The sequence below is a fragment of the Actinia tenebrosa genome, unplaced genomic scaffold (genome assembly GCF_029948245.1).
Source record: "Actinia tenebrosa isolate PJP-AT-01 unplaced genomic scaffold, QUT_ActTen_1.0 PGA_scaffold0__85_contigs__length_37466705, whole genome shotgun sequence".
NCBI lineage: Eukaryota > Metazoa > Cnidaria > Anthozoa > Actiniaria > Actiniidae > Actinia > Actinia tenebrosa.
Genome location: NW_028292569.1, coordinates 32,215,644 through 32,287,555, shown reverse-complemented (window position 1 = coordinate 32,287,555; position 71,912 = coordinate 32,215,644). Strand labels below are relative to the sequence as shown.

General features: G+C 39.4%; 4 protein-coding genes and 2 long non-coding RNA genes across 7 annotated transcripts; 5 read left to right on the top strand and 1 right to left on the bottom strand.

The window, feature by feature from the left end:
- Positions 1-15,424: 15,424 nt before the first annotated feature.
- Positions 15,425-52,220, bottom strand: LOC148914113 (uncharacterized). The gene is made up of 3 exons (XR_016121872.1): positions 52,026-52,220; positions 43,561-43,613; positions 15,425-16,132 (listed from the first exon to the last, which is right to left on the bottom strand). It is a non-coding gene; the product is annotated as an uncharacterized LOC148914113 (long non-coding RNA).
- On the top strand, positions 40,999-46,227 carry LOC148914114 (uncharacterized). Its single transcript, XR_016121870.1, has 4 exons — positions 40,999-41,330; positions 44,831-44,928; positions 45,067-45,088; positions 46,096-46,227. It is a non-coding gene; the product is annotated as an uncharacterized LOC148914114 (long non-coding RNA).
- Positions 50,625-56,881, top strand: LOC148914112 (uncharacterized). 2 transcript variants are annotated; one of them, XM_089040987.1, is made up of 6 exons: positions 50,625-50,700; positions 52,950-53,315; positions 54,010-54,072; positions 55,016-55,057; positions 55,675-55,772; positions 55,911-56,881. In XM_089040987.1, exons 1-5 carry the CDS (start codon positions 50,634-50,636, stop codon positions 55,764-55,766), a joined length of 630 nt encoding a protein of 209 aa, XP_088897113.1. In that variant the 5' UTR covers positions 50,625-50,633; the 3' UTR covers positions 55,767-55,772; positions 55,911-56,881. The 2 variants fall into 2 exon arrangements, with proteins under 2 accessions (XP_088897113.1, XP_088897117.1); XM_089040991.1 differs by lacking the exon at positions 54,010-54,072.
- A 2,822-nt stretch (positions 56,882-59,703) lies between these two features.
- On the top strand, positions 59,704-61,740 carry LOC148914111 (opioid-binding protein/cell adhesion molecule homolog). The gene is made up of 5 exons (XM_089026325.1): positions 59,704-59,818; positions 59,944-60,318; positions 60,832-61,101; positions 61,237-61,475; positions 61,723-61,740. The coding sequence occupies exons 1-5, from the start codon at positions 59,752-59,754 to the stop codon at positions 61,738-61,740; spliced, it is 969 nt and encodes a 322-aa protein (XP_088882451.1). The 5' UTR covers positions 59,704-59,751.
- LOC148914110 (uncharacterized) lies at positions 61,648-63,676 on the top strand. Its single transcript, XM_089026074.1, has 6 exons — positions 61,648-61,794; positions 61,892-61,948; positions 62,111-62,218; positions 62,423-62,450; positions 62,589-62,625; positions 62,918-63,676. The coding sequence occupies exons 1-6, from the start codon at positions 61,740-61,742 to the stop codon at positions 63,302-63,304; spliced, it is 672 nt and encodes a 223-aa protein (XP_088882200.1). The 5' UTR covers positions 61,648-61,739; the 3' UTR covers positions 63,305-63,676.
- Positions 63,677-64,382: 706 nt separating this feature from the next.
- On the top strand, positions 64,383-70,249 carry LOC148914109 (protein amalgam-like). Its single transcript, XM_089026316.1, has 9 exons — positions 64,383-64,452; positions 64,566-64,940; positions 65,375-65,653; positions 65,814-66,089; positions 66,464-66,535; positions 67,094-67,171; positions 68,016-68,046; positions 68,133-68,276; positions 68,810-70,249. Exons 1-8 carry the CDS (start codon positions 64,383-64,385, stop codon positions 68,257-68,259), a joined length of 1,308 nt encoding a protein of 435 aa, XP_088882442.1. The 3' UTR covers positions 68,260-68,276; positions 68,810-70,249.
- Positions 70,250-71,912: the final 1,663 nt, after the last annotated feature.

The following is a 71,912-nucleotide window of genomic DNA, read 5'->3' as shown; positions in this document are numbered from 1 at the left end:
CTTTCACAACCTCCGCGGTTACGACTCCCATTTGCTACTACAAGGAACAGACGGCTCCGACGTCAAATGCATACCCAACAACAAAGAGCGCTACATGTCCGTAACTGTGGGTAAGCTAAAGTTCTTAGATTCGCAGCAGTTTATGGCGGACTCCTTAGCAAACCTCGTAAAGTATAACACCAACTTTCCCATTTCCAGTCAATACGGCGCGGAAAGGAAAGGAGTCTACCCATACGAATACATGGACTCCTGGGATCGATTCAAAGAACCCCTACCACCCAAAGATCGCTTCTACAGCACCCTAAACGAGTCTGGTATAAAGGATGAGGAGTACCAGCATGCGTTAGACGTGTGGGAAAAGTACTCCTGTGAGAACATGGGTGACTACCACGACATCTACCTAAGGTCTGACGTAGTGCTGCTTGCAGATGTTTTCCAAAGCTTCAGAAAGATGGCTATGGAATATTACGGATTGGATCCCGCTAATTTCTACACGGCTCCTGGGCTCAGCTGGAGTGCTTTGTTAAAGAAGACAAATGCGCAGTTGGATCTCCTAACGGAGTACGACATGTATCGGTTTATGGAAGACGGTATTCGTGGCGGCGTATGCGGACCCAGCCGACGTTACGCCCGCGCAAACAACCCCTTAGTAGAGCACGACCCAGAGAAACCAACCACATACATTTACTACCTGGATGCGAATAACCTTTATGGTTGGGCAATGTCACAGTACCTACCTGTGAGAGACTTCGAATGGGATCCAGTGAAGCCGATAGACTTCTACATGCAGGTAGGAAAGGAGGAAGACAAGGGTTACGTCTTAGAAGTGGATCTGGAGTACCCAGAGCACCTGCACGACGAACACAATGAGTTCCCCTTAGCACCAGAAGCGATAGAGATACCATTTAAGCAGCTAAGTCCGCTGCAAAAGCAAATGTGCCCTGGTTACAAACCGTACAGGAAACTAACTATGAACCTGATGGATAAGAAGAAGTATGTGGTACATTACCGCAACCTGCAGTTCTACGTGCGACACGGAATGCGCGTAGAGAAGATCCACAGAGTCCTAAAATTCACGCAGGAACCCTGGATGCGCCCCTACATTGACTTTAACACGCAAAAGCGTACCGCAGCGAAAAATGACTTCGAGAAAAATCTCTTCAAACTGATGAACAACAGCGTGTTCGGAAAGACAATGGAGAACATCCGCAAGCGCGTAAGCGTAAAAATAGTCAGCACCAAAGAGGAAGCAGAAGCATACGTGTCACAGCCAGGCTTCGTTAGATACGTAGAAATGCTGAACTTCTACGTGATTCACATGAAAAAGGCAAACCTCTTACTAAACAAGCCCGTTTACACAGGCTTTACGGTGCTGGATCTATCGAAGCTGCTTATGTACGAGTTCTACTACGATAAGCTTAAGCCAAAGTACGGAGACCGCTGTCGCCTCCTGTACACAGACACCGACTCCCTAATTCTAGAAGTGCAAACGGAAGACGTTTACAAAGACTGCCTCCCCGACATAGACGAGTACGACACCAGCGGTTACCCGAAGGAGCACTTCCTTTACTCTGCGAAGAATAAGAAGGTAATTGGGAAGATGAAAGACGAAATGTTAGGAAAACCCATCGTGGAATACGTGGGTCTGAAACCAAAGATGTACAGCGTGCTAAAGTTAGACGGCGTAGAAAAGAAAGCTAAAGGCGTAAAAAAGTATGTGGTTAAGAAGGACATTACGCACGAGTCCTACCTCAACGTATTACGAACACGCAAGGAACAGCGGCATAAGATGAACAGCCTGCGCAGCTATGGTCATCAGATACATAACGTCACGCAGGAGAAGGTGTCACTGTCTGCATTTGACGGTAAGCGATGGATGTGTGATGACGGAGTGCATACGATAGCATTCGGACATCACACGATAAGCAGTTCTTCTTTGACGAACCCACGCGTGGGACCATCATGAAGATAATACAAGATGGGCTGACCCTTCTTAGCTATCGCACTTCGGATCTGGTAAGTTTCCAAAGACCAATTAGGATCCGTAGCTCTTTTGGATCCTCCTTCTAATTCACCCGGCTCATAGAGATATCGAACCGTGACATTACCTAATTTCTTTTCATGGGGGAAGACCGCCCTCGAACTTCTGATGAAGGACTTGTGTTCCACGTGTTTCTTTTTTATGGCATCCCTGGGTTTCATTCCCGTAGCCCTGGCCGCCTCGTTGTTCGAAGCTGCGACGACCTGGGGGAGCCTCTGAGTCCATTCCCTATTGCGTTTGGAGGGATCTTCCAGCTCTTTCCAATACTGGTATCCAAAGAGACGCTCGGCCAGGGTCTTATTGAATCTTTCGACAATGCTTTGACCCCTGTGGTACTCTGCTTTAGCTCTTCTAATTTTAGTGTCGTGGTCTTTCAGGGTCTTGGTAACCACGCCCATAAACTCCGTCCCCGCATCCACTTGCAGCAGCTTAGGCCATTTCAAGACGCGCTTATAAACCCTACCTAGGGCTTCTGCGACTTCCCCAGAATCCTTGCTGGTTATAGGTTCGGCGTCCTTATATCTGCTTGCGATATCAACTACGGTCAAAGCGTACCTATAGGTCTTCTTTCTCACCTTATCGTGCGGCAAGAAAAGCAAATCCGCCTGATGAACTTCATTGGGGGTATTTACGGTGAAGCTGGGCCTGGGAATGTACTTAGGCACGGGAAGATAAACCTGCCAGAGGGTTTGTTTTTTCAACCAGTTCTTAGCCATTTCGTCTGATACCCTGGCCGCGGTCGCGAGTTTCTTGATAGCTGACGCTCCTCTCCAATAGCCTTCCGGCCCATAGTAAATCCTCTTAAGTTTGTCCTCTACGCGGCCCATTATATGAATTCCAAAACAAGATTGATCTTACGTCCGTTGAAATCCACCGTCTTTCCGTCCACTTTAATGGTGATGTTTATGCTTTCTACCAAATTAGACAAGTCATAGCTCAAAGAAATGGGAGTGTATTCCACTGGGTCAAATGGATTACCTTGGGGCAGAAACTTGGACATAAGAGAAGACTTTTCTCCATTGTTGTAACTATGGACCAAGTCGCAATAGACTTCGTAAGAGGATGCGACTTTCCATTTCACATCATATGTACTGCCGCTATTTATCGTGGTACTAGTAAGGCCCAGGAGTTCTACCAATGAACTGTCCTTTAGATTGGCGCTCCCATTATTTTTCTTGAATGTCATTTCATGGGGCAATCCTGTGGTAAGAGTGTATCCATGCTTCGCTAGCTCCTTAGCCAGTGTTATTGGGGTGTAATGGGAATCTGGTATTTTCGGTTTGGTGCCGGAAGTTCCGATGACAAAGCCATTAATTAAATTATACCAAGAATTATACAAAGAGCAACTAACCAACCGAACCTTACAGGCTTTGATGGGAGGATTCAAATACGTGGTAAAGTCATTCTTGTCGCTTTCCAAAAAGACGATCATTATATTAGATACGCCAAAGCCACGCCTCCGGCCAGCCCTGCGACTCCTACAAAGACCAATTCATTGTCTTTTTGTTTCTTAGAAGGCTGGTAGTAATTCTTGAACTGAGGCTTTTTCATTCTAAAGTCGGGGTGTGCTTGCGCATAAAGTTTGAAGGCGTAGTCTGTGTTTTCGAAGTTCTTGTCTGCCTGCATTTTGTCTTGGTAGTTCTTATCCAACCAACCCCTGTAAGCTTGTCTTTTTTCATTCCAAGCTGCAACGTCCCTTTGATATTTCTCCAGCGCTAAGTTGCGTCTCTTTCTTTCGGCGGCACCGCTTTTGTCGCCTCTAACTAATCTATCCAAATATTGACCACCATAATTAGCCCCTGTAAATGCTAAAGCTGCAATGACTCCACCTGCGACTAAGCTAACCATTATACATTAGGTAGGTACTTTTCCTTCCGTAGGTAATCCTTTACCATGATAGCCCCGCCTACGGCAGCGGTCATCTTAGCAAAGTTAGCGAAGCTCTTGCTTGGGTCTTCAGTAAAGTCTTCTTTGAGCACTTTCTTACCTACCCAACCAATACCCGCAACGATGGAAGTAATGATAGCTGCCTCTTCAACAGTTTTCAACAACGCGGTCGACATTATATTACAAAGCAAGAAGGAACATCTAGGTCGCCACGGTACGTGGTGATAAATCTACTCCATTTCAGGGATCTTACTTTTTCTAACCTCCACAGGTGCGTGATACGTTGGTGGTTCTACCTTTTTCGTTGCCCGCCATTGTAAGTAAAGGCTGCCTGCTGCTATAGCGACTCCTAACGCGCCAATGACGTACCCAGGATTAATGAAGGATTCCTCTTCCTCCACCTTTTCTTCTTTTTTGGCTTTGTTCTTCCTGTTCATCTCCGCGAGCTTCTTTCCGGCAGCAACTCTGCCTGGAGATTTAGCCTTGGTGATTAGTTGCTCCTCTACTTGAGGGGTTTCCTCCGCCTTCGATTCAGCTTCACTCATTTATATCTAAGGACTTGAAGGAATTGATAAGTACTTAACTAGGTACTTGAGGCGACCTGGGTAATTCCCGCGAATGACTTGACTAAGTACTTGATAAGTCACTTGCAGGTACTTGACTAGGTACCTCAGCAAGTGCCGCCTGGAAGACCTTTTCGACTTCTCTGTCCTTCTTGAAGTCCTTCCAAGATGTTCCGAAGGAACCTAGTACCTCCTTCAAGTCGACATGCTGAGCTACGTGCAAAGCCGCAGAGGCGACTGCCATTAACTTACCGCACTTCAAAGACAACCACCCACAGGTTATCTTAAGTTCTTGGGATATGACATAGTCATCTCTTATGTCCTTCTGTAGTTGCTCCACGTCGTCTATGGGCAGTGCAAGTCCAAGCAATTTAGTGGCAAGTCGGATAGCGGAGTCTGCTACGGCGTCCGTGGTCTTACTTGCAAGGGCAGCCTCATACCTCTTATGGAACTTCTTGACTTCCTCTTCCGACAGCTTATTAACCTGCTCATGGGTAAGTTCCTTACCTATCATTTCTTTACACTTCCCAGAAGACACAAGAATGTTAAGTTGTTCCTTGAGGTTACTTTCATCTAACTGTGTGGGGACTTCATCTATGAGCTGCTCAATGTCCATATATGTTAACGTCATACGGAAACCTCAAAGAGAAGATCATTTTGGAATGTTGGTGCGTTTTTAAATGCCGCATGTATTCGTGCAGCTGTTCCTTGCTTATCTCGCCGCCGTAGTCGCTTAAAATGGTTTCCAGGTCAGACTTGCTCGGAGTATAAAATACTACGAGAGAGCCTATGTTTTCCCTAAAGGGCTTAGAGACGCTGGTAAGCTGCTGGGAAAGCAACCAAACGCTAATGTTGTCATGTCTGCCGCTAAAGGCGAGCTTCACTAATTCGGAGGTGCGCCTTTTTACGTCGTCCCCACAAGCAATGTCATCCAGTATGAGTAAAGTCTGTGTATCTTTAGGGAATTGCTTGTGCCAGAACTTCAAATGGCTGGATAATTCGTTAGGATCTAAGATATCTACGAAGAAGTCGTCATCTTTCACTCCTATGCCTTCCCAGGTGCGGTTATTCACGTAGGTGGGACAAAGCAGCACTATGTAGTCAAAGCGGCATCTAAAGGGTCCTAATAGCTGCTCCACGACGAATTGGGTCTTTCCGCAGCCGGTGGGTCCTACTATCAGAGCGTTACAAGGCATGTGATCTGGGTTCATATATAGATGGAACCAGTGGAAGCAGTAAGAAGGATTACCGCCGACGCAAAGGATAAAAGAGACACCATAGAAATGCAAAGGGAAGAGATAGGCCGGTTAAAAGAGCGCGTACAGGAATTGTACGATGAAATGTGTGGTCTGAAGCGTGCAGAACGGTTTGGCGCGCTTTTGACAATGGCGGGCTGGGCTAAGGAGTCCATTAAGGACTTCATTCGATATCCCCCATAGATATATGGACTGCATTACGTGCGAACTACCTGCTGACTGCATCATCGTTACCCCTCCGACGCCTCGTAAGAAACACAGCTGCTGTCACTGTAATAAGGTATTCTCTGAAGAAGACTTCGTTGGACATTGGTGTCCCGCGGATACTAAAGCACAAAGGACTTTAGACGACGTTCGAGAAGAGTAAGAGGTCGCAAAGAAGATCTTACTAAGCCCCAGCAAGAGGAATTAGCATAGGTCTTTCTTTCTTTATCGTTATTTTGTTAAATGCTGCAAAGAGGTCTCAAGTAAGGGTCTATCTTTTATTGTTATTTTGTTAAATCATCACGATCGAAGAATGGTTAACATGATTATCTTTTTGCTGGTTTCAACAATGAGAAAGAATGATACCTCATCTTTTAATGGGGGCTTAACAAAATAACAATAAAAGATAGATCCTTACTTGAGACCTCTTTGCAGCATTTAACAAAATAACAATAAAAAATAAGGTATATATAATGAAGTGCGTGCAATGTGATAGAGCTTTTAGTAGCAAGCAGCGACTGCAATACCATCTTTCCAAGAAAGTCTGTCAGAAGACCGTAAGTACCCTTTGCGGTGACTGCGGTAAGGAACTGTCCACTGTACAGGCCCTACGATATCACCGCGAGAACAGAGTCTGCCTCAAAGACCGTTGTCGCCGTTGCGATGAACCTCACTTCGAGGAGAACTGGCATAAATACCGCTGTCGTCGTTACCACCTCGAAGATGTCGTCTGTGAAACCCACGGAGACTTAGCCGAACGTTGTTGTCCCCACGAAACCTCCCGGGCGCTCACGCGACGTAAGAAGGAAATAGACCAGACCTTCGTATGCTTTGACGACGTCGAGGGCGTGAGATGGGAAGACAGGGAACACTGGGACGGCATTTGCGTCCGATGTGGCTGTCTACGTAGCGGTCAACATATTTGGTGTTGCCTGTACGACGGACCCAAGCCCTTAGACCATTACCTTGCTGTAAGAAAAGCATGGAAAAATGAATAATATATGATGTTACCTTACATCGCAGCGTTCGCAGGAGGAGCCTTAATTTACCATACTAATTACATGACAGAAAAAATGAGGTCCGACATAGCAGACCAATACTTAACCGCCCATGAGGATGACTAATCACATAATGGATTAGCGTCGGTGCGGCGTTCGATGTCAAACTTCCATCGACCATTCACTTTACCATAACTTCTTACGTGTGTGTATTCCTCACCTTGAAGGACATACCGCACGCAGTCAGGTGCCCATAAAGTGCACTCTTCATTGTCATGCATCAAGATTAACCTCAATCGGTTGATATCTTCAAACATGACATAATTTTTTATTTTGTAAGTTTGACCAACGGTCAGATTACGCCAGTGTGTCTGTTCAACTATCATTATATCTATGAAATATTCTTTGGTGAGTCCTTAACGCCTCCTGCGTCTTAAAAGCCTTAACACACCAAGGACAAGGTACACGAATGCCTTCCGCGTAATGGTCGATCTCCCTGCATATAAGGTCGTAATCGTTGCACACCATGGTTAGGTAACCATTTGCCTCGTATTGTGTGAGTAACGCCTCTTGTTTTGAGGATAATACGCCGTTACCCTTAGGCGTCTTCAACTCCAGGCATAACCCATTATGTTTTTTATGTGCATTAAGGACTAAGATGTCGGGTTGCCCCGCCTGATACCCTTTCTGCCAACATACTATCCTTTTGCTAGCTGAGTCCTGTAGTTCTCCAAGACCTGGTGCGAGCAGTAGGATAGGGTGGAATCGACGTATGTAGTTTACGACCTTCTTATGCAGATCAAATTCATTTTCTATTTTGAATACCAACTTGTTAGGACTGTCAAAGCGTTTGTCCATTGCATATTTACCTGTTTTCCTGAGGGTAGGGAGAACTTCCTCTAAGACCCAATCCTGGAATGTCTCTGCCGTTGGCATCTTAGAGCTAAATATCAACTGATACAACCCAGATTCAGTTACGTACAGGGAATTAGGCTGTGAATGAGAGGGGAGGCGATTCACCTCCACTCTAAGTTCGCTAAGCTTTACCTTGTATTTATCGCAAACATGCGCCTTAATTGCATCTTTTGGACGCTCGTAACCCAACGCAGCCGCCACTTCCTTTGCTTTGAAATAAAGTTTATCGCCTTGCACTATGCATTGCAGTTTAGTTTCATTGTTTTCAAATACGCGAAGCATTATATACGTAAGGGATATTTCATTCTTTTTTTTTTTTTTGGATGAGGGAGCGCATCGCATCAATACGCAACGCTCTTTAGCTGATTCATTTCTACGCTCAACTGGGCGTCAGACACCACGAAGATGTATGCGTTGATCTTGTCTGAGTCGCCTGCGCTAGCGTTTAAGTCACGCTTGATTTCCAGGGTAATGCCGTCCTGGGTATTTACCAGACGCAATCCCTGCCCATGTAAATCCTCGTCGTTGGTGGTTCGCATGTCAATCCACAGTGCATACTTATTGGTAAAGAACTCACCGGGTGCAACTTGATCCCCAAACTTTCTTTTTATTTCCCTGTAGATGTCTGAGGGCTTCATTCCCTGCGAATACACCTTATTTGGAACTCCATTGATGCTAATCCCGACGTTGGTGATGCCGGGGTTATGAAAGGCTTCAGAGTCGCGCTTACCGGCTTCATAAGGCTTAATAAATACCAACATCAGCCCCGTAAGACTGCGACGTGGTAAATTAATGCTCTGAGTAATTACCGCGTCTGTCTTATCCAGGAAACTAAAGGTTTTGTACATTACCGCGTGGTCGTACAAGAAAGCCTTTCCAGCACTGTATTCCATGCCAGCGCTACGTGCTAGATCTTCGGAGTGTATGGTTTCATACTGCAATTCCAGGTTGGTAATGGCGTATGGATGAATACTTCCCGACAACGCAGTGCTTAACCCGCCAATGATGTTAGCCATGTTGGCTAAGGTCACTTCAAACTGCAACTCACTCAACTGTCTAGGATAATAAACCCCGTGGCTGGTAATAGCCTCAAAGTCCAATGGTATTACGTATTTAGTACCATAGGCTGTCTTGATGGCCTTTGCATCTGCCACGTCAGTTGCGTCGCCAGAATCGGTAGGTTGTGTCTTGGTGGGAGTCCTAACCTTACGTAATATTGCGCTACCGATACCCTGCTCTATTTTTTGTGCCCTTTCGAATGCAGTCAGCCACAGATCTTTGTAGGTGGTGTACAGGTCATAGTTGTTTAAGTCTAAGAGGGATTCCCCGGCGAACTTTACTCGCATCTTTGAAACGATGTTGCGACCAAGGTTGTTAACGATAATCCTTTCATCTGTGGGGTTTGACTGCACCGCTAGGTCGAACCTTAAAGCCAAGGTGCCAGGAACTAAGACTAGGTTATCCGTTAGGCGGGGCACGCCTACGTACAGCGTTTCTCCAGGTTTGGCGCTGCTGGGGGTAAAGGTGACCCGGTGAAAGGTGCGTTCTGCTTTCAGTCCGCCAACCTGCTTAGGTAATACGTTGGGGTTTAACTTTGAGCTTATCATATATAATGGAAGTAGAAGGTGATTTTGATCCCCTTACCGAAGAAGGTCAAGTAGACATTAACGTCGAAGAATACGACGCATGGACTAAAGGCGCGGAAACCGACCCCCTAATCTACGACATGGCTCTAGAAAACAAGTATGGTAATAGATGGAAAAGCTTCAAGGCGACCTTGAATCGCATGTGGCACGAAAAGAACCCGGGTAAGTCCGCCCCCGAGTACATAGAACTTCGAAACATGGGTGAGCAGGGAGCAACCGCGCGGGAAACCGTAGAGTGGGCAACGCAAGAGCTAACGCAGCGCTATTCCCACTTCGAGGCCGACGACGTAAGGCTCACAGAACGCGGAAACAAAGTCCTCATAAGCGTCCAAGACTTGAGATTTCCTGACAAAGACCGCTGGACGAAACCGCAACCCCTTTTCGACGAAAATGGCTCGGTCAAGGTTAACGTGGCAAGATTAAGAGGCTTTCAACTAGCTACCCGAAGCGCGTTAGAAAGGTTGGCAGCCTTGAATGAAAAGGTTGCGTTAGAAAAACGCGTCGAGGAACTGCAAGAAACGTTGGAAGAAAGGGAGGCATATTACATGAGGCAAAACCGACTACTTCTCGATGCTCAAAAGAGAGAAGTTGATGACAAAACCCAAAGAATAATAGAAATTAGAGGACAAAGAGACAATGCCCTACGCGATAGAGACCAAGCCCAAAGGGCTTTCGACCTCACCTTACAGGAGTTAGACCTGACAAAAGAGGAAGCTAAAAACTTGCATATCACCATATCCGGCTCTTTGGAGGAACGGCGGCAGTTGGTTGCCGAAATCAACACTAAAGAGGAGCAAATCCGGCAAAGAGATCAGGCTATCGAAGACCTGGAGGGGCAAATAGAGCGGCAGCAAGAAATAATCAACGACCAGACTCGTCCCGAAGAGGAAAGGGAGGCAGCTCCAAAGGAAGTGGAGGCCCTTGAAATACGCCTTGCGGAATTACAAGCGCAAAAGGAAAACCTGGAAAAAGAGCTGGGGCTTACCACCAAGGAAAAGGTAAAAAGAGCCCTTTTGAAGTATGGCGTTCCGCTGGCGTTTGCGGTCGCTATTAGCACCGTAGTAGGAGTTATCCTATCCGCGCTTAAGGCTACAGGCGCGGGCGTAAAGAAATTAGGCAATGGACTAACGGACTTGGGAAAAAAGATGGCAGCCGGCTTGCCTGGGCTGCTGGGTTCGGTTGTTTCCTTGGCACTTAGGGCTGGCGGTGAACTGTTGAAGTTCGTGGGGAATAACATTTGGATCTTGGTCGTCGCTATTGGGGTGGTACTCCTGAAGAAGATGAAGGGTTAATCTTATCCTTGTGTATTACTGGTGGCTTATCGTCGTCGGGTATCCGAGGCGTCCTCGACTGGGGATAAGTAAAGATAGTATTCGCACCGCCTTGATAATTTGGTATTAGCGGTAGCACGCTTATAGTAGAAATAGGCTTATGACTCCAAACTGCGTCGGTAATACTGCTACCCACACCAATGCTATTTATCCTTGCGTTGCTAAGTTTCGACCCATCGCTGGTAGCATCATCGGGAAATATTTGTAACTTAGCATACTCACAATTAACTATCATATGAAACGTGACCGGCGTTAAGTCTTCTAAGCTAATTTTGTTTGGCTCCATCGAAAAGTGAACCGCTCTTCTGCTGTTCGAAGAAGTCCGATAGGAAGGCAAAGGCTCGTCATTTTCATCAACGAGTCTAAACCCTACGTTCGCGGTAATTCCCGTGTTAATGCAAATGGTGCAAATAACTAACGCAGGTCCGCCAACTTTAACCCACATTCCCGTATCGAACCACTCATGTCCTTCGTACTCCTTCACGTCTAAATAGTGAACGTAGCGCATTTCACTTAAATGTGGATTCATATATTACAGGAAAACAGGCTCCCTTCGTTTGAGGGGTAGGTAACAAGGTTATTTCCTAAAGGCTTATTACCGTCAAGGTGCTTATGGTCTTGTGATTATAAGTCGTATCTCTTTGATCTTCTATGCTATTCACACAAACGCTCCCAGTATCGTCTACACGCATTTGCAGCTTTACCTTCCCATGGGAATCAGTAACCATGTGTAAAGTCCAAACCGATAAATTCTCGGTGCTATTCGCTGGCGGCTCTACGGAGAAATGCGTAGGCTCCCTGTTGTTTGTCTTCGCTCGCATAGGCTGTAGTATGCCATTATCATCCAGGAACCTAAAGCCCACGTTGGCATGACTACTCGCACCAATGCAAATACTGCATATTATCAACTTCTTTCCTGAGTAGTTCAAATTCACGGACATGCCCGTGACATCAACCCAAGATGCTTGGGTGTATTTTTTCTCGCCTGTGTAAGTCGTATAAACACAATCTACTCCAGCTACGTAGGGGTTGTTCATCGCCATATACAATAACTCAGACCAACGCCCGCGGCGGCTAAGCCGGCTTTTAGTAAGTTATGGTCATATTCCTCAGGTATCGCAGGTAGGACCTTCTTCTTTACGTTCTTTGGTGTGGGCTTTTCTACGTGCTCCTTCTTTGGCTTCTCCACGAAATGGGGAATGTTCCTAAGAGTGTCAGAGTTCACGTCGTTCACCCCAAACTTCATATCCTTAGTAGCTCGTTGAAGTTTGTTGTTGTATCCTACTACAGAACCAGTATTTATAGATAAATTACTAGGCATTAACCAACAACCCGGGGCTACTGCATAGTCCAACCTCGCCTTAGAATTTTGTATAGCTAGTTGGTAACGCTGTACGCCCTTGCTAATGTCGCCCTCCAAGATTGAACTTTCAAATAAGATCAAGGCTTCGGCTCGCGTCTCTTCTGCGGCGCCGGTATTTCCGATTATACTTGATCGGGTGTTTACCTGAGCTCCAAGGATAGAATACACGTAAGCTTCTATGCTGCGGTTTAAACGGGCAAGGCCGGCTTTGGTTAGTCCTTTACCTTCTGGGGGTATGAAATTAAGATATTGCTTTGTTTGCTCGTCGTTGGTAATTTTGATAATCAGTGGATTAGCCCCTGCATACTTACCACCCTCGTCTTTGAACAGAGGTCCGTCTCTGACTTCCTTAGTAGTCTTAGCGTTTGGTTCAAAGAAGGTGCTACTGTCGTGAGTTTCTTTGTGATACCCAGTGTTCCATCGTAGATTCAACGCATGAACTTCCTTATCACTTAGCTCGTGTCCACCAATCCCCCAATAAGCCCAAATATGCCCCAGACCATTGTTAGCGCCGGCAGTGCATCGGAAATCCTTCCCTACAACGTCAAACTCCTTACAAAGTCTGTCATAAGCCGGCACGCTGTATTTATTATCTCTTGGATAAAACGTGGCATCTCCCGGCAGCGCAATAACACCCATCTCATGTAGTATTCTCCTAACCGTGAAGTGAAAATGAAACATAAATAATGAATTCTTCATCAAGTTTGCGCTTACCCCACAGCCGCTAGTGGCACACCAAACCGCAAAGTTCAGCTGCTGCGGCCAATAACGCATGTTAGGACCACTTAACCATTCATGAGATTCCTTAGCGGTGGTATGAATAATGGGTACGTCTTTGAAGATATCCCGCACCTTTAACGGAAAGGAATGCTCGTTAGAAATCCGCATGTTCAGCGTTAGGTCCAAGCTTGGGTGTTTATCAAATGAAACTGCGGGTATCGGATAAGTACTGGTACCAAGCAATAATTCCTTTGACCAACCTTGCACGGGTTTAGGCTTATGCGGTAAGATCTTAGGATGCTTCAGCTGAGAGTCTATCTGATCGACCAGCGTAGGTTTCAAATCCTCATTGCTGTACATTCTGGAGCCGTTGAAGTAAATCCCATCGGGTCTTCTTTCGAACTTACTAGGGTCTGCATGCGGAAACATCTTCCTAAAGGCCCTCCAGTTCCAGTAATCCCTGTTGTCATGATGTGGCTGCTCCTCAATATCATTCCCAAAAGCGTCGTACATTAGTATATATAATGGATGTTATACCATCAGCACCTAAGTTGTACCCAGATGTTCCCTATACTACACCTAACGAACTAAACGCCGAAAACTTTCGTCTGAATAAAGCAAATCTAATCCTGGCTTACTTGGAAGGGCAGACAAAACACTATGAAAAAGTTAGAAAAAAGTACGTCAGAGCCCGGAGTACGCTACATAAGATTGCGATAACTTCAGGATCCATATCTGTTGTGTTAACGGGCTCCGGCGTTGCTACTTCGCTTACTGGACCGGGAATAATCGTTGGAGTTCCTTTGGCCGGCGTTGGGGCAGCCTGTGGTATTATCTCGGCTGTTGCTACGGGCATTATGAAACAGTTGTCAAGCAAAATATCAAAACACGACACGACAATAGCTCTGTCAAGGGCTAAAGTAAATACAATTACTGACCTTGTCTCAAAGGCTTTGCGTGACAGAAAGATAGACGACGTAGAATTCTCGCTTATCTTAGCCGAAGAGGAAAAGTACGAGAAATTAAAGTCGGACATAAGGAATAAAAAAACAGTCGTAAAAGATCTTTCCGAGGAATCTCGCAAAAAGATCTACCAGGAGGCAAAAGAAGAGCTTCAAAGAAAGCTTGCTCAGTAAACATCTGCTTTGAAAAGAGCAAAACAGGATTCTATTTACATATTGAACGCCGGCTGTCTGGGTCATATGCGTAATCAAATGTCTGAAGCTATCATTGACGTCGGCACATTCCTGAGCGCCTTAACAACCAGCGATTTTAAAAGTGAATATCGAGTCTACTTTCAAACTTGCTGGTTGTTAAGGCGAAGGGGCATGATCGGAATGTTGTCTATTGTTTTACACGTGAACAACTCATTGTTCTTCCTAGGCACGCCACTTCCGCCACGTGAAAGTAAAACCCCGCCTCGCAGCTGTCATATTATTACGTCAGTCGCCTTGGAATCCATCCTAACAGGGGGTGGTTGGGGTCAATTTTGTAAAATATTTCGTAGATTACGTCAGGGTAATAAGGGATATCCTTATCCAGCCGACAAAACATCCACTCGGCTCTGCTCATATCAGAAACCTCAGGAATAGAGTTACCGGTAATTTCAGACAAAAGATAGGGAATAGCTTTGTAATATTTCCCTAGCTTTAATTTTTTCAGCGTTTTCCGTAGGCTTTGTGGCGTTGGCTCTTCTAAGTGGTTCATAATTCTTTCCATTACTTCGTCGTCTAAATATACCGGCCGATGACCTTGAATGTGACTCATCCAGTCTCTGAAGTATTTTATTCTTTTGTATGGGGTCTTCTTACGGCCTCCATTAGCGTAATACTGCTCTTTGGTAGCATTTGGTACGGCATTACGAATATTCTTACCACATTCGTAACACTGTGCTGACGTGTCGTCTTCTATTTGCATTTTCTTGTCACAACAAATATACTTATTTGGTTTAGTAGGTACAAACTTGGGTTTCAAGCACTTTACACAGAAATCATAAACAAACTCTTTACATTCTTCGCACTCCATATATAGACTAACATATTTGCGCTGTTGCCCCCAACCACACTTGGAGTGGGTTGTTTCCGTAGGTGGATTTTTGACACGGGTCTTGCCCGTGTTGAGATTGCGCTGGAACCCCCATTCCCTATACTACTCTCATAAATGACTGGCTTTCTTCCAAGCTTTGCTTAAATCCTAGACTAAGCAACATGTGTATAGAAGCATATCAAAATACGTCATTTTAGATGATAGCTAGTGAACACTAGCGTGGACTGAGTCGGTGTTCCTAATGAAACAAGTTATCGTAGAAATATAAGTTGAACACCGTAGTGAAAATAGAAAACTGACGTTTCGGACGTTAGTCCTTCGTCGGAGTCATTGACCCCGACGAAGGACTAACGTCCGAAACGTCAGTTTTCTATTTTCACTACGGTGTTCAACTTATATTTCTACGATAACTTGTTTCATACGTCATTTTATATCGATTGACTACGTGGCTTAATTGCAAAATAGAGAAATTTAATACAGACCCGATTGAAGTAGGTTTACATATCCTCCATCAGTTTGGATTTAGAAAGTTGTATTTTTATAAAATGTATCGTCCCCTTTCTAATACCCATAAGAGAAGGTTTTTGTTCCCACCCTATGATTGAAGCATTAATTATTTTTTTAAATATTAGAGTTAATTTTGTATTCAAATTGATTTGAGAAAAAGTAAAGTGCTGAAGCTAGTGCTCTTACGTTTGAAAACCACCTAAAACGCAAAGCGCTATTATTCATGAATTTCTACAATAATCATCAATAATTTGAGAAGTTATAGTTTTTACTTCAAAGAGTGTTTCACTCTTTATCCATCCATGTACCTCGAAGTCGGTCAAAAAAACTCAGGTCTGCTTTCTTTTTTCAACTCACTTCTTGGTGGTTTGGAAATCGAAAGAAACACTCTTTTCCGTGCTTGAAATATAACTACAAGTTGAATTCAAAATGCAAAAATAATTAATAAATTCAAATATACTATATTCATTTACGTCAATCCCTTACCAACCTTAATTTGTTCCCCTTTTCATTCATTTTCCGTTTTATAACTGTTTAAAAATGTTTTAAAAATATTTTACAGTTCAATATGTAGAAAACGGCTAGGAAACTTTTTTGGTTTCCCTGGCTTCAGTCGTGTCCTTTAAACATCCTTGAAAGTGCTTAGATCAGAGTTCTAGAATTGGAAAGTAAATATATTTATTAGTTCGGTACAAGCTATGTAGCTGTGCTTTGAATACAAACTTGATAGTTGTGTGCCTGCATTACAATCTTAATACTAAATTAATGAGTTTGCTATATACCTTCCTTATGTTTTGTCATCTACGGATTTATTTCATGTAATACATGAAGTCACAGGAAGCCCAATTTGAATGAATCTTAAAAGTAAAATAAAATCGGGGGAAATTTTTCAATTTCCTTAAATTACAGATGAAGATAACGTCTCCCATTATAAAAACAATGCATTGAAATCGAATCGAAATGCACTACATCGTTTTCTTTGCGCAAGTATACCCTCATACTTAGAAATTTTGTACATAACTAACAAGCAGCGCCCTCATGGGCTAGTTTCGTTCTTGGAAAATTCTTTGGCAAAGTTTCCCATGGACGACATTTTTAAGCTTTTAATTCCTGGTTAACTTTACTTAAAAAACGAAAGATAACTACAGATAATCCAATACAATATCAGGTTAAGTGAAATTTACCTTGGATGTCTTTCATCGAAATCGAAATCGAAATTTTGCAATTGCAAGCAATTGCTCTAGAAAAAGTGTCGTTTCTGCTCAGCCATTTTATATATGGAAACTACTTACCATATTTGGAGTTTGAGGTATGTTTGTCTCGCAAAAAGACCAATTTTCGGGGTAAATTTTATCAAAATTTACACAAATTCGAGTGAAACCACATTTTAAAGTCGGCCATTTTGTTTTTTGCCAAGAAAAGACTGGAAAAGAGCCACAGAGTGACCGTTGTTTGATAGGCCTTTTACCACAGAAAGCCCGAGAAAACGACCCTGATTGTTTGATATGGGATTTTTTTAGGACAAAAAAAGTCAATAAGCTTAAAACAAACTTGAAAACTGGTCAAAAAAGGTGGGCAAAGAAAAAAAGAAGCTTACTTACGTCTTTTACATAACGATGTTTGGTTTTACTTAGGAAATTTCATGTTCTTATATGAAACGTATTTTTACCGCTATGAAAAAAAAAAAAATGCTTTAGTAGCATCATGAGATAGAAAATTGGCAGGAAATCATTATAAACTAACTAAACTTGTGAAATGAAGGCCCTGAACGTATCATCAGTTAAAAAATAGTTTTCCTATCCTAATTCTTCATTAAAATATTTTTATATATAAACTTTTCGATAATATTGTAAACCTAAAGTGCCTATCACCTTCTGATAATATTCACACTATTGATTCTACATGGGGTAAGATGTTGAATAACACTAATATATATATATATAGTTTAAGTGCAATTTCTTGAAGCGTTTTTCCATGCCATATGCTAATGCTGTGACGTATGAGGAGTAGTCATTTAATGTACAAAACACTACTGGTACAGAAAAACTAAATTTGAAATACGCCATTGTTTTCCCCATTGCTCTTATATAAATGATTGCAAGTTAGTTTTCCCATAGAAGCCGGTGTTTTGAATTACGAGGAACAAAAAAAAACCTTATAATGCCTCGTCATACGTCACAGCATTAGCATATGGCATGGAAAAACCTTCATAACTTCAAGAAGCCGCACTCAAAACTATGAATTTTTTTCGAGTTATTCAACATCTTACCCCATGTGGAATCAAAACTGAGAATATTGTCAGAAGGGTGATAGGCATTTTAAGCCTATTACATTTTGAGATTCTATTTTACCAGTTTTCATCTGTTTTTATGTGTGAAAAGATACGGAAATCAGATCACGAACGACGTAAAAGTTTTCGAAAAACTAAGTTTACATTAATTTAAACTTGACAAGAACAACTGAGACAAAATAGAAAATAATGCAGTTTTCTTTGTCAGTAAATTGGTGTTTAAGTGTTTAAGGTGGAACCAAATTAATTCAGAGCGAATGTTGGACAATTTTATCCTCGCTTCCTTCTCAAAACTATTGCGTCAATTTAATTGTATTTTTCATATGATGTACTTGGATTATCCTAGATTCTAACAGCGTATTTTATTTTAAGATTTTTTTAATGTTTAGTCTATTATGATCGAAAATCAAACAGTGCTATTTTTAGTTTTTGGCCTTTTTCTCCTCATTCCCATGTACGATTTTTCTGAAATTTTCAGTATCTCATCACCCAGTACCATTGCAGCCTGTTGCATGGAAAGTCTTGGGTAGAAATAAAGTTATGACGCCGCTTGAAAATTCGATCCAAAATTTGAAGCATAAGAAACATCGCGCTTTAGAAACATTACCATTGAATGGATTGCCTTGAAGTTTTCACATACCTATTTCCAAGTATTGAGGATGAGCCTTACGAAAAATCAGCATCAAAGCTTAAAAAGTCATTGAATAAATGTTTTTTTACCAATTGTCGTTGTAAACCTCAAAAATGAGAGTTTTGCTAAAAATTACATTTTCGCCTTTTTCTTCAAAAGGGCTCCAAGTTTTTTCTTTAAACTTCCTACATCAATAGACCAGAGCTTTATCTAAATGGTAGTGAAATTTCTACAGCTCGTCCTATCCAAATTTTGGAGAAAACATTTTTTAAAAGTGAGGTGTACCTAAAGAGCTCACCCCGCTAGAAATAATTAATTCAATATCGGTCGACAACAACGCTCTCGGACATTCCACTGCAATGTTAACTTCGGGACAGGTTCGGCAGAATATCTGCATAAACACAATGACATTAGAACGTTTTCCAACAACCGGGGTTAGAAATTCTAATGAGTTTGCTAATATGCTAATGATCTACGTACCGTACTGCCAGCTAAATTATACCGAAATAATCTCAGTGAAGAAGTTTTAATTTCAAAATGTTATTCTTATTGCGCTTTCTGTGAACCTGGTATAAATTCCAGGAATGTAAATGAACTCAACGTTAAAAAGCTCAAAACTATTAACGCTATCTTTAGTTTTTAGAGAAGTAAACTCGCTGTTGCTGGTGCTGGCCTATCTCCGCAGGCTTTTCAGAAGTTTTATATGAATTTACTTTTCTAAAAACTCACAAAAATTTGTTACAAGATTTTTATAGAAGTTTCATTTATCAGCAACGTTTGTAAATTACAAGTCTTTGAGTAGAAGTGACGATATACCAGCCCGCTATAACAGTCGAGACTGAAGATTGGATTCCATTTTTTTATAGCTTAGTTATTTTTATCTAGATATTTGTCCACCTTGCTTAAAACAGCATCTACTTTACTCATCGTTTCCAAAGCCTTTTCGCACATTTTCTTATGTGCAGCGTGGGTTTCTGCATTGTTAACCTTCCTCTTTTTAGATACCTTGTTCGTACCGGCAATGCAGTCATCTTTTTCATCAAACTCGCTCTCGCATGATGATAACGCAACATACTCTCCCTCTATTAATTTATCCTTCATTGCTTGTCTTCTCTGGGAAGACGTTTTCTTCTCTGCATACTTCATGGAGTCTATTGGTTCAGTCGGGGAACACAACATTTTCTTTAAAATGTTCTTCATTCTGGTAATAAGTCGACTCGCCAGTGATTTCTCCAGATAGAGTGCCACAACATGATGAGGGAGTTGTGCCTCTACAGGATCCTTTCTTTGCAGTACTGTAGGATGTCAGGCCACTCTTTGCTATTACATTCGTTGTAGCATTTAGAAATAAATTCAATTTCCTTTTCACCAACATTAGCACGCTTTGGTAGTGATCATAATTAAAATTACAAACCATAAGTTGAAAACGATAATAACATTAATTTGTCGCAATAGTCCAGAAATGGGCTTTAAATGGTCTACTTACCTAACCCATGTGAAATTCCCTGTATTAGAGAATCTTTTTGTGACATCTTGACAAAACTTTTATCAAAAATAATCAAGTAAACTAGCTAAACTCAATTGTCACTCGATGGGCACTGAATGCTCAGAAAATTCCGAAGTGCAAAACTCCCGAACAGCCTGGACTATTACAATAACGGTGTTAGTTCCACGCTTCGATTTTAATTATTCAAAAATAGAAGTTTGACTGGTAGTCACTGTGAACGTGAGATGCAGATTCAGGATATACGTGTGCTGCTTTTGCAAATACTCGCAATTTTGATACTTCTGTCTGCTTTCCAGCCGAAATAGACCTCTTCTTCCAGGCTTCCGTGGCAGTGGATTTGATGGCAGGGATAGCAGCAGTTAGGCGGACTCGCGAAGCGCCGGCATTGCCAAAAATCACAAGTCGAAAAACACCAGGGGGGGGGGGGGTGGGTTTTTGGAGGTCGGTAACCCGCGGAACAGGGGGTCTTGCGCGATCCGCCGGCAGCGCGAAAGGTGCCTAACTGCTGCTCTGTTGGGGTCGCAAACGGAGGGAAAGATATTCTTTAGATATACATGGCATCCGTCAACGACATTCAAAACGAAACTGTGCGCAGGCTGGGAAATCAGGTGATGGATAACTCAGATGCGGATTTTGTCTTCGCTACATTCATGGAGGGCAAGACAGACAAGACTATGAATCACGAGATGGCTGAAAGGATAATCAACAGAATGCCGGACGGTGACTACCGTTTGGAGTTGACGTTCGTGAAGTATTTGGACGGCGAGTGGGTGATAGAAAAGGGCCGTAATCCCATCAGGGCGTCTGGCAAGCAGAGTTTGTTCGTCTTGAATAAGCATACGAGACCAGGGGCATTGGAGGGAATTGACATGCTCTTCTATGAGGTCGCTTACCCGGTTACCGTGGTCATTTACGGCGCGTACGAGATTAAGGAGCCGGATGTTAAGAAGTTGCGACCAATGCGACATCCGGGTAATTGTGTCGGGAAGTTGGTAAGAGAGTTCTTCGAAGATTCCTCTCGTGGCGGTAAGCTTACGCCCAAGAGGAGAGAAGCCATCAGGAAATGGGAAAATGACACTTATAAGACTGGAGGCTCTATTGAGAACATCAAGAAGTTAGAGACGGCCTTAGAACGCCGCATACACGTGAAGGACATCACGGACGGTCTCATTTACGAAGGGACGAAAAAATATGGAGGTAGAGGTGCCCCCATAATCATCTACCAACACAATGGACACGCTTGGCGAGAACTTAGGTTCCCCAAAAAGAAGGAAACTAAGGTTTATAAAGCATCGCCGTTGGCAGAATTGGTCCACGAGAATTCCGTTTGGTTGATGGACGCGGAAGGAAGTCAGTTTATGACGCAGGATGGTACTCTTTACAGGCCTCTAGTAGAACACCAACGCATTCAAAGTGCCTGTGAAACCTTAGGGGAAGACTTCTCAGACGAGGTCCTTAGCTCTCGTAGTTTGGACTTTCTAGCCGCGAAGAAAAGAAACGGCTGGAAGTCCACGCCTAAGGAATTCGCCGACATAGCCAAAGCCTGTGTAGAGCATGGTCATGGAGGTCTGTGGAACATGGAGTATGACGAGAACGAATACGTCTCCTTAGACATGAAACATTGTTACCCTGCCAGTTTTAAAGGCCTCGGGGATTGTAAGGAGTATTACGACCGCTACGGGCATCCAGACTCACAATTCTTTCGTGTGTCTTTGCCAGGTAAATACGACGCCCCAGCTACGGGGTTCGTGCGGTTGACCACGTGGAAGTTAGCAAAGGGCTTACATCCAATAATTTACGCGTGGTATGGGAAACATCTGCAGGAGAAAGAATGGATTCCCATACCCCTGCTGAAGTTTCTCGAAGAGCGCGAGCTTCTCACGTACGCAGCGCATGAAGCCATACTTTGTCACTCTGCATTTACGCAATGGCTTCCGGAGCATAACCCCACCGCCAGAATCGTCATAGGAAAGTTCACCCAAGGCGCAAAAGAAGGAGAAAAGCACATGCAGCGGCGTTTGATAACCGATGACGGAGAGTTGAGCTTCCTCGTAAAACGTGCACATGAGCAAGGAACTATGGTGTCCGTAGAGAAGTGGAATTATTTCATAGAAGGCCAAGGGGAACGGCAATGGAATGCGTTGTGTTATTACCAAGATCATCGCCCGCAATATTACCATTTACGCGCCAGCATGCTCGCATATGCGCATATTAATCTATTGTCAATGCTGTTGCGGTTTGACAAAGAGGACGTTCCACGCGTGGCCACGGATTCTTTGTATGTGAAGCCCGAAGTGTTAGAAAAAATGCAAGAGTTTTACACGGAGGACGAACTCGCGGAAAGTGGTCAATGGCGTATAAAAGATGAAGAGATAAAAGCCTGGAGAGAACGTGTGGAATACCACGGGGAACACGTAAAAGGTGCCACCGTCCCCACCGTGGAGCCATTGCCATCCGTCGACGACCCCATTTCTTACCAACGCTTTTCGTACCTGTACGGGCCGGGAGGCAGCGGTAAGACCACCAGGGTTTTGGAATTATTTCCTCGCGTGAAGGTGTTAACGCCGACACACCGCCTTGAAAGAGAATTGACGGAGATGGGTTACGACGCGCAAACGTACCACAGCTTCCTTCGCTGGAACGGTCAAAAGTGGGTGCCGGAAGCAATACGCGACATACCCCCGGTGATATTATGGGATGAGATTTGCACCGTGCCATTAGAAATCGTGCAGGAATTTGTAGACTTCCTCCGCGGAAAGTGTCAAGTTATATTTGCCGGAGATCCATGCCAACCTCCTCCCATTTGCGGAGAAATGCCCCATAAATGGTTAAAAGGAATGGTAGACCATGCAGAGGAAATCAACGCCGACTACCGCAGCAAGGATCAAGTAAGAAACTTAAAGGCGGAACTTCGGGGCCTCAGTGATGCCGAGCAAAACAAGACGCTGCGTAAACGCATCCGAGCGAAGTCTTACGAGGACTTCCTTTGCGCGTGGCATCCAGAGGATTTGGTGTTGAGCAGCAAGCGCGCAGCACAATCGCGAATACAGAAAGATTTGTTAAGCGTACACCGCGAAAGATTCCCTGGCCATTTGGTGCCCGTTTGCTACAAGCCCCACGATACCCGCATGCAGAAGAGAGACGTGTGGGTGCCGGGCACCGACGTCCAACTGCGAAACGCGGTAACTCATGATAAAGCCTGGGTGCCTATGGGAAAGGTTGAAAAAATAACCTCCCATCCAGATTGGCGTTTGGGATATTGTATGACAGTCCACAGCGCGCAAGGGCTTACCATAAAAGAAACCTTATGGATCATAGACCAGCGGTTATGTTGGAGTAATTTGATATATACCGCTGTAAGCCGTGTAGAATATGCCAAACAGTTGCGGAGGGCTTGGGGTCCGCAATTGCGTTACGATAAAACGCCAGAGGACGTAGCAAAGGAGAACATTGCTAAGAAACTCCTTCGCTACAAAAGACACGACGAAGAAAAAAATATGACGTTCGACCTATGCGTGGACGACGTCTATAAGGAAGGGGCACGGTGTGCCAAGTGTAACATACCTCTACTATGGAGGTTTGACCCAAATGACGATCAGCAGTTCTCCGTGGATCGCATCAACAACAAGCGCGGCCATTGTAGAGGCCACGTAAGGTTAACGTGCCTAGAGTGCAATCGGGCGCGCGGTGCTGCGCTACTTTGAAGGGCAGCTAGCACTACTCTGAGTCTTTGGGGACTATGAGCAGCTCTTCCTTGACGAATCCACGACTTGGGCCATTTAAGTAATACAACACGGGTTGCCCTTCCTTGGTGACGGACTTCGAAATCTCATACGTTTCCAGAGACCAGTTAGGATCCGTGGCTCTCTTACTGCCACCTTCGAGTTCCCCCGGCTGATAGAGGTATCTGACCACTATGTCGCGGGGGAGCTTTTTTTCCTTCAGTCCGACCGCCCTCGAACTTCTGACGTAGGACTTGTGTTCCACGTGTTTCTTTTTTATGGCGTCCCTGGGTTTCATTCCCGTAGTCCTGGCCGCCTCGTTGTTCAAAGCCACGATGACCTGGGGGAGCCTCTGGGTCCATTCCCTGTTGCGTTTGGAGGGATCTTCCAGCTCTTTCCAATACTGGTATCCAAAGAGACGCTCGGCCAGAGTCTTATTGAATCTTTCGACGATGCTCTGACCCCTGTGGTACTCTGCCTCGGCTCTCCTAATCTTAGTGCTGTGGTCTTTCAGGGTCTTAGTAACCACGCCCATGAACTCCGTCCCCGCATCCACTTGCAGCAGCTTAGGCCATTTCAAGACGCGCTTATAAATCCTACCTAGGGCTTCTGCGACTTCCCCAGAATCCTTGCTGGTTATGGGTTCGGCGTCCTTATATCTGCTTGCGATATCCACTACGGTCAAAGCGTATCTATAGGTCTTTCTTCTTACCTTGTCGTGCGGTAAGAAAAGCAAATCTGCCTGATGAACTTCATTGGGGGTATTTACGGTAAAGCTGGGCCTGGGAATGTACTTAGGCACGGGAAGATAAACCTGCCAGAGGGTTTGCTTTTTTAACCAATTCTTAGCCGTTTCTTCTGATACCCTGGCCGCGGTCGCGAGTTTCTTGATAACCGACGCTCCTCTCCAATAGCCTTCGGGCCCATAGTAAATCCTTTTGAGTTTGTCCTCTACGCGGCCCATTATATGAATTCCAAAACAAGATTGATCTTACGTCCGTTAAAATCCACCGTCTCTCCGTCCACCTTAATGGTGATGTTTATGCTTTCTACCAAATTAGACAAGTCATAGCTCAAAGAAATGGGAGTGTATTCTACCAGGTCAAATGGATTACCCTTAGGTAGGAATTTGGACATAAGAGAAGACTTTTCTCCATCGTTGTAACTATTGGCCAAATCGCAATAGACTTCGTAAGAGGATGCGACTTTCCATTTTACATCATATGTACTGCCGCTATTTATCGTGGTACTAGTAAGGCCCAGGAGTTCTACCAATGAGCTGTCCTTTAAATTAGCGCTTCCACTATTTTTCTTGAATTTCATTTCATGGGGTAATCCTGTGGTAAGAGTATATCCATGCTTTGCTAGCTCCTTAGCCAGCGTTATGGGGGTGTAATGGGAATCTGGTAACTTTGGCTTGGTGCCGGAAGTTCCGACGACAAAGCCATTGACTAAATTATACCAAGAATTGTACAAAGAGCAACTAGCCAACCGAACCCTTTCCGCGCGGATGGGGGGATTCAGATAAGTGGTAAAGTTATTCTTGTCGCTTTCCAAAAAGACGATCATTATATTAGATACGCCAAAGCTATGCCTCCTGCCAGCCCTGCGACTCCTACGAAGACCAACTCACTATCTTTTTGTTTCTTAGAAGGCTGGTAGTAATTCTTGAACTGAGGCTTTCTTAACCTAAAGTCGGGGTGTGCTTGCGCATAAAGTTTAAAGGCGTAGTCTGTATTTTCGAAGTTCTTATCCGCCTGCATTTTGTCTTGGTAGTTCTTGTCCAACCAATCCCTGTAGGCTTGTCTCTTCTTATTCCAAGCTGCCACGTCTCGCTGATATTTCTCCAGCGCTAAGTCGTGCCTCTTCCTCTCAGCGTTAGATTCTGCGTTTCTATCACCGCTAACTAATTTATCCAGATATCTACCACCATAATTAGCTCCAGTGAATGCTAAAGCTACAATAACTCCACCTGCGACTAAGCTAACGATTATATGTTAGGCAGGTACTTTTCCTTCTGTAGGTAATCCTTTAGCATGATAGCCCCGCCTACGGCAGCGGTCATTTTAGCAAAATTAGCGAAGCTCTTGCTTGGGTCTTCAGTAAAGTCTTCTTTGAGCACTTTCTTACCCACCCAACCAATACCCGCAACGATGGAAGTAATAATAGCTGCTTCTTCAACAGTTTTCAACAACGCGGTCGACATTATATTACAAAGCGAGAAGGTTATTCCATTTCAGGGATCTTACTTTTTCTAACCTCCACGGGCGCGTGATATGTTGCGGCCTCCCACTTTACTTTTGGCTTCGTAGCCCGCCATTGTAAGTAGAGGCTGCCTGCTGCTATAGCAACTCCTAACGCGCCAATGACGTAGCCGGGATTCCAAAAGGATTCCTCTTCTTTCTCTTTCTTTGCTTTGTTCTTCTTGTTCATCTCCGCGAGCTTCTTTCCGGCAGCGACTCTGCCTGGAGATTTAGCCTTGGTAATCTTCTGCTCGGGCTGCTCTGCCTTCGACTCTGGTTCACTCATTTATATCTAAGGACTTGAAGGACTTGATAAGTACTTGAGAATGACTTAAGGATGACTTGACAATGACTTGACTAAGTACTTGACAATGACTTAAGAACGACTTGACTAAGTACTTGACAATGACTTAAGGACGACTTGACTAAGTACTTAAGGATAACTTGACTAAGTACTTGAGGTGACTTGACTAAGTACTTGACTAAGTACTTGACAATGACTTGACTAAGTACTTGACTAAGTACTTGACAATGACTTGACTAAGTACTTGAGGCGACTTGATCAGGTACCTCAGCAAGTGCTGCCTGGAAGGCTTCTCTGTCCTTCTTGAAGTCCTTCCAAGAGGCACCAAAGGTGCCCGCAAGTTCCTTCAAGTCGACATGCTGAGCTACGTGCAAAGCCACAGAGGCGACTGCCATTAACTTACCGCACTTCAAAGACAACCAGCCGCAGGTTATCTTAAGTTCTTGGGCGATGACATAGTCCTCGCTAATGTCCTTCTGTAGTTGCTCCACGTCGTCTATGGGCAGCGCAAGTCCAAGCAATTTGGTGGCAAGTCGGATAGCGGAGTCTGCTACGGCGTCCGTGGTCTTACTTGCAAGGGCAGCCTCATACCTCTTATGGAACTTTTTGACTTCCTCTTCTGACAACTTATTAACCTGCTCATGGGTAAGTTCCTTGCCTATCATTTCTTTGCACTTCCCCGAAGATACCAGGACGTTAAGTTGTTCCTTAAGGTTACTTTCATCTAGCTGCGTGGGGACTTCATCTAAGAGCTGCTCAATGTCCATATATGTTAATGGAATACGGAAACCTCAAAGAGAAGATCATCTTGGAATGTTGGTGCGTCTTTAAATGCCGCATGTATTCATGCAACTGTTACTTGGATATCTCACCCCCATAGTCGCTTAAGATGGTTTCCAGGTCACTACGGCTCGGAGTATAAAATACGACCAGGGAGCCTATGTTTTCCCTGAAGGGCTTAGAGACGCTGGTAAGCTGCTGGGAAAGCAACCAAACGCTGATATTGTCATGCCTACCGCTGAAGGCGAGTTTAACGAGCTCGGAAGTGCGTCTTTTTACGTCGTCCCCGCAGGCAATGTCATCCAGTATGAGGAGTGTCTGCGTATCTTTAGGGAATTGTTTGTGCCAAAACTTCAAATGGCTGGATAACTCGTTAGGGTCTAAGATATCTACGAAGAAGTCGTCATCTTTCACTCCTATGCCCGTCCAGGTGCGGTTATTCACATAGGTGGGACAAAGTAGCACTACGTAGTCAAAGCGGTATCTAAAGGGTCCTAATAGCTGCTCCACGACGAACTGGGTCTTTCCGCAGCCGGTGGGTCCTACTATCAGAGCATTGCAGGGAATATGGTTCGGATCCATTATATATACGATGGACCCAGTGGAAGCAGTAAGAAGGATTGCCGCCGACGCAAAAGATAAAAGAGACACCATAGAAATGCAAAGGGAGGAGATCGATCGGCTGCGGGAGCGCGTGCAGGAATTGTATGATGAAATGTGCAGCCTGAAGCGCGCGGAAAGGTTTGGCGCGCTTTTGACGATGGCAACGTGGGCAAAAGAAAGCATTAAGGACTTTATGCGATATCCGCTGTAGAGCTGTTTAAAAGACACTTCAGAATGTTAAAGATAAGGTTGTTATATTGTTAAAGACATATGCATGCTGCTTTAAAAGATGTCTTAGAATGTTAAAGATAAGGTTGTTAAATTGTTAAAGATATACGTATGAGTCATTTAAAAGACACCTTAGAATGTTAAAGATAAGGTTGTTAAGTCGTTAAAGATACGTGCATGCTGCTTGAAAAGATGTCTTAGAATGTTAAAGATAAGGTTGTTAAATTGTTAAAGATATACGTATGAGTCATTTAAAAGATGTCTTAGAATGTTAAAGATAAGGTTGTTAAATTGTTAAAGATATGTGCATGCTGCTTTAAAAGATGTCTTAGAATGTTAAGTGTATGGTTGTTAAATTGTTAAAGATATGTGCATGCTGCTTTAAAAGATGTCTTAGAATGTTAAGTGTATGGTCGTTAAATTGTTAAAGATATGCTGCGTGTGCTGTTTAAAAGACACCTTAGAATGTTAACTATAAGGTCGTTAAATTGTTAAGTATGTCTTGCATGTTACTTCTAAAAGACACTTCAGAATGTCGAGTATAAGGTCGTTAAATTGTTAAGGACTATTATTTCTTCTTTTAAGAAAATATACCTAAGGATATTTCTTTTCTTAAGAAAAAAGAAGAGATAATAGTCTTTAACAATTTAACAACCTTATCTTTAACATTCTGAAGTGTCTTTTAAAGCAGCATACGTATATCTTTAACAATTTAACAACCTTATCTTTAACATTCTGAAGTGTCTTTTAAAGCAGCATACGTATATCTTTAACAATTTAACAACCTTATCTTTAACATTCTGAAGTGTCTTTTAAAGCAGCATACGTATATCTTTAACAATTTAACAACCTTATCTTTAACATTCTAAGACATCTTTTTTCTTAGAAGTAACATCCTTAACAATATAACAACCTTATATTTAACATTCTGAAGTGTCTTTTAAAGCAGCATGCAGACATACTTAACAATATAACAACCTTATATTTAACATTCTGAAGTGTCTTTTAAACGCAGCTGTATGCTCCCGTAGACCTGTTTTAAAAGACACTGCAGAATGTTAACAATAAAGTTAAAAATACGTTATATTGTGGTTAAGGTACACTTAAGTATAAATGAACTGTTCAATGTGTAAAAAGGTGTTCAGCACCAAGCAAAGACTACAATACCACGTTCGTCGTGGCGTTTGCACAAAGAAACCAATTAGTAAAGTTTGTAAGGATTGTGGTAAAGAATTCAGCACCGTTCAAAAGATGCGACAACATCAAGACAAACGCATTTGTGGGCTTTGCAAGGGCTGTAATAAGGAATTTCCTAACACCTCCGAGCACCTGAAAAGGGGCGTCTGTGAACAAAGCAGACAGTGTAGTTTCTGTAATAAGATACTAAGCAGTCGTCAGCGTTTACAGACGCATCGGAAAACACACGAAGTCAACTATCGATTTCTCTTTGGGAGCTACGACTTAGAAGGCGTGGATTGCCACCAATGTGCGGATATGATGAGTCGCTGCCCGCATAAAGAGGATTACTTAAGGAATCGCATAGATTACCATAAGAAGATAGTCCGTACTTACCCCTCTTTCGAACGCGCAGAAGGCGTTCCGTGGACTAAGAGGGAGTATTGGAGGCAAGAGTGCGATCGTTGTGGTTGCATCAGAGAAGAGGAACATATCTTCAACTGCCTCGACAAATAAGCGTCCTTAACAATATAACAACCTTATACTCAACATTCTGAGACCCTTTTAGAATGGGGTTTGCGCAAACCCCATTCTCATTTATTATTAAGGATAATGAATAAAAATAAGAACCCCTTTAAAGGTATATGCTAGCCTACGCAGCCGCCTTCTTAGGAGGCATTCTAATCACCCTTTCAATATATGGACTGTATTACGTGCGAACCACCAGCTGATTGCATTACGCCGCCGCGTAAAAAATACACCTGCCTTCATTGCGGCAAGGTATTTCTTGAAGGATCGCATTGGTGCTCCGCGGCAGACATTACGAATGCAGAGGACTCTCAGGCTCATACTTGACTACGTCAAATACCCACCTGCCATCCTTTTTACCATGGCTCATAACATGGGTAACATCCTGCCCTTCGATGGCGTATCTTATCCTATCGGGCGCCCAAAGGGTGTATGTTCTTTTTTTATTCTTTAAGACCAAACGCAGGCGGTCCAAGTCTTCAAAGACCACGTAATTCTTTATCTCATAAATCTCCCCCACCTGCAAATCCCTCCAGTGCGTTTGTATAAACTTTAACTCGTTAAATTTATCCTTGTCCATATATTCTATGAAATATCTTTAAGTGTGTTGCCAAAGTCTCCGAGGTTTTAAAGCCCTTACAACACCACCTGCAGGGAATTCGTAGGTGTTCAGCATACGCAGTGATCTCCCTGCAAATGACATCGTAGTCGCTGCTTACGAGGACCTTATAGCCGTTTTCTTCATACCTCTGTAAGAGCAGTTGCTGATCCTCAGATAACCTACCGTTGCCTTTTGGAGTCTTTAGCTCTATGCAGAATCCACAGTAATGCGTATGCGCATTCAAGATCATTAAGTCGGGTTGACCGCGTTGATATCCTTTCTGCCAGCACTTTATACGTTTGCCGTCCGAATCCTGCAGTTCGCCTAGACCAGGGGCTATGAGCATTTGGGGGTAAAACTTGCGGATGTAGTCCACCACCTTTTTATGCAGGTCAAACTCATTTTCTATTTTGAATACCAACTTGTTTGGACCGTCGAAGCGCTTGTCTATTGCATATTTACCCGTCTTACGCAGCGCGGGTAGGACTTCCTCAAAGACCCAATCACGAAACTCCACAGCTTTGGGTAGTTTGGAGCTAAATATCAGTTCGTACAAACCAGGTTCGGATATAAACACGGAATGTGGCTGTGCGTTAGCAAGGGAGCGGTGATTTGGAGCCCCCCTTAGCTCATCCAACCTTTTCTTGTATTTATCAGAGACGTGATCCTTAATTGCATCTCTGGGGCGCTCATAGCCCAACGCCAAAGCCACCTCCTTCGCTTTGAAGTACAAAGTTTCGCCTTGCACTATGCATTGCAGTTTGGTGTCGTTGTTTTCGAATACGCGAAGCATCGTATATCTAAGGAATATTTTAACCTTAATATGCAACGCTCTTTAGCTGATTCATTTCTACGCTTAGCTGCGCATCTGAGACGACGAATATGTAGCAGTTTATCTCGACACCGTCGCCCGCGGAGGCATTTTTGGTGCGCTTGATCTCCAATGTTATGCCATCCTGGGTGTTTACCAGCCGCAAACCCTGGCCATGTAGGTCTTCGTCGTTAATGGTGCGCATGTCAATCCACAGCGCATACTTATCCTTAAAGAATTCCTCGGGGCTAATTTGGTCACCAAACTTACGCTTTGCCTCTCTGTAAACGTCTGCGGGCTTTATCCCCCTGGGAGTAAACTTTGTTGGGAACGCCGTTTATGTTGACCCCCACATTAGTAATGTTGGGGTTGTGAAAGGCCTCGGAGTTGCGCTTACCAGCCTCACAGGGTTTGGCAAACACCAGCATCAACCCCGTGAGACTTCTTCGGGGGAGGTTAATACTTTGGTTAATAACCTCATCCGTCTTATCCAAGAAGCTAAATGTCTTATACATCACTACGTGGTCGTAAAGGAATGCCTTTCCGGAGCTGTATTCCATGCCAGCGCTACGGGCCAGCTCTTCGCTGTACACCGTTTCGTACTGTAGCTCTAAGTTGGTAATAGAGTATGGGGTTGTTGTGGTAAGTGCACTGCTTAGCCCACCAATGATGTTATTAGCATCTGCTAAAGTTACTTCAAACTGTAACTCGGATAACTGTCTTGGGTAATACACACCGTGATTCGTGATTACTTCAAAGTCCAGTGGTATGACATACTTGCTACCATAGGCGGTCTTTATTCGCTTTGCGTCTGCCACTGCGGTTTCTCCGCTGCCGTCAGTAGGTTGCGTTTTCGTAGGTGTGCGGACCTTACGTAGGATGACACTACCAATTCCTTGTTCTATCCTTTGCGCGCGGTCAAATGCCGTTAACCATAGATCCTTGTAGGTGGTATACAGATCGTACTTATTTAAGTCCAGCAAGGATTCCCCAGCGAACTTTACGCGCATCTTAGAAACGATGTTGCGACCCACGTTGTTAACGATAATCCTTTCATCCGTGGGGTTAGACTGCACCGCTAGGTCAAACCTCAAAGCCAAGGTGCCAGGAACCAATACTAGGTTATCCGTTAGGCGGGGAACGCCCACATACAGCGTTTCTCCAGGTTTAGCGCTGCTGGGCGTGAATGTGACCCGGTGAAAGGTGCGTTCTGCTTTCAGTCCGCCAACCTGCTTAGGTAATACGTTGGGATTTAACTTTGAGCTTATCATATATAATGGAAGTAGAAGGAACGGATTTTGATCCCCTTACCGAAGAAGGTCAAGTTGATATTAATGACGAAGAATATGAAACCCTGCTTCCTGATGACAATGTAGACCCCCGAGGCCTTTTTGATAAATTGCTGAGCAAGTATGGCGTCAGGGCCCGCGATGCTATGCGTTCTTTGAGAGATAAATTCAAGTCTAAGAACCCCCACACGCCCATTCCAGAATACTTACAAATGGAATCCCTTGGCGTGCGGTCGGACTTAATAGCGGACCTCATCGAGGACCTAAGGGAGCGATACCCAAGCCTAAACCTGGCTCTTTTGGACTTACAAATAGGAGACAAAGGGCAGGTTCAAGTTAGAGAATCGGGTAGGAAAAAATGGTACAACCTGTATCAAAGGAAGAATTCCAGCCTGCTTAACAACCAGCTTCCAAAAGGAGTCACAAATGCGCTGGGAACGCCCAACTTGACGATGCTAAGCACTTTGACAGAAAAGGAAACAAAAGTTGCTGAAAGGGCCTTTATTAGAGGTATTTCGAACCCTGGCTACAAAGATGCCCTCAGATCCGCAATCAGACTGCAAGAGGAGCGCCAGGAAAAACTCAACCAATTAGAGGCCGTCGAAGAGGAAAGAAGCAAACAACTTGAAGAACTTCCAAAAGATAGCGACGCGACTGGAGGCTTAATGAGATACTTAGAGAAAATAAGGGCTGAAGGGGAAGCACTTAAGAAGGAAATACAGGAAAATAACATAACCATCGATGACCTTGCGCGACAACTCGACTACGTAACCAAGGAAGAAGGCGGTCTTACTAGTCGCTTCGAAGCCGTCCAAGAGGAAAACCAAGCATTACATGAACGTATAGAAGAATTGGAAGACGAATTCATGAAACAAAATAAACTAACTACTAAAAGCCATGCAGACGAAATCGTAGACTTTAGGAATAGACTTTCTAAGGCGTTGGACGAAAAAAGCGACGCAAGGAATCAGCTAAGGGCTGCTTTGAATGAATCGGCGGGAAAAGACACGGAACTACAGCGCTTAGGACAATAATTAATGGAGTCTGTTGACAGAGAAAGGCAATTGATGGTGGACAAGGCAGTGGCGGAGGAACAAATATGGCAACTTCAACAGGCCGTCGAAGACTTGGAGTACGAAATAGATCGACAGCGAGTAATAATCGAAGATCAAACTCGCCCTGAAGAAGAAAGGGAGGCAGCCCAAAAGGAAGTAGAAACCCTTCAGGAAAGACTGGCGGAATTACAAACGCAAATAGAAGGTATGAAAAAGGAGCTGGGGCTTACCACCAAGGAAAAGGTAAAAAGAGCTTTGGTGAAGTATGGCGTTCCACTGGCATTTGCGGTTGCTATTTCGAGCGTAGTAGGCGTGATCTTGTCCGCGCTTAAGGCTACAGGCGCACAGGTAAAGAAATTAGGCAGTGGACTAACGGACTTGGGAAAAAAGATGGCAGCCGGTCTTCCTGGGCTGCTGGGTTCGGTTGTTTCCTTGGCGCTTAGGGCCGGCGGAGAACTGCTAAAGTTCGTGGGGAATAACATTTGGATCCTCGTAGTAGCTATTGGGGTGGTCCTCCTGAAGAAGATGAAGGGTTAATCTTATCCTTGTATGTTATGTCGGGCTTATCGTCGTCGTCAGACGCACGAGGCATCCTCGACTGGGGATATGTAAAGATAGTATTCGCACCGCCTTGATAATGCGGAACTAGTGGTATGGCTGTTATAGTAGAAATGGTTTTATGATGCCAAGTTTCATTGGGGTCGTTAGGTAAACTATTTATGAAAACCGTGCGGGTGCTAAGCCTACTATCTGGGAAAAGTTGTAGCTTAGCGTACTCACAATTAACCACCATTTGAAACGTCAACACGTAAAACGCCTCGGAACTATATCGATATGGTTGCGCCGAGAAATGAGAAGGCTCTCGATTATTAGCCGATATCCTAAAGGGTGCCAAAGGCTCATTATTCTCATCTATTAATCTAAGTCCCATATTAGATTGATACGCTGGGGAAAAGTTAATACTACAAATGATCAGTGCAAGACCTCCAACTTCAACCCACATTCCAATATCACGCCAGCCGCGATGCTCAAGAGTCTTATCTGTTAAGTAATAAACATGGTGGGTTTCCCTCTGATGTGGATTCATATATTTAAAGACTAAGCACTGTCAAAGTGCTAATGGTTAAATGGTTATAAGCCGTATCTCTTTGATTTTCTATGCTATTCACGCAAACGCTCCCTGAGTCGTCTACTCTTATTTGTAGCTTTACCTTCCCATGACAGTTACTGACCATATGAAAAGTCCAAGTCGTAAGATTCTCGGGGCTATTCGGTGGCGGCTCTACGGAGAAATGCGCAGGCTCCCTGTTGTTCGTCTTCGCGCGCATAGGCTGCAGTATGCCATTCTCATCCAAAAACCTAAAGCCCACGTTGGCATGGCCGGTCGTGCCAATGCAAATGCTACAAAGGATTAACTTCTTTCCCGAGTAGTTCAAATTCACGGACATGCCCGTGACATCAACCCAAGAGCTCTGGGTGTATTTTTTCTCGCCTGTGTAAGTCGTATAGACACAATCTACTCCAGCTACGTAGGGGTAGTTCATCGCCATATATAATAACTCAGACCAACGCCTGCGGCGGCTAAGCCGGCTTTTAGTAAGTTATGGTCATATTCCTCTTCTTTTTTAGGCGCTCGGTATACTTCTTTTGTTAGCTGCACTTTCTTAGGTGGTTGCGTATGGTGCACTTTTTTAGGCTGTTCAACAAAGTGCCTTCTAATAGTGTCAGAGTTCACGTCGTTCACCCCAAACTTCATACCCTTAGTAGCTCGTTGAAGTTTGTTGTTGTATCCTACTACAGAACCAGTATTTATAGATAAATTACTAGGCATTAACCAACAACCCGGGGCTACTGCATAGTCCAACCTTGCCTTAGAATTTTGTATAGCTAGTTGGTAACGCTGTACGCCCTTGCTAATGTCGCCCTCCAAGATTGAACTTTCGAATAAGATCAAGGCTTCGGCTCGCGTCTCTTCTGCGGCGCCGGTATTCCCCACTATGCTTGATCGGGTATTTACCTGAGCTCCAAGGATAGAATACACGTAAGCTTCTATGCTGCGGTTTAAACGGGCAAGGCCGGCTTTGGTTAACCCTTTACCTTCTGGGGGTATGAAATTAAGATATTGCTTCGTTTGCTCGTCGTTGGTAATCTTGATAATCAGCGGGTTAGCCCCTGCATACTTACCACCCTCGTCTTTGAACAGAGGTCCGTCTCTGACTTCCTTAGTGGTCTTAGCATTTGGTTCGAAGAAGGTGCTACTGTCGTGAGTTTCCTTATGATACCCAGTGTTCCATCGCAACTGCAGCGAATGAACTTCTTTATCGCTTAGCACATGTCCACCAATCCCCCAATAAGCCCAAATATGTCCCAGACCATTGTTAGCGCCGGCAGTGCATCGGAAATCCTTCCCTACAACGCCAAACTCCTTACAAAGTCTGTTATGAGCCGGCACGCTGTATTTATTATCTCTTGGATAAAACGCGGCATCTCCCGGCAGCGCAATAACACCCATTTCATGTAGTATTCTTCGAACGGTAAAGTGAAAATGAAACATAAATATCGACTCCTTCATCAAGTTTGCACTTACACCACAGCCGCTAGTGGCACACCAAACTGCAAAGTTCAACTGCTGCGGCCAATAACGCATGTTAGGACCACTTAACCATTCATGAGATTCCTTAGCGGTGGTATGATTAATGGGCACGTTTTTGAAGATATCTCGCACCTTTAACGGAAAGGAATGCTTGTTAGAGATCCGCATGTTCAGCGTTAGGTCCAAGCTTGGCTGCTTGTCAAATGGAACCGCGGGTATTGGATAAGTACTGGTACCCAGCAATAATTCCTTTGACCAACCGGGTTCAACATGCGTTGGCGCTGGCGTTGGCTTACGCATTGGCAAATGCTTCAGTTGATCGTCTATTTGATTAACCAGCGTAGGCTTCAAATCCTCGTTGCTGTACATCCTGGAGCCGTTGAAGTAAATCCCATCAGGCCTCCTTTCGAACTTACTAGCATCCGCGTGCGGAAACATCTTCCTAAATGCTCTCCAATTCCAGTAATCCCTGTTGTCATGATGTGGCTGCTCCTCTATGTTATTCCCAAAGGCGTCGTACATTAGTATATATAATGGATGTTATACCATCAGCACCTCCACTTTATCCTGATTTACCTAGGGAGGGACCTAACGAATTAAACGCCGAGAACTTCCGCTTGAATAAGGCAAATCTAATCCTCGCTTACTTAGAGGGTCAAACGAAACACTATGAGGAGGTCAGGAAAAAGTATGCTAGAGCCCGAAGCATGCTACATAAAATAGCGATAACTTCCGGCTCCATGTCCGTGGCGTTAACAGGCACCGGCGTTGCTACCTCACTTACCGGGCCTGGAATAGTCGTTGGCGTTCCTTTGGCAAGCGTTGGAGCTGTCTGCGGCATTGTTTCCGCTGTTACGACAGGCATTATAAAGCAATTGTCCGGTAAGATATCCAAGCACGACACTCATATAGCCCTAGCAAGAGCAAAGGCTAACACCATCGCCGACTTAGTCTCCAAGGCTCTGCGGGACCGCCGCATAGACGACACGGAGTTTTCTTTGATCCTCGCGGAGGAAAAGAAATACGGGGAGCTAAAGTCGGGTAATAAAAAAACCATCGTGAAAGATCTTTCCGAGGAATCTCGCAAACAGATCTACCAGAAGGCAAAAGAGGAGCTCCAAAGAAAACTCGCTCAGTAGACATCTGCTTTGAAAAGAACGTAGGGGGATTTCGACTGCACATTTCATCTTCTCGGAATCCATTCTAATAGGGGGTGGTTGGGGTCTATTTTGTAAAATATTTCGTAAATTACGTCGGGGTAATAAGGAATATCCTTATCCAGCCGACAGAATAACCACTCGGCCCTTTGCATATCTGGGACATGAGGAATACGCCTACCGGTAATTTCAGACAAAAGATAGGGAATGGCTTTGTAATATTTCCCTAGCTTTAATTTTTTCAATGTCTTTCGTAGACTTTGTGGGGTTGGCTCTTCTAAGTGGTCTATGATTTTCTGCGTGTCTAAATATACCGGATGTAAGCCTTGGATATGACTCATCCAGTCCCTGAAGTATTTCAACCTCTTATATGGCGTTTTCGTGCGACCTCCATTGGCGTAATACTGTTCTTTGGTAACATTTGGCACCGCGTTACGAATATTCTTACCACACTCGTAACACTGTGCTGACGTATCCTCCTCTATCTGCATTTTTTTACCACAACACCAAAAGGGTTCTGGCTTGGGTATGACGACTCTAGGTCTTAGACAAATTATGCAAAAGTCATTGGTGAACTTCTTACATTCATGCATCGTATATCCGACAAATATCTTTCCCTCCATTTGCGACCCCAACAGAGCAGCAGTTAGGCACCTTTCGCGCTGCCGGCGGATCGCGCAAGACCCCCTGTTCCGCGGGTTACCGACCTCCAAAAACCCACACCCCCCCCCTGGTGTTTTTCGACTTGTGATTTTTGGCAATGCCGGCGCTTCGCGAGTCCGCCTAACTGCTGCTGGGATGTGTTCTCTCTAATACAAAGACAGCCTTGGTTGTTTTGGAGAAATACGGGTGAAACCCCACAGTCATTTCTGCAGCTGGTAGCAGATGTTTCTCAAGCTCTATTCCGTTAAACAAGGGATGGATTACAACTCAACATCACAAATCAAGTTCTACCAGCCTTACTGTGGCTACGCAAATGTCTGCATGTGGAAAGTCTAGCTCTGTGGTTCGATACCGACCCATCAACTGTTGTGGGAAATACATACAGAGTCATACCAGAGATGTGGAGGTTCAAATTCGCTGGTTAAATGTAAATGAATGGGCCAATATCAGGGGAAATTGGCCAGAATTCCCAAACGCAGTGGGCGCTATAGACGCAACCCCGCATGAGACATACCGACGCATAACAGAGCCCGAGAGATCGTTCTATAGTGGGCACCGTCACATTTATACACAGGCTGCAATGGTACTAGATGATAAGATTCTGAAAATTTCAGAAAAATCGTACCTGGAGATGAGGAGAAAAAAGTCAAAAACTAAAAATAGCACTGTTTGATTTTCGGCCGTAATAGGCTAAACATTAAAAAAATCTTAAAATAAAATACACGGTTAAAATCTAGGATAATCCAAGCACATTATATGAAAAATACAGTTAAATTGACGCAATAGTTTTGCGAAGCGAGCGAGAATAAAATTGTCCAACATTCGCTCTGAATTAGTTTGTTTCCACCTTAAGGTCTTCATACTATAACATATCTCTCAACCACAACAAATTAAGCTCATTTTTATAATCATACTAGCTCGAAAAGCTCAATAAACAGTTGAATTTTGGTGTGATTCAATATTTGAATAAATTATCTGTAGAAAGATATATAATTATTGAACGAAAGACAAAATGAAAGTATTTTTGCCATAGTAACAAAACAAGTACACTTTTTTCGCTCGTTTGTCATTCTAGTTCGTTGTTGCTCGTTTGCCGGTAATTTCAGCAATGTTATATAGCTTTAAACTTTGTCACACATCTCTTGGATTTTTTAAATTTGTAGAATTCGAAAAGTTCCCTCACTGATATATACTTATCCTACTAAACACAGTATTTTTTTCTTCAAATGACAACTTTAAATTATGTAAGAACTACGAGGTACTCTTACTACGATAACACAACAAGTATATATTTTTTTCTCGTTCATCATGCTAGCTTGTTGCTCGTTTTCCGGTAATGTTGTAGCTATTCTATTTACACTAAATAAAACAAAATAGAAAATGTCCTAACCTCTATCTTCACCCTGTGTCGAAGTCTTTTCTTCCATGATTTCTTCCATGTTTTTTTTTTTGTTTCGTTTTTACAATTTTAATTTGCATAAAAAGATGATTAATTTAATAAAACTCGTCATGGTCCAAGTGACGTGATTTGAAAGCTCGATCAATCAGAAACGCAATGTACACCTGGCGGACGACACTTTTAGAGTTACGGACAGGGTTCCCATGCGATGACCAGGAAAACTGAGTTGCATAGTTTACCATATTCTATACCTATGGTGGGGAGCTCCTCTGTTATTGTAGACAGCAGTTCAATGATACCATATAAGAGCAAACATACATCAATACCTTATATTTTTCTTCTTTTTTGGCATAGTATACGCCATAAAGGGTCCAATACATATCAATGGTTTTATTGGAGAAGATGCCTTGTTTATGTGGAACACAACGGATCAAAAAGTAATCCTTACTGCTAGTTGGGGAATAGGAAAGGGCAACATCCCCGATCCTCAGTTTATCAGCGTTAATTCACATAATGGAAAAGTGCACCTTAACGAAGATATTGGCGACACGTTGAAAAGAAGAGTAGGATTTATTGGAAACTTGACAATAGGTCGTGCTTGGTTTGTGTTGAAGAACCTTACTGTCAATGACACTAATAAATACATTGCAAGCATCAGTGCCGATGTGTCAGTAGTTCAACCATATCATGTTAGCCTAATGGTTGCAGAGAAGAAGAAAGGTAAGCCATGCACTTTTTTGGGAGTAACATAGCTTATTTATTTCATATAAACTTACGATTCCTAACTTCTAATTCCCTAATCCACATGTAACGTATTCTCATTTAGGAAAATAATACGATATACATCTTATACATATTTGTTGTGAAGTGTTATCGACAGGGTGAGTGTTGTGTTGAGAAAGACTGTTGTTGTTGGTGACTTACCTCTGGACAACCTGAGCGAAAGCTCTATAGGGTATGGTTTTTTGGCTTTTGTGTCTGGGGTAGGGTATCATTTTAGTCTGGGATAGGATTAGGATTGGGTCGTTTTTGTCTGGTGAATAGGCAACGCTTTCTGCCCACACAAAAACAATAAAAATGTTAGTAAAGGTGTACAGTTCTTAGTTTTAGTCTGGGGTAGAGTATGTAAAGTTGGAGTGGTATCCCCCCCCCCCCCCCACTCACCGCGACACTAACCTGGATGATCACTGACTTCACAGCAAACATCAACGCCTGGGTTCAATATTACGAAGCATAATGTAGTCTTTGTAGTATTTCGACAACAACACGAAATGTTGTTATATTGTTAGGCAACTTCATAACTTTGTTCTCAATAATAATGATAATAAATTGATAGATAGTTCATAATACTACAGATGGTTATGGGCCATCGATATCAACCAACACGATCTGTTTTAATCAAAACCTAGCCCCATGTAGTGATGCATAAACTTATTTAACCACAAAATGTAAACTAGGAAATCAGGTTTCATTGTTTGGCTATATAATATAGGCGAACCTACACAGCTTTTACGCACTCTGAATCCACTTAACGTTGGAGATAGAAGGTAAACCAACTTGAGTTTAACCCAGACCTGGTGAAACCACATGGATCCCGCGCGATATATTTTTAATTATTACGTTTTCAGTAACAACAACAGAAGGACCTTCTCCAACCCCAGTCACTACAGCTGCTGCTCCGAACATTACAAGTAAGGCTTTGATAGCTTCAGCATAAGTAAAAAACTGGACTACTGATATACGGTTATCATATACATACAATATCATATTCATTTCAATACTACATGCAAGCGTATTGAAAAACTATAGTTGTCGTATTTAGAATGTTCTATTTCTACAAAATTAAATCTTAATATTGTCATTTTATATCATTTTAATGGACATGAGTTTCTTTTTTTCATCTTAGTCTTTACTCTTCACCTTTATAATATTTTACTCTTCTTTATTCCGGATGAATAGTGAAAAAATAGGTGTATTTGCATCAGTCCCTTAATTTTGTTAGTATTGCATAAATAATTTAACAATTTGGCAGGCTGGAGTCAGTGACAGCTATACGGTAGAAAAGAGAGAGAGAGAGAAAGAGAGAGAGAGAGAGAGAGAGAGAGAGAGAGAGAGAGAGAGAGAGAGAGAGAGAGAGGGAGAGAGAGAGAGAGAGAGAAAGAGATCAGCAGTCTGAATAAACGCACATTATAACTGTGTAGCTTATTCTATTTCTTTTATTATTGATATAGGAGCTTCGACAACTAAAACAACTACAAGTTCGAACATTACAAGTAAGTCCACTAATAAGTAATCATGTTATATTAATAAGTAGTAGCATTCAAATTTATAACATTTCAAGTATATAACTAGATATAGTTCTATACTATATACTTGATTAAAAGTAGTACTAGGCAAAGGCAGCCAAAATTTTAGGGGGGGGGGGGGGGTGGAGCTAATTGAGTTTCTTCCGTCAACACAACGGAAAACGATATAAAAAAGCATCATTTTTTGCTGCTGAAGGGGGGGATCCTACCGTGTTATTGTTATTGAGCGTCAACTCAGTCAAATCGCAGTTGATGAACAGGCTCAATATAATTTCTAGATAAACAGAGGTTATTCTTACTTAAGAGAGAGGCCTATTCTTCCACTTCTCCTCTGATAACTTGGTGATTCTTTGTGGTTACTTCTTTTATTTTTCTCTCTTTCTTTTGGCTCAAGCTATTATAAGCTTTGCAATTTTATGCAAAACAAGTTCACTCACGAGAGTGAAAGTTTGAATATTAATCATCATTGCATTAAAGCCGTTTGTATTAATCAAAATTGCTTAAAATAAGCAGGGGTTTGTATTGAAAATAACACCGACTGTCGAGTCCTAAGCAGGGTGAAAATTCTTTTTCTGGTTGGAAAAAGCGGAGTTTGTTTTGAAAGGTAACTTCATCTTAAACAACACGCCAGCCAACGCTGTAGTACTTTTAATCACGCTTTAAACCCGCGAGTGGATTACCCATAATGCACCCGATATAGTTATATACTATATACTTGGTTGGATCAGAATTTTTGCTTATCGCTGTATACATACATATACATATACATATACATATACATATACATATACATATACATATACATATACATATACATATACATATACATATACATATACATAAATATACATATACATATACAGTTACATAACATATACATTACATATAATATACATATACATATACATATACATATACATATACATATACATATACATATACATATACATATACATATACATATACATATACATATACATATACATATACATATACATATACATATACATATACATATACATATACATATACATATACATATACATATACATATACATATACATATACATATACATATACATATACATATACATATACATATACATATACATATACATATACATATACATATACATATACATATACATATACATATACATATACATATACATATACATATACATATACATATACATATCATATACATATACATATACATATACATAGACATATACATATACATATACATATACATATACATATACATATACATATACATATACATATACATATACATATACATATACATATACATATACATATACATATACATATACATATACATATACATATACATATACATATACATATACATATACATATACATATACATATACATATACATATACATATACATATACATATACATATACATATACATATACATATACATATACATATACATATACATATACATATACATATACATATACATATACATATACATATACATATACATATACATATACATATACATATACATATACATATACATATACATATACATATACATATACATATACATATACATATACATATACATATACATATACATATACATATACATATACATATATACATATACATATACATATACATATACATATACATATACATATACATATACATATACATATACATATACATATACATATACATATACATATACATATACATATACATATACATATACATATACATATACATATACATATACATATACATATACATATACATATACATATACATATACATATACATATACATAGACATAGACATGAGACAGAGACAGAGACATAGACAGATACATATACATATACATATACATATACATATACATATACATATACATATACATATACATATACATATACATATACATATACATATACATATACATATACATATACATATACATATATAACCTGTTTTATGAAGGTAACCCCCCCTCCCTAACATGAGCTTGTTTAGTTGGTCAGAATTTCATACTGGAGTGCGTTCCAAGTGAAAGGTCAATTCCTGTTTTGGCGCCTTGTATAGACCCCTAGCTCCACCTTTCCTTCCATCACCCTCCCCCCCCTCCACCCTTGGGACCCCAAATGTCAGCCATCTATATAGCACTAATGGGGTGTCTTACCTTAATAATCGTGTCGCTTTTTCAGGTGCGCATGCATTGACTGAGTCTTGGGCCTGGAAAAAAAAAAAAATCAAAAACCAAAGAAAGCCTTAAGCCAAGCTTGGCGCTGAGAGGCATTACGGAAGTGTTGACGTCAGAGCTAGGTTTGGCAGATCTGATTCTATGACTTTGAAAAAGTACAATATTTCGTAAATCAAATGGCATAGCATGCAAATGGTTGGAGACCAACAATCAAACAAGAATACTTAAAATTCAACCCACATAAAGACACTAATTATTGTTTTGGCCAGCCATGCGCGCATTGTGCGAGATCATGACGTAACAGATTATGAACTTAATTTGCATATTCGCACGTGTAAATCGAAATATATCGAGGGATCGAGGGAAAGAGAGAGAGAGAGCGGGAAGAATAGCAAATCACGAGAGATAGTTTGTGTTAACATGTAAAGAAAAGAATCGAGAATATAACATGCATGGCCCAATTGGCTTATTCATGCAAATTTACTGTTAGAAAATCATTTATTCTGGGTAAAGAATGAAGTAATCAAACATGAATTTAAAAAAGGGCAGCTCTAGAGGAAACCCCTTCAGCCTTAGCTGCACTCGAATGCCTCAAAAAAGGTTTGGATTTCTAAAATCAAGCCGAATTCCTGACACCCTACGCTCTTTCGGGCAAGTCCTGGACCAAGAGAGAATGTAAGAGTTCTGTGGGGGGGGGGGGGGGGGGGGGGGATAGGTGGTAGGTGGTAGGTGGTAGGTGGTAGGTGGTAGGTGGTAGGTGGTAGGTGGTAGGTGGTAGGTGGTAGGTGGTAGGTGGTAGGTGGTAGGTGGTAGGTGGTAGGTGGTAGGTGGTAGGTGGTAGGTGGTAGGTGGTAGGTGGTAGGTGGTAGGTGGTAGGTGGTAGGTGGTAGGTGGTAGGTGGTAGGTGGTAGGTGGTAGGTGGTAGGTGGTAGGTGGTAGGTGGTAGGTGGTAGGTGGTGGTGGTGGTGGTAGTGGTCTTGTTTTAGCGTTTTGCTGAAACACTCGAATGCGGCTCTTCTTGATTTTATCCTTCATTGTCTGACATTCCCGTCACAGATACTTATCAGCATGTTCATGAACCTAAAACACAGTGGTAATTAAAGAGAAATAGAGGGAGAGGGGGAAGCTATGAAGCACTTTTGTTTAAAAACACTATTTTTTTTTCTTCATAAGCGAACTCAAACTTAGTTTATTTTCATTTTTGTACTCTATTTAACTTTTGATTAACCGAAATATTTTTCTTTTTAAGCACCACCCCAACCGAACTCGTCGAACACACTAATACACATTAAGGGTTGCATAATATTGATAGATATTGCACTGGTGATGTGGCACTTTTAAATATAGGTAAAACCCGCACTTAATATTAAAAAGTAATATACTTATCGATGTTTATTACAACTTGAATTTGACTAATTTCATTTATTACTACTTCAATATAATTGCAGGCTTAAAAAAAATTTTTTATTTTATTTTATTTTCCAGGGTTTTTGCTTCCAAAGAAAAGGTGAAGAAACTCAAAATTATTTTTTAAATAATTAAAAAATTTTATTTTTAATTGTTTAAATTTTGATAATTAAGATTTCTTATTAAAATGAATACTTCAAAATAAAAATTACTTTGAAAACGAGTTATTTTATCTAGATGTATTATAACCACCGTTCGAGAACTAATTAATTAAAAAAATACCACATGCATTTGATGAAAGTGGCTAAAAGCCACGAGTGTGTAGCAAAAGGTATTTCCTAAAATTATACTTTTGTGTATTTGTAGATGTGGTATTAAAAGAAAATACCTTAATACTCTAAGAATTAAGGAAAAATGCCACTTGATTTGATAAAGATGCTTTAATAGCACTTGTGGTACACACTTTTGGTACTAAGCCAGGATCAAGAATCCAAAATCGGTGATTCTGATTTGACAATCAATTTAGACAATGAGTACACTTAATCTTATTACCTATAAAAGAGTCTCTTTAGAACCATCGTCACATTACGGCTCGAATCTACTTGATCTCATTTTATAGCATACTAAGAGCAACTGAAGAAGGATACGTCATTACCTATCCGAAACCAGTATTGGTAACTGCTAAAACAACTATCAAAACAATTCTTGGATTTATTTCCACCCTCCAACAGTGTCTAACAGGAAGGACACTAATCGCTAAAAGACCTTTTGGTCAGATCCAAAATACCTTCTATTTAAATAAGCAACCACTTTTTTTTTTAAACGGCGAATGTAGAAGGTAAAGGCAGTGCCATTTTATCAATAATGTTCATTAATTATTCTCGAACGGTAGTATTTCCTATACAGTTGTATTTGTAATGCAGCATTTTTTAACAATGACAATTAGGCTAACAGGAAGAGGTAAAAATAAATCCATTTTGTTTCCTAAAAAAAATAAAATTCATTTTTTTAGGTATGTAGGTGTCATAGATGTTGCTTATTTAAAAAAATGCTTTATTGAATAGAAAGAAAACAAACTTTGTCCTATTTTGTTTCCATTCCATGTAGCGAGTGCATTCTGTTAAAGTGCTCCAGAAGGATTGCTGCAGATCTAAAGGAATTGCAGAGAACTACTTTGAGATGGCTTCCTTAGTAATAAAAATTTGTTATGGGTGCTTTAAGCTTTCCCTAAATTTAGATAGATAGATAGAGAAAACTTTATTTTACCACGATATAAAGATCAGGATTTTAAAGTTTAATCTAATAAAATAAATTAGCTAATTCATGAATATTAATAAGGTGATTTGACCAATGGCGTCCTTGATTTACATCACGTGACAAAGTTTTTATACCCCGCTAAAAAATCAAGATTCTTAAAGTCGGGGGCGGTTTTGAATATTTCAGGGGAGTGCGGGGCTGATAATGAATACACGATGCATTAAACATTAGTGGTCTATCACATTTAAAACACTCATGTTGATATTCATGAGTGTTCTAAATCTGATAGACCACTGATATTCAATGCATAATACTAATTTCCTCTAGAGGCGTGTCAAGATTTTTTAGCGTTTCTTTTGCATTGAAATTGAAGCTACTTTCTTCCAATGCAGCAATGCGGTTCGTTCTTGCCATCTGCCATTCCTTGAATATTTTTACAGACCATTTGGTAGCTGCTCTTATCTTGCTTGGAATTGCTGCGGTAACGCACTGCACCTCTTCTAAGGGAGTTTTTGGTTTTTTGAAACGACTTTGCGTAGACATTGCTCCGTTCGTAGCGTGAACCAAATGCTAATTTTCACCAAACTTCCTCGATATTTAAACCGATCCCCAAGGACTTTGTAGTTTTTGCATACCTTACAATATTTATACAAATTGATGCCATTTTACTCTTGTTCAATCAAGGCGGTATTTGTGTAGAGTGGTCGTTACCCATAAAACAAAGTGTGGTAATGAAAGTGGAACAGATCGTAATACTCTTGTAGAGATTATGAAATACAGTTGAGCAAAAGTGTAATTGTGCTGAATTCCCAAAAGACTGTTTCTATATCGTATGCTATGTTTGTGTTGATTTAATGCGACAGTCAAACCTAATCAATTCACTTTTGCATTGGAATGTATTGATGTATTTTTATATTGTTTTCTTTTGAGTTGACTGAAGAGACTCAATTACGATTACGTACGCCCCATACGATTACCCAGAGGAGGTTGATCTAGTCCCGCAAAGGATTATGGTCCGAAAACTTCAAAACAGCTAATTTGCTCTTGACCTTTGTCGAGTGAGGATCTCAGCTCTAATGGAACTATTAATAGATGCCATATCTGTCAAAGCTCTGGTGTGGATTTTTTAGAATCTGGTGAACTTCTATATCTACATTGCATAGATTTTCAATTTCTACACAACTGTAATATTAAGCGTATTCCGTTTATGTCTCTGAATCTCGTCGGAGGTCATTTGAGTTTCACAGATAATCCTCGTGAGCGAAGAATAGCCATATTTCCAAACTACAACGAAGTCCGAGAACTAGCTAAAGTACTATCGCCCTGTATAATTGAAATCACAACTTGCTGTGGAATCGAGGGAAGGAGCATGGATATATAATCGTAATTCATGTAGTTTGAGAGTTAATGAAAAATAAGCTGAAATTCGCTGAAAATCGAGAACGCGTGTACATAAGTGACAAATCGTGGACAGGCTTTGTCCAACATGTTTAGTTGGTCAATTTCAAACCTTTGACTTTTCCTCTACGAAGACATATCTTAACTTTAGTAGGTTAACTTGCCTCCGTTTGGTTTAAAGCGGCAAAGCTTTGCTACCTTTGTTAAGTATTCTGTTTAAAATGAGACCATTTTCGCACCTTCGATCGTTTTACAGTGTTGTTGTTGTTAACTTGAGCTTATTTTAATAGGATTTTAAGATTGTGCATCACAAATTATCGACTACGTTCCGCCATTAGTTTGGTGCAAATAAATAAATAAATAAAAATAGCCCGTATGATACAATACACATTTTTTAAATTAATTACTATCGGCTCTTTCATGTTAATTATTTTTTATAAGTTTTTTTTCTTCTTTTGTTCTTATTCTGCTATGCATATTCTTCATTTCGTATGAGTCTAGTTTACTGTTCTCTTTCTTTTTTTCTTTCTTATTAAATGCGAACTTCAATTTTATTTTTTTTCTCATTTTGTTTATATTAACTATTTTCTTTTATTTCTTTTGTTCTTTCACTTAAATTTTAAAATTTCTTATATTTTTTATATTCATTTTCTTAGCATTCTTCTTGGAGGAGACAATAAGATCGGCAAAACGGATATCATTTTATTGGCAGCAGGTAGAGCGCCAGTAATATTTGTCTTGATAACGACCATCATCATTCTCGCTGTCATGATCTATAGTTGAGAAAGAAGAAAACTTCCTACTAACTCGCATGTTTCAGCGCCGTCATAGCTGCCCATTGTAACGTCAAATGTTGTTTCACCTTTCTTCTTCCATTGAAGCTGCTTGTGTATGAGGATTGATTTCTTAGCATGAATTATGATGTTTCGTTCGTCGTTGGTGATAATGTCGTATGTTGAGGCGAAGTCAAGCGCTCTGTTAAGGAGGTCATGGCTGATTGATGGGTAGAATTCAACGATGTCAAAGCAAATAAAACTCTGTTGTTATTTGTTTTTTTATGGATTTGAACCACTCGATCACGGAGGCAGTGTTTTTCCATTGATTGAATTTCGATGTTGTCGTGATTTTGTTGTTGATTCTGTCGAGGATTCTTTTGCTGATTTTGCCTATCTCGGATTTAGTAGGATTGATTAGACGGCAGGCCGGTTTATTAGCGAAGTTCGGCTTGTGGTCTTTAAGTGTTATGAATGCGTCTTTGTTAGCTGTAGTGTCTACTCTGTCGGCTATGCCTAGTTTTGTTGCGATATTTTTGTTTTCTGCGTGGATGGCTCGTGTGGTGTTAGGTTGTGCTTTTTTGTAGGACTTTGTGATCTGTTCTAGTAGATCGTTATATGTTGATGGTTCCAGTTTATAGAAGTTCGATGTTTTATCAGCGGCGATGAGCAGTTTCGGTTCTTTCTTGATCTTTTCGGTTTCATCTTAAAGTTTATTGATGAAAGGGATATCAACTTGTTTGAATTTGGTCGATTGTATCATCTTAAGCATGTCGGTTTCAAAGTCCTTTAGTTCATCGATCGGTGGTGAAAACGAAAACGACTTCAAAACAAGATACAGAAACCACATCGCCTCATTCCGCCACGAACAACATAAAAACTCGACTTAACTCAGCAAACATATCTGGACTCTCAAGAATAATAATATCAGCTACTCCATTTTATGGCGCGTCCTATCTTCGAGCTCCGCCTACAACAGCTCCAGCAAAAGATGTAACCTTTGTCTTAAAGAAAAGTTTCTAATAATTTATCGACCGGAACTCTCATCATCAAATTGAAGCGTAACGAACTTGTATCTTCATACCGCCACAGAAACAAAGCGTTACTACGCAACAGCTAAACTATATCCACTAATTAATTATGTATATTTTTTATATATAAATGATAGTAACGAAAATTCTTATCATTAAATCCCCTGAAGAGTGAAGCAATTCACGAAACAAGCTTGTCGGGAAAAATGTTGTCTTGACTTTTTCTTCTCAAACAAATATATATATATATATATACCAAATCTCAAAAATTCTGACATTTATCGTATATATATACTTATATATATGTCCCCATTTTTCTTTTGTCTTACCTGGATTTGTATTTACAGTTGAGCGTTACACTACAACAATGACGGCTTAAATATGCTCATATGTAAGTACGTGCGCCCGAGAAGAAGGGAATAATTATTTTATCGTGGAATGAGGTTGCCTTTGTTCAAGATCAGTAAATAGAAAAGTACAGTTGCATAACCTTCACACTGTCAGCTTCTGAACATTTGAATTGCATCTTAGTTTTTTTTTACTTCAAACAATTATTGTCTACAACAACGATTTAAGATGGCGCATCGTTTTTTTATAAATTTGGCTACAACAAATCTTCACAATCAATTGCGAGAACCTTGAGAATCTCTCTTTCTACAGTAGATACAGCAGTTAGACAATACAAAACCATTGAAGTTTCAAGAGCCGACTTCATTAATTCCCCCATGAGAGTAGAACAAATAAGGTTATCTAACTGTTTTACTTATTCTGATCTTGAACAAAGGCAACCCTATTCCACGATAAAATAACCGTTTCCTTCTTCTGGGGCGCACGGACTGATGAACATTGATTTGATCTTGCCTTGAATAACAACCTCAAATTAGAAAACGATCCGAATTTATATTACTTTTAAATTGCGATTTTGATTAATACATGCATCTTTATGGGCCTGCGCGGGAGTTTCAGGGAGTTCCCAATCTCTCCCTTCCAGTGAACAAGCCCTTTATGATGTAAACCCTTTCGTCTAGCCTGCAGAGCAGGCGTTCTTTTGATGGATTTGAGAGGAAGAATCGGGTTTTGGGGTTCCTGTTTCGACCAGAGGCCGTGAGAAAAATAGGACCTAGCAAAAAATGGCCCGCCCCCTCCCCCCTCGCTTCTTTTTTGCAGGCTACTTTTCGTCTTAACAATGGCCTTCGTATTTCAACAATTTTACCTTCTGCTGTTTTTCATTTTCATGCAAATCGAACAACAAGGTAAGAATTGTCTTATTTACCCTATCCAAATGATCTGTTAATGCTTTTCAAAATATTTTTTTTTGTGGAATTGATACAAATGATCGAATGCAACGTATTCAACTCAATCGTTAGTGAAAGAGTATGTATTCTTAATAACCTACTAACGCCCAAAATTTTCTCTTCGCATAATATGACAAAAATGAATAGGAGGAAAGCAACAAAGGGGTTATAAATGACTGGCTTTCTTCCAAGCTTTGCTTAAATCTTAGACTAAGCAGCATGTGTATAGAAGCATATCAGAATACGCCATTTTAGATGATGGCTAGTGAACACTAGCGTGGACTGCGTCGGTGTTCCTAATGAAACAAGTTATCGTAGAATTATAAGTTTAACACCGTAGTGAAAATAGAAAACTGACGTTTCGGACGTTAGTCCTTCGTCGGAGTCATTGACTGTTAAACTTATAATTCTACGATAACTTGTTTCATACGTCATTTTATATCGATTGACTACGTAGCTTAATTGCAAAATAGAGAAATTTAATACAGACCCGATTGAAGTAGGTTTACATATCTTCCATCAGTTTGGATTTAGAAAATTGTACTTTTATAAAATGTATCGTCCCCTTTCTAATACCCATAAGAGAAGGTTTTTGTTCCCATCCTATGATTGAAACATTATTTTTTTAAATATTAGCGTTAATTTTGTATTCAAAATGATTTGAGAAAAAGTAAAGTGCTGAAGCTAGTGCTCTTACGTTTGAAAACCACCTAAAACGCAAAGACTTATCATTCATAAGAAGAAAACAAAATAAAATTATTAGGATGCAGGATGAATAAAAGTTGGGTAGCTTACGCTTTGAATTTCTACAGTAATCATTAATTTTTTGAGAAGTTATAGTTTTTACTTCAAAGAGTGTTTCACAAAAATAATCAATAAATTCAAATTTGACTATATTCCGTTACGTCAATCCCTTACCAACTCTTACCAAAAGATTGAATACATTGCATGGCTGGAAAATCCAGTGGCTTCACAAGTTGAATAAGTTAATTGGTAATTTTCATGTTCGAAAACCAAATGACTTATCATAAGAGAGATGTTCTAAATATGATGGCGTTTAGCGTTTTCTTTATGTCAACAGTGAAGCATTGTAATTATTCTAAATCGCTCTGAAAAGAGACTCGAGTTTTAAAACGAAAATCAGGCCTCAAATGCTAGGAAATATGAGTCTTTATTACCACAAAAAGGATCTGTAGGTATATCTACATTCATTTCAAAGGAATCTTGACAGTTGAAGCAAAATTTTGAGGTTAAATCGGGGTTTGAATGAGTCATAAACATACCTGAGAATTTCTCCATTTGCACACGCGTCTTCTGTCCACGGCGACCAGAATAAAGACAAAAATACTCTCTTTTGCGGCCAATCTTTATGATAAAAATTATCGCTAACGATAAAAAAAGACACTTCTTTCAATTTTATACGGAATATCGGGTCAAAGCAGACAGAACAGTCAGTACAGTCTAGGTATCGCTTGTTGTCAAGGAATGCGTTTACTTTCAACTAACCTTTTCATTTGTCTTTTGATTGTTTGTTTTTGTTTCCTTGCCAACCTTGTTCTCATTGGTTTCTTTTGTCTTATTCTATCTTATATACTCTCTTTTTTACCGCCTCTTTCTCTCTTACTCCGACGAAGGACTAAGCGTAAGTATATACAGTGTATAATTTAGCTTTTCATCATAATTTTAAACTATGTAAGAACTACGACGTACTCTTACTACGATAACACAACAAGTATATATTTTTTTCTCGTTCATCATGCTAGCTTGTTGCTCGTTTTCCGGTAATGTTGTAGCTATGCTATCTCCGCTAAATAAAACAAAATAGAAAATTTCCTAACCTCTATCTGCAAGTACACTGTGTCGAAGTCTTTTCTTCAATGATTTCTTCCATGTTTTTTTGTTTCGTTTTTACAAATTTAATTTACATAAAAAGATAATTTAATAAATCTCGTCATGGTCCAAGTGACATGTGATTTGAAAGCTCGACCAATCAGAAACGCAATGTACACCTGGTGGGCGACACTTTTACAGTAACGCAGAAAGTTCCCATGCGATGACCACGAAAATTGAGTTGGATAGTTTTATTCTATACCTATGGTGCCCCGCTCGCGTGGGAGCTCCTCTGTTATTGTAGACAGCAGTTCAATGATACCATATAATAGCAAACATATATCAATACCTTATATTTGTCTTCTTTTTTGACAAAGTATACTCCATCAAGGGTCCAATACATATCAAAGGTTCTATTGGAGAAAATGCCTTGTTTATGTGGAATGCGACGGATCAAAAAGAAATCCTTACTGCTAGTTGGGGAATAGGAAAGGGCAACATCCCTGATCCTCAGTTTATCAGTGTTAATGGATATCATGGAAACGTGCACCTTAACAACGATATTGATGCGACATTGAAAAAGAGAGTAGAATTTATTGGAAACTTGACAATAGGTCGTGCTTGGTTCGTGTTGAAGAACCTTACTGTCAATGACACTAATGAATACATTGCAAGCATCAGTGACGATGTATCAAGAGTTCTACCATATCATGTTAGCCTAATGGTTGCAGAGAAGAAGAAAGGTAAGCCATGCACTTTTTTGGGAGTAACATAGCTTATTTATTTCATATAAACTTACGATTCCTAACTTCTAATTCCCTAATCAACATAAACCGTATTCTCTTTTAGGAAAATAATACGATATACATATTATACATATTTGTAGCGAAGGTTATCGTCAGGGTGAGTGTTGCGTTGAGAAAGACAGTTGTTGGTGGTGACTTACCTCTGGACAACATGAGCTGAACTTAGTCATTTCATGTTTATGTCTTCCTTAGGACTATACACTCACCTGGATGATCACAAACTTCACAACAAACACCAACGCCTGAGTTCGATATTACGAAGCAAAACTCTTTGTAGTATTTCGACAACAATGACAAGTTAGACAAATTCATAACTTTGTTCTCAAAAAAAAAAAAAAAAAGAGATAGTTTATTATACTACAGATGGTTATGGGCCATCGATATCGACCAACACTATCTGCTTTAATCAAAGCGGCACATGAAGTGATGCATGACCTTATCTAATCACAAAATGTTAATAAGAAATCAGGTTTAGCTATATAATATAGACGAACACAGATGGATCCCGCGCGATATAATGAGTGGAATATTGTAGGATTCCTACGCCCATATAAGGAAGCAAAAGAGAGAGAGTATTTTTTTTTTACGTGTTTCGTGGTAGGTCCGATAATTTTAATTATTACGTTTTCAGTAACAACAACAGAAGGACCTTCTCCAACACCAGTCACTACAGCTGCTGTTCCGAATATTACGAGTAAGGCTTTGATAGCTTCAGCATAAACAAAAAAACAAAACAAAAACAAAAAAAATTGGAATACAGATATACGGTTATGATATGCATAGAATATAATATTCATTTCAATACTACATGCAAGCGTATTTAAAAACTATAGTTGTCGTATTTAGAATGTTCTATTTCTAAATGATTAGTTCTTAATATTCTCATTTTATATCATTTTAATGAACGTACGTTTCTTTCCTTTATCTTAGTCTTTACTCTGCACCTTCTTAATATTTTACTTTTTTTTATTACAGATAAATTATTGACTTTCACCACAATCCCCACAATGCCTTGCGTTTTTAAGGGGTAACCAATCAAAAAACTGTCCCAAATTGAAAGGGTTTCTTAATTTAATTTATAATATACCTGCTTTAATCTGTACTATATACTGTTTATCAATTTATCCCAAGTTATTTTTGCGTGTACAGATCATCAAGAGTTTTGCTCTTACAGAAAATGTATTGACTTACGAAATTTGTTTAAAATTTACCTTAAACGTCTTCAATCTTTTTCTGTTTTTTACTTTTTCATTTTATCTTTGAATACCAAACAAGGTATTTTCAATATTGTCTGATCAGTGTTCAGCAAAATAAGTGTGTTTTTACCCTCTGGTTATCCCCCAAAGACGCAAAGGATTATGGATATTTGAAAGTCGAGAAAAGTGAAAAATAGTGTTTTCGCATCAGTTCCTTAATTTTGTTAGTATTGCATAAATAATTCAACAATATCTTGTTAAAATGTTTGGCAGGCTTGAGTCAGTCGCGGCTATTCGGTAGAAAAGAGCTAATTATCACCAAAGTACCTCGCATGTCAATGATATCACTCGCCTGTGTATAAGGAATCCATAGTCTGAATGAGAGTATATTATATATTATATATTTTATTTTATATATTATATATTTTATTATTGCTATAGGAGCACCGACAAATAAAACAACTACAAGTTCGAACATTACAAGTAAGTCCAGTAATAAGTAATCATGTTATATTAACTGATTTAGTAGCATTTGAATGTATGACGTTAAGTTTATCAATATGAATATATAAATGAATATATATATAAACATATATATATTTATATATATACTCGATTGCAGAAACGTTGTAGTATACTAGGATACGATACATTTATACCAATATCTAATTTATTCAGTATATCTAATGATATGCAAAACAGAAAAATCGATTTTTTTATTGTTTGTTTCATTCAATGACTGTCAAATTATTTTTTAATTGTCTATTAGATCGTACAGATTATAAATCAGTTGGTTGGTTTGTTTCTTGTTTCTTTTTACGTTCGATTTGTCTTGTTTTTGCGTTTTGCTGAAACACTCCAATGCGGCTCATCTTGATTTTAGCCTTCCTTGTCTGACATTCCCGTCACAGATACTTAACAGCATGTTCATTAACCTGAAACACCGTAGTAAATAAAGAGAAAATAGAGGGAGAGGGGGATGCTGAAGAGCTCTTTTGTTTTTAAAAAAACTATTGTTTTTCTTCATAAGGGAACTCAAACTTATTTTATTTTTTTACTCTTATTTAACTTTTGATTAACCTAACTATTTGTCTTTTAAGCACCACCAGAACCAAACTCGTCGAACATACTAAGGCACATTAAGGGTTACCTAATATTAATGGATATTGCACTGGTGATGTGGCACTTTTAAATTTAGGTAAATTTATAATAAGGTCATACTTTATAATAGAAATATTATATAGTGATGTTTATTACAACTTGAATTTGGCTAATTTCATTTGCTTGAATTGCAAGCTTTTTTTTAAAAAAAAAATTCTTTTATTTTGTTTTTCAGGATTTTTGTTCCCAATTTAAAGATGAAAGAAGTCAAAATTATTGGAGGATTGCTGCAGATCTTAGCTTCTAAGGAGATGAATAGAATTGCTAACAGTTTTCGGCTTGTTACACTGTCACATCATTCATTTGTCACATATTCTAACTGTCACTTTAAACTTACAGTTTCCCTATAGTGCTACAGGATAACTCTACAGCGATGTGCAAAATTTCATTACGTCGATCTGTACCTTTCTGTCGCCTGTAACTGTATCTCTTCTACAGCGATGTGTAATTTTACAATACCTCCATGCGTAATTTACTCTACTGTGATTGGTAACTTTACTACCGCCATAGGTTATTTTACTACCGCCATAGGTAATTTTTAACTCCCGGGAGAGGGGGGTATTCCCTTTGTTCCGGTGGTAAGGGTGCACTATGAAGTTCTAAGTAACCTAAAAAAACATAAAGCTCGCGGCCCTGATAATATTCCACATGAGCTTTTAACGGGAAAGTAAGCACTAAAAGGACATCCAACAGTATCATACCCATTTTATAGATTATTGAACATTTTATTTATTTATTTATTACTTTTATAATAATTTAAATACTATATAGTGATACTTAGTCCACATTGCCTAGGCTAAGCCCGTAATGATGTTGATACATTTAGTGAGATTTTATCAATGAAGTTCTCCATAATATTGATAATGAATTCCGAAAATAATAATAATAACAATACTAATCTATTTCTTATTCTTAATTTAATAATCTTATATTCGTATTATTTTTTTTATATTTAGCTTAATTGAACTTTAATCTTAACTTTAATTTAAATAATCTAATTTTTAATCTTCTTTTTCCTTCGTTTGTTTTTGTTTGTAAATTTTGCGTATTTGCGTGTGCCTTCAAGTAGTCAGTTGAAAATAACATATTTGTAGTAAGATTTACATATGTAAATGAAATAAAAATGAAATAAAATTTTCATCCTAATTATTTTGTTTATTTCATCTGTTTCACCTAAAAGTAAATTAAAAAGGAGGAATAAATACCAATAAGAAAACCAACATGTATAGGCAAGAGAATATGAACTAAGAAAAGGAATCCCCGTGCTCCATCATGTGCACACTTTGATGCTATTTTTAGAATATATTCTAAAAACATCATCCAATGATATCATTTATTTGATCGTTTGATTTTCAGCACGCGCATAGTACGCGCGCGCTCTGCGCTGTTTGCTAACGTTTTCTTGTGCTTTTCTTATGTTCAAATGTTTAAATCTGCCTCAAGATGACGATGTAGGTCGAAATAAAGCTTTGGAAAATAAATGTAAAAATTTTCGGAAAGTTGAAGAAATTACTACTTCAATTTCCTGTCGTATTTGCCAAGCTTTTGACGTACATTCACATTCAGAGCAGAGTCGAAATAACGGAAAAACCCCAAAAACGTAAACAAACAGCGTAGAGCGCGCGCAGTAAATGAGCGTGCAGAAAAACCAATTGTTTAAAAATAGCATCAAACTGTGCACATGATGGTTACAAGGCTATATAGGGGGATTCCTTCTCTTACTTCATTTTCTCTTGGTGTAGGAAATCATATGATTTCGAGTGCAATTTTGAATAAATTTGAACGAGTGGGTTTTCGAAAAGTTCAAAATAGCACGAGCCCGATAGGGCCACAAACTCATATGATTTCCATTTCATGATATACCTGAAAAAATTTCTCGATTCTGAAGGAAGTGACGTTGAACATGTGACAAGACAATTCATTCAACAAACCATAATTCTACACTTGCGAACGTTTATGAAAAGGCAATTTTAGAAGCTTTTTAGATGAAATGATATTCTGCGCTTTTGTGGCACAAAAGTAGGAGAAGAGGTCGTCTGGCTGCTTGATCCTGTGTTTAAGTTGAATGTGACAGTGCAATTGACGAAGAATTTCATCAAATTTTGGGCTTGAGAACTCATCAATTGGGGACTTTTAGGCATCTACATGGCACTAGGAACAGATGAAGTAGCTGAAATCAGACCTTTGGAGTTGTTCCTTCTTGATATGGCCGATGAAAGCTCTCTCTGCTCATCTTCATCTGCTTCGTCATATTTATCCAAGGACTGCACATTTCGATGACCGGCTACCTTTGCAATGGCGGCTCTTTCAAGTTTGGCTTTCTTCAACTTACGCACCACTATTTTACGGGCACTGTGGTTTGAAATCATCATAACTTTAAGGCTTTCTGGCTCATAATCATTCCTGTCCTTAATTTTCATCTCAGCGTAAAATCTCTCAAGTAAAATGTTGAGTTTAGCCGGTTCGTAGTTATGGATTTCGTCGTTTACTCCTTTTTCTATGCACCATTTTCCCCGCATTTTAAGTTGAAAAAGAAAATCTACTTAAGACGCCGGACATTTTTTTTTTGGCAGTCGCATCTTCGTGTTGAATTTTCTGCTATTTTCTTGGTCGTCTGTGATTGGCTAATTTCAGTTTCCATTGTTACTCAGCCAATCATCATCGAGAAAGACCTGCACTGATTTCCTTTTTTTCTGCGCTGATTTCCTTTTTTCTGCACTGTATTTCCTTAAAGCAGCACTGCTCTTAGCCAATCAGAATTGAGATTTTGTTTTATGTATGTTATTATATAAGAAAGCAAAAGTGCAAGAGAATACAAAGAAAAATAGGAACAAGAAGATATACCTAGCTAAGAACTAGTGTGAGCTGCGTCGGTGTTTCTAATGAAACATTTATGATAAAAAGGTAAATTATACATCGTGAAAAGATGAAAAAATTTTCTGACGTTTCGGACGCTAGTCCTTTGTCGGAGTAAAAGAAAAATAGGAAAAGAAATGAATATTCAATACCATATATCATCAGATAATTCCAATTCCAAAAGTGATTTCTCGCAACTCAAAAACAAATACTATTTTTAGGCTTTTATTTAAAGACACGGCCTTCTGTATACAATTTGTTGTATTGTAATATTGCGCGCCATGAGGTATGTTTCCCCTTATTGAATTGTAAACCAAAAGGCGTTTTCCATGGGTACGAACCCTCTCTTTCGAGCACAATACTTAACCACGAGTGACTTCCTTCAATATCTTGAAGGATTAGAAGCTTTCGAAATCAATCGTCATGTTTGATTCCATTACTATTACTGGTATATTATTTTGAGAGCATCGCTGAGTTTGTTTTCAATGACTGGGGGTAACACTTTTTGAAAAAAAATATGTGATTTTTCTCAATGAAGCCTTGCCACCTGTATATTGTAAAGATTTGAAACATCAAAAGAAAACCTCCTGGAAAGAAAATCACATTTACGCCCTTCGGCTAAGTTTGTTTTTAGTAAATGAATGAAATAACAATAATAAGGAGCACAAAAACAAAAACAAAACAAAAATAAAAAAAACAAAAAAACAAAAAAACTATAAAAAATATAAAAAAATTAAAAAAAAACAACAAAAAACAAAAAACAAAAAACAAAAAACATAAAACAGAACAAGATAATACAGAGCAGAGAAGGACAGTTATCCTTAATCATTTTTACTCGATATTAAAAATTGCTCTAATCTGTCCTGTTAAAGATACCTCAATTTATCAAGTGTTCCACTGACACTAGCGCCCCCCCCCCCCCCCCCCCACCCTCCCACCAACCCGCGGGCCCATTACAATAAAATAAACATGAGCTTGATTTTAGCATAATTTGATTCGTGTTATAATGCGCTAGAATGGAAGAAAAAACTTTTCATTGCAATTTATTTTTCGAGAAAGAAATTCCACATCCATAAAACAACCAATCATGAAAGTGAAATACATTACCTAATCAAATATTATATCATTGTGGTCCACTAATGCTTTAATCTCTTTAAACAATGGAGGCTACTCTAGTCCTATATATTTCACTGATGATGAACGTGTTACTCGTCAACAGAACTCAGGGTAAGATCGAATTTGTTTGTCTACTTTCTCAGAAATATCGCTTTATCCTTTTTTTTTTTTTTTTTTTTTTTTTTGCTATTACATTATATTTTTATATTTTAATATTTCGTGGTTGAATATTTTAGGTGCAGCTCGTTTCACAGTATTTCCACCAAGTGTTTCGTACGTGTCTGTAGGAGAAATAGCTAAGCTCGTGTGGGATTACAGTGTAGATAACAGGATGGAAGAGTTTGATGTTTCATCACCAAGGTGGGATTTCTATGCTGATAATGGAAGTGTATCTCAAATCGCACAGGAAAATATATTCAGCAAGTGGAAATGGCACATAAACTACGTTACATGTCCTACTAGACTACTGAGCCCTGTTCGAGTGAGTAAAGAATCAGCTGCTACACTAGTAATCCATAATGTCACTCTGGCTGATAGTGGTACGTATGGATGTGTTCTGATGTTGGCAACAAGAAGCCCCATAACAAGTAAAGTTAAGCTCGTCGTAACATGTGGGTATAATTGTTTGTTTGTTTCTTTTTTTTTCTTCTTCTTCTTCCTCTTCTTTTTTGGAAAAAAAAATGTGCTTCTTGTTTCTATTAATTTTTGTCTTGTTTGCTTTAGTGTTTGATTTTGAATTTCCAAATTTAAACATTTTCTCACTTCAAATGTTCTATATTGTTATGTTGATAATTTGGTTTTCCCATTGACATTTATCCAACCATAATAAGACTCGAGTCGATGAGTACAATCTTAAACCTAAAATCTTGATTTTATCTTATAATATTTTCGTTCTTTCGTTCTTTCGTTCTTTCGTTCTTTCGTAAAAGTGTATACCATATATCCTTTGCACTTTCAACTTTGCACTAGCATGTACAATTTACATTTTTCCATGGATATATGGTATGCATTCTAATGAAAATGTTCAAATCATGTCATTTGTTTTGTTTTGTTTTTATTTATTTGTTGTATTTGTAAGGGCGACGATAGATATGTATTTACTTGTGATATTTTCATATTTACAGCATTTCCATCTTTATCGTTAAATCCGTCCCTTTCAAACATACCTATGAATGAATCCCAAGAACTGCACATCAAATGTTCTGCGTTAGGAACTCCTATGCCAAACGTCACGTGGCAAAAAGTACAGGGTGATGTCATTAATCAAAGCGTAGGAAATGTGACAATCGATATTACAAATATTACAAGATATGACAGTGGAGAATACGAATGCTGTGCTATTAACAACCTGAACAAACCTCCATTTTGTAAGAGTATCTTGGTAACCGTCCAGTGTGAGTCTAACTGCTTTTTTTAAAGCTAAAATGAAGGGGTGAGGGAAGCTGCAAGGTTTGTACCAATCAATATGATCACAATCAAGATCATTGAAACAGTGCAGACTGAAAATATATAATTCACTCTCTTCACAGATGAGCCGCAAATAGATGTATTTCAGTCAAATGACACAGTTTCTTCATATAATGATGGCAAAATCAGGATATACTGTTTGGCCCATGGCGTGCCCTCTCCTCTGTTCACGTGGTATGATCCCCATAATCGATCAATATTGACAGGATCTCATACTGTTACTGGTGTTGGTGTCTTGGAACTAGTAACCATAGACGCAGACAGCTATGGGTTGTACAGGTGTAAAGCTAAAAATATGGATGCATGGATGCATGGATGCATGGATGCATGGATGCATGGATGCATGGATGCATGGATGCATGGATGCATGGATGCATGGATGCATGGATGCATGGATGCATGGATGCATGGATGCATGGATGCATGGATGCATGGATGCATGGATGCATGGATGCATGGATGCATGGATGCATGGATGCATGGATGCATGGATGCATGGATGCATGTTTGGAATGATTTAGTCATAAACATTTAATGTCATCCACCAGTCCATCCACCCTCTCTGATGCCAAGTAGCGATCACCATCGAATAACGACATCATCACCACAAACCACTACAGGTCAGATTTAACAATAAACATCTGATGAGCCACTTTCTTAACTACTTCAGTTGAATTATCAACATTTGACTTGACACCCTATAACCATCATTCAAAGGTCATGAATCAAGAACCAAGCCTGGAGAGAGGTCTTGCTCGACACTATTTATTCAAGGTTATGTCAATGTTACATATATACGCATAATTAAAGGTTACATATATTTTAATTTATTCATTTCTATATATTGACATTTTTTTTCCTTTACCGCTTCCCCAGGTCTGCAGGCACATACTCTGTGTAACCTTTAATCAATTTTTTTTCCCCTGCTTTCATCAGGTCGCGCATTTGCAACAGTTCATTTAATCGTAACTTCAATATCAATAGTTGTGAATGTCATCATGGCGCTATTAGTGTGCTACATTTTCAAAAGGACTGGCTTCGAAGGTAAACACTTTAATTCCATAATACAGTGTAAGTCCCGTAAAATTAATCAGGATCCGTGAAGTATGTAAAACGATTGATAATGATTCAATGGTATAATTTCTGATATATTTTACTATTTCTTTCTTTTCTTTGATATCTGGCAACATTGTGTTATCGGGGTGTGTCTATCTTTTACTTATCATCATTGTTTTAAATATATTCTAGTTTTAAGGAAGAGGAGCGACAACCAAAGGTAAGTTCACATGTTCCATATACGTACTGTATGTAATCAGTTTAACCCATCCGTTGCATATCCTGAGACTCCCTACCGTGCAAAAACAAAAAAATTCATAGCTCATGACGTTTTGACGATTATATTTTTGCTTTTTAGGGTTTCAAAACCAGAAGGATCTTTTCCAGTTGTAGAGGTGAGTTTGATACTATGAAATGTCTGTAATAAGAAAATGAAAATGAAGGAAAAAAGCCACAGGTTGATTTGGACTATGTTTTTGATTTATTGTCTATAATTTATTCAGGTGGGGGTGTGGGGATTTAAGTGGTACTATATATCTGAATATGGATCGGACTACCCACTCAACCTTGAACCCTTATTGATTACTAACTTAACCTAAGCAGTAATAGGGATAGAGTAGATGTTTTGGGTTCATCTAACAAACAGACAAACAAACACAATTTGTTTTACTATATTCTTGTATACAGGATAGAATAGAAATTGAAACACACGAACCAGCAGCATCGAAAACACCCCACGAATCACCAAACCTGATACCACCGAATATTAATGTTGGAGCAGTATCGAGAGAATGTGCACCCACCTTATTGGACGAAAGGAAACCAAAAAAGTACCCTGCAGAAGAGCACTTTCTGTCAGGGACTCAGCATCTTTATCAACAGATAAATAATGGAGAGTCATTGTCAAGTGAGCACGAGTATCAGTCAATACTAAGGGACAATAATGGAATAGGGCTACCAACAAATGTTCCTTGTGAAACAGCGTTAAAACATGCTACATCGAATGTTAATCACGAGCAGCAAGGAACAGGATACCAACCACTACATCTGTATTCAAGCGTAGAAGAAAAGTAGTTGTATTAAAGTAATGTTGGTTTTATTAAAAGAAAAAACGAAAAAAGAAAAAAAGAAAACGTTTCAACTAAAAATAAAATAAAAAGGAGGAATAAGTGAACAATAAGACAAGAAAGCAAAAGTGCAAAGGAAACAAAGCAAACATATCAAATTAATATTCATCTAAATATATTGTCAGATAATTCCCATAATTTTTCCCTCATTAAAAAATGTGATTTATTGCAACTCAAAAACAAATGCTATTTTTAGACTTTCTTTTAAAGACTCGGCCTGGTGTATACAATTTGTAGTATTATAATATAAGTGGTAGTAATTAATAAAAGGACATTCAGTGTATGCATAATGTAGTGGGCAATATCTACGAAAAAGAAAAAAAAAAAAAGAAAAAAAAAGGGGCGCGCCATGAGATATGTTTATACTTATTGAATGACAGTAAACCAAAAGGCGTCTTCCATGGATACGAACCCTCCCTCGAGCACAATACTTAACCACAAGGGGATTCCTTCAATATCGTGAAAGTTTAGATGCTTTCGAAATCAATCGTCATGTTTGATTCCATTGCTATCTCCACTGGTATATTATTTTGAGCACAAAGCTGAGTTTATTTGAAATGACCGGGTGTAACACTTTTTAAAGTGTTCAGTAATTTTTCTCAATGATGCCCTGCCTCCAGTATAACGTAATTATATTAAGCATCAGAAGAAAATCATCTGGAATAAGAATCACGTTCTTACGCCCTTACGCTTGGTTGGATTGTTTTTAGTAAACGGAAGAAATAAAAAATAAATAAAAAATAAAAATAAAAAAGCAAATCAAGAAGGACAGTTATCCTTAATCGTTTTGACTCGATATTAAATCAAGTGGTCCAATGATTACAACGAAATAACCATGAATTTCATTTTAGCATCATTTGATTGGTGCTATAATGCGGTAGAATGGAAGAAAACACTTTTCATTGATATTTGGTTTCGAGAAAGAAATTCCACATGCATAAGACAACGAATCATGAAAGTGAAATACATTACCTATTCAAGTATTATATCATTTTGATCCACTAATGCTTTAATCTTTTGAAACAATGGAGGCATCTCTAGTCCTATGGATTTCACTGCTGTTCAAAGTAGTGTTACTCGTGAGCAGAACGCAGGGTGAGAATGTGTTTGTCTACTTTCTCAGAAACATCTCTTTATCCTACAGGAATATCCATTTTGCTATTACATTATATTTTTATACTTTAATACTTCGTGGTTGAATATTTTAGGTGCAGCTCGTTTCACAGTAGTTCCACCAAGTGTTTTGTATGTGTCTGTAGGAGAAACGGCTAAGCTTGTGTGGGATTACAGTGTGGATAACAGGATGGAGGAGTTTATTGCTTTTTCACCAAGGTGGGATTTCTATGCTGACAACGGCGGTGCATTTCAAATTGCACAGGAAAATGTATTCAACAAGTGGAAATGGAACATACAAAAGGCTACATGTCCTGCTAGACTACTGAACCCTGTTCGAGTGAGTAAAGAATCAACTGCTACACTAGTAATCCATAATGTAACTCTGGCTGATAGTGGTACGTATGGTTGTGTTCTGATGCTGGCAACAAGAATCCCCATAACAAGTAAAGTTAAGCTCGTCGTAACGTGTAAGTTCAGATATTTTAGATGCTATACATCTCCGATTATTAGTAAGATTAGTAAAATGATACATATATCGTGATTTTATCGAGTTTCCACTGTTTTTTTCATCCATGTATTAATTACATCAAGCTTTCGTTTATCTTTGCTTTTTATTTGTTTATATCTTTTTATAATTTTTTGTTTTTTTGTTGTTGTTGTTTTTTTTTTTTGTTTTATTCATTTTTATTTCTTCAAAAGAAAAGTTTTTAGTTAGTTTGGTTTGCTCTTTCTGCTTTTGCTTACTTTATGGATTATTTCTCAATGATAATAAGTTGTATTTATTTATTTTTTTTTTTCTTTTAGCACGATCAATAATCTGGATGTATTTTTGTACTTTTTTAGCATGAGCAATAATGTAATCTCGCAGTGTTTTGAATGGGTTTCGTTCTTCTTATAACAGCTCCTCCTAATATCACGTTAAACCCTTCCTCTTCAAAAATACGTGTAAATGAATCGGATGGATTACTTATCAGCTGTTCAGCGATTGCAATTCCTGAACCAAACGTCACATGGCTAAGATTGATGGATGGTGGCAAGTTCCGTAAGAACCAAGGCGTGGGAAATGTAACAATTAATCTATCAAATATCACAGGAAATGACAGTGGAATATATAATTGCTGTACAACTAACAACCCGAAAGAGAATCCAACCTGTAGAAGTACTACAATATCTGTCCAGTGTAAGTTTAGTACATTGATTATTTTGTCAACCTCTGGATTTAATTGTATCGCCGGTTCTTTTGTTATTTTCTAATACGAAATTGTATGTTGGGTTATCCTAATAGATCATGAAATTATTAGAAGGTATATATTGGAAGAATCAATTCGTTCTCTTCGCAGACAAACCAGAAATAGATGTAGTCCGGTCAAATGACAGAGTTTCTTCATATAATGGTGGTAAAATCAGGATATACTGTTTGGCCCATGGCGTGCCCTCTCCTCTGTTCACGTGGTATGATCCCCGTAATCGATCAATAGCTACAGGATCCCATAATGTTACTGGTGTTGGTGTCTTGGTACTAGTAACCATAGACGCAGGCAGCTATGGGTTGTACAGGTGTAAAGCTAAAAATATGCTTGGTTATGATGAACACTTTATCAATGTCACCCAAACAGGTTTGAAAAAATTTTTCCTTTTAATGGTTCTTTTCTATGCGAAACCACAATCTTAGAATAGTTGTTTCGAAAACCAAGTATGTCAAAAATTACACAAAAATGTTTCTATATTTTTATAATCGTAGAAATGCATGATGATTGAGGACGCGCTCATTGTAAGCTAAAATTGTGGATGAGCCTCGCCCGTCGGAAATATGAATTTTAATTCATCATTTTTATGGTTTATCATTTTATTTATGGTATTATATATTCATCAGTGTCAACTATCAGCTACAAAACGTGATAAGGGCTCTTTTAAAAATTGTGCAACTATATATTCCGTCTGTAACTATGCACATGGGAAAAGGAATAAATCGTGATTTGGTATCTTTCAGCTCTTCCTACTTCTAGGGTACCATCGGAAAGTACACGCCATGCACTAAGCTCGATGTCAACAGTTAACCGAGGTATGTAAGCAAATGTAACAAACAACCAACCTAGAAAAACGGACAGTCAAGCAAAATCTGAAGAACAGAAAATGAAATGAAAACTTAACAATTCAATTCATAAACGGGTGTTAAACGAGTATCTTTTTGTTTGTTTGTTTTTTTTTTTTTTTTTTGTTTTGTTTTTTTTTTTTTTTTGTTTTTTGTTTGTTTTCATTTCGTTGTTACTTTAGTTCGTTGTTGTTTTTCGTTTTATTCAGGTGTTATTTTTTGTTTGTTTTTATATTCCTTAAGTGATTTTGTTTGATCAAAGCGACTTTGAAGTGCATAAACAAGTAACACCTAACGAAAGAAACTGACGTCAGTATGTCGTTACGCTATCTTTCGCTAGTTTTTAATTGTTTATACTTTTTTGTTAGTTTTATAGTTAATTAATGGAGTCAATCAAACAATCAATCAATCAACCAATCAAACAAAGAAACAAACAACAATAACAAAAAACACAATCCCACACATACACACAAAAACTGAGCTGTAAATTCAATTATGCCGACTGATGCATCTATAATTTTTTGTCAGTATCTACGTCTAAGTCGATAGACATAAGTTCAATAAGTTCAACCAATGTAGTACTTTCAACACCAAAGGTACAACAAGGTAAAAGCTCAATCAAAAATAATTTCCATTCAGGTGCAAATTAAAAAATAATAATAATAAATAATAAATAATAATAATAATAATAATTTTTTTTTTTAATGATAATTTTTTTTTTAATTAGATATTATAATAATAATAATAATAATAATAATAATAATAATAATAATAAATGGCCGGTATGATACAATACACAATTTTTTTTTTAAATTTATATTCGGCTCTTCTTTCATGTTAATTATTTTTCCTTTTATAAAGTTGTTTTCTTCTTTTGTTCCTATTCTGCTTTGCATATTCTTCATTTCGTATGTGTTTACTGTTCTCTTTCGTTTTTTCTTTCTTCTTTCTTTGTCTCTTACTTTCTTTCTTATTAAATGCGAACTTCTATTTTTTCCCTCATTTTTCCCCTCATCCCTTCCCGCTCGCCTACGAAGGTTCGTGCTGTAAACCAGGCATAACTAGTCAGATAAAATTATGGAGTCAACTCGGCTTCAATGATTGCTATCCAGAGTTCCTTTCGGTCCAGTCGCGTAGGCTTGAGTTGGTCGACGACTACATTTTTTGAATTGACTGTATATAGAGGATATTACATGGGCGCTTGGAGATACGAAATTTATCTTCGAGTGTTGAAAAGATCTCTCACAAGTGAGCGCAGTATGTTTTGGCTTTTTCAGGCAATTCTTTCCGTGTATTTTTGAATAGCCATCGCAATGGTGTTATTTTCACGTGTGAAGATATCAATTTTAAGAAATAGAGAAAAATAGATATTTCATTGGTAATTATATAATAAAATTATTTACCAACTGCAAGAACGAATTTTATAGCGCAGGTTAATTATTTATATCAGCAGATACAAAAGAACAAACAGGGGAAAATGAGTACGTATTCATGTTTTGATTTGTAAACTGATTATATTCGGAAGACGTATATTCTTAAGAACTAAAGCCAATTCCGTTGACCTAAGGATGCCTTCTTCGCCTCTGGAGGCTATAGAAGATTACAAACCCATATATGCAAGTGTTGATTTGTCAAAAAAGAAGAGAACAAGAGAACAAGAGAACAAGGGTACATACCAATCCATGCCCAGGTAGACAGGAGCAGGAAAGAGGTATGAAAAAGATGCTAGAATAGAATATTATCACCATATTTTTATTGGTTTTACAATAGCTCATTATCGAGTTTTTTTTGTTTTTTGGTTTTTGGTTTTTGGTTTTTGGTTTTTGGTTTTTGGTTTTGGTTTTTGGTTTTTGGTTTTTGGTTTTTGGTTTTTGGTTTTTGGTTTTTGGTTTTTGGTTTTTGGTTTTATTACTAATTGAAATGACAGCAATTAAAGCTATATTTAAATATCAAGGTTTCAATTAGTGTGATACTGCACAAGTATCATTTGTATATTTAGGGACCATGCTTCATTTTACATTTCTTTTATTTACACGAACAGAATCATGAAATTTGAAGTCCAAAAAAATAACGGTTTAGTGGATGTCAATAAAAATAATGTTATTTTGATGTTCTATTGCAAGGCCCTATCAAATATCATGCATGGAGAGACGATTTGGCATGCAACCCATCTTTTTTGCTGTAAGGTAGATTTTAAAATAAATAACTGAATTCGTTGGCCAATAACTTATTTTGTTATTTCAGCACCCAGGCCAGATCATCTATGCAGAATTAGATTTTCTGTCTTCAACTGAAGTCATCCCTCCACCATTACCAGATCGTGACGCGTATAGTGAGATTTGTTGCAGCCAAAATTCAAGTCATGGTGACAATTTAGAGCCTATATATGAATATGTTTTTCTGGAATGATACACAATATATTTTTACTAATACATTTAGGTACAAAGTAATACCGGCTAGATTCCTCGAAGCGATTTATCATTGTCTTTACTGTTCATTATATCAACAAGTCAGCTAGACAAAAGAAATAACAAAAATGAATTCATAATATCAAGCGTTTTCACTCACGTGACAAGGTAGCCATATTAATGTACCAAAAAATAGAAGCTTTCTGCACAGCTTTTGTCTAAATAAAAATTTAATTCCCCGAGGATAGAAAATGTATTGCTCTGATACGCCGAGGGCCACTTTGACGTCACATGAAAGCGCTCTATATTAACGATTTTAGAGAAAACGTTAATGTATATCCGAATTCATATTATCGTTTGTTTTGTTAACAAATAATGTAATTGTCATTCTGATAATAAATAATGTTAAAACACTCATTAATAATTCATAATCTTATGGTCCAATTGGAGCCATCATACACGTTACATGCATGAACCTTTATACCCGATAAAGCCCTCCTCATTAGTATTCAAGTGATTTTATATAAGGGCACATATGTCTTTATATAAAGACACATGTGATCTTTATATAAAGACCACTCGAATACTATAAGGATGACTTCATCAGGGATGAAGTATGCATCCAAGTTTAGATGAAGACATAGAGCTTCATCAAGGTCATAGTCAACCGTAATGATCTTTGACTAACGTGCCTGTCTTTGCCTTGGTACGCAATATCCCATGCCCATGACGTCAAATCTCTATCGAAGTATAAAAATCCATGTTCGTGACGTGTATGGTGGCTCCAGTTGAACCAAAATCTTATAAATTGTTCATGAGTGTTTTAAGCAGTTCAATAAACTCGTAGATCGATCGTGTTTTATCAGGTATAAAAGCAATCGGCTACGCCTAGTGCTTTTATACCTGATAAAACAATCCTACTCGTTTTTTAAACACTACTTAATGATGATGACGTCATCCTTATCGGGTCAGATAGATTTATAGAAGGGGTAACTAGCTTAAAATTAGTGTGAGCTGCGTCGGTGTTTCAGTGGGTTGAACCAGTAATGATAAAAAGGTAAATTATACACCGTGAAAAGATGAAAAAACTTCACGTCGGAGTACGAGTAAGAACTATCGTCCGAAACGTCAGTAAGTTCTTTTCACGGTGTATAATTCATCCTTTCATCATTATTATTAGATAAATTCATATATTATCTAGATCAATATAGTATTAAATATTAAATACACATGAAAATAATCATTGTCTACTATAAATAAATTCATAAAAAAGTGACTGGCTGTCTCTCTGACTAACTGTTTGATTGATTATTGATTTATTTTTTTTCAATTCATAAAATTATATACAGACGAATTTATTCATTCGTGTATACTTCGTTTGTTCGCTAGTTTGTTTGTTTGCTTGTTTGTTTGTTTTTATTATCGTTTGGTTGTTTTCCTACTGTTCTCCATACCTAATTGGATTAATTACGTAGCACGAGCGTAGCAATGTCTCAGTTATAGGAGGAGAGCCAGGCGATGAATCATTTTCCCGCCAAACCCAAAGGAATCTCGCACGAAACAATTATATTTTAATTGTTTCCAAAAGAAAACTTGAGGGGTGGGGGCACGGGTGGCACGCTAGTGTTAAATATAGATTAGACTCCATGTCAATTTCCTTTTTATGAAAGGGGGAGGGAGGTTGGCCGATATGACTTCCGCAGTTTTGGAGGTAATAACGTAAGAACAAAAGTCTCTAACATTCAAAAGATTATACTTCTAAATTCATAAGCATTATATTATTACAGCGGACCTCCGGCGCGGGCCACCATAGGTATAGAATGTGGTTAAACTCATCGTTAATGATGAGCTTGGCGTTAGGTGCTTATTCGGTGGGATGGGCGGAGCCAGGCACAAATAAGCGGTAACCATGGTCACCCTGTCACCATCCACCGAACACCTGTCACATTGACCGCGATCAGTCAATGGAATACTTACCTCTACTTACCTGTACCAGTGGTAGGGATGGCGGGCGGGAAAATTAAACTCGTGTTGTAGCGTAATAGCGTAATAGCGTCGTATAGCGAGTGCTAGCGATAGCGTTGCCGAGTAAAGGTTCGCGTGGTTGGCATTAAGCTAGCGTGATCACGTGTGTAGCGCCTTATCGTATTTCGTAATGATAGCTATGATCCATATCTCAAACAGGCCACAGAGATCGACTAGAATAGATTGCGACATGCTATAAACAACTTGCTAGCTGAGTCGATCAAAGATAGCGTGAGGTAATAAATGCGTTGACAGCGGTAGATAGCGGTATGCATCGGGACAAGGTTACTGCGAGATGTCATTGACCTCGAGTCTAACTTTGCTAAAATTACTTTTAACCACATTAAACTATCCAACTCAGTTTTCGTGGTCATCGCATGGGAACCCTGTGCGTAACGCTAAAAGTGTCGCCCGCGGCCGCCCGGTGTACATCGCGTTTCTGATTGGTCGAGCTTTCAAATAAGTCACTTGGACGTCTTTTTTTTTTTTTTTTTTTTTTTTTTGTTAAATTGTATGAAATCATGGAAGAAAAGAATTCGACGCAGTGTGCAGATAGAGGTTAGAACATTTTAATTTTGTTTTATTTGTAGATAACATAGCTACAATTACCGGAAAACGAGCAACAAACTAGCATGATGAACGAGCAAAAAAGATATACTTGTTTTGTTATTGTACTCGTAGTTACATGTTTTTCAAAGTAGTCATTTGACTGGGAAAAAAAACAACACTAAGTTTAGTAGGATAAGTATATATCAGCGAGGGAACTTTCTGAATTCCACACTAATTAAACAAATCCAAGAGGTGTGTGACAAACTTGCTAAAATTACCGGCAAACGAGCAACGAACTAGAATGACCACAAGTAAATGAAAAAAGTGTACCTATTTTGTTATTAAGGTAAGAATACTTTCAGTTT

Bases quoted from the DNA above. Each gene is read 5' to 3' on its own strand.
- LOC148914112 (XM_089040987.1), top strand. From the start codon at position 50,634: ATGGCCTTCGTATTTCAACAATTTTACCTTCTGCTGTTTTTCATTTTC. The intron at 53,316-54,009 runs GTAAGCCATGCA...TTACGTTTTCAG, and splicing joins GGTTGCAGAGAAGAAGAAAG to TAACAACAACAGAAGGACCT. The intron at 54,073-55,015 runs GTAAGGCTTTGA...TTATTGCTATAG, and splicing joins TGCTGTTCCGAATATTACGA to GAGCACCGACAAATAAAACA.
- LOC148914111 (XM_089026325.1), top strand. From the start codon at position 59,752: ATGGAGGCTACTCTAGTCCTATATATTTCACTGATGATGAACGTGTTA. The intron at 59,819-59,943 runs GTAAGATCGAAT...TGAATATTTTAG, and splicing joins ACTCGTCAACAGAACTCAGG to GTGCAGCTCGTTTCACAGTA. The intron at 60,319-60,831 runs GTGGGTATAATT...TCATATTTACAG, and splicing joins AGTTAAGCTCGTCGTAACAT to CATTTCCATCTTTATCGTTA.
- LOC148914110 (XM_089026074.1), top strand. From the start codon at position 61,740: ATGCCAAGTAGCGATCACCATCGAATAACGACATCATCACCACAAACC. The intron at 62,451-62,588 runs GTAAGTTCACAT...TTTGCTTTTTAG, and splicing joins AAGAGGAGCGACAACCAAAG to GGTTTCAAAACCAGAAGGAT. The intron at 62,626-62,917 runs GTGAGTTTGATA...TCTTGTATACAG, and splicing joins GATCTTTTCCAGTTGTAGAG to GATAGAATAGAAATTGAAAC.
- LOC148914109 (XM_089026316.1), top strand. From the start codon at position 64,383: ATGGAGGCATCTCTAGTCCTATGGATTTCACTGCTGTTCAAAGTAGTG. The intron at 64,941-65,374 runs GTAAGTTCAGAT...TTCTTATAACAG, and splicing joins AGTTAAGCTCGTCGTAACGT to CTCCTCCTAATATCACGTTA. The intron at 68,047-68,132 runs GTACGTATTCAT...CGTTGACCTAAG, and splicing joins GAACAAACAGGGGAAAATGA to GATGCCTTCTTCGCCTCTGG.